Here is a 57,541-nt window from a genome sequence, read left to right on the forward strand (position 1 = left end):
TAATCGATACCGCCATTGGATCGAATTAGACGGACTTACAATTCTATTTATAAAAGAGCAACTTTTAAGGTAAGACCATTTGTCATTTGGGAAAGTCGGACAGGATTCTTTTTCCCTTCCTCTATAAAAAAATGGTGAGGTTTGTGGATTGGGCAGCTTGTAGAAAGCTAAAATGGCAGCTCACCTGATTATTTCTGACAGAAGTACTACATTTACTTCTTTCACAGCTTTCATTAAAACCAACCCTTAAGCTAGGAAGTAATTGTGCACTCGGTCATATCCACTTCAAGTGCAAACAGGAATTAAAGCAGGCTAACAAATATTGGGGAAAACGAGTGCAATCTGTTTTGATGTTTATCATGCTTCATGCTATTCAGTAGCAAAAACATTATGCATAATTAAATTCAAGTCCCACCAGTTTACATTCGTGTTAGACATAACCAACATCTGTTTGCATTACCTTGCCAAGATGAGCATTTTCACCAAGTGTGAATAAACCAAGCAGAGAAATACAAAGCCGTCTGTCAGTTTAAGTCATTACTACAGTAGAAAGACTGATATAATTACGCTTTTCCTTCTTTCTATAATTACGTATAATTTCGATTTGGTACCAAAGTACATCCGTATTTGTTTTTGCGAAACATCATCTTTCCTCAAGAGAGGAAGCCTTTCATCTCCTTTTAATGGTGTTAATTTCAGTAAGTTGGGTAAATGCCTTTAAGTCATGTCTCTCTACTCATTTGTGAGCCGTTGTGACCAAGGAACTGTTATCATTAGATGAAAGCCCGTGGTTAATTTTATTAATATTTCTTTTATGGGCATTCTGTTCCTCATGCTGGCAGGCCAGTATAGTTCAAAACGCCATGGTGATGATATAAAATTCCTTACAAATAAACAAATTAAATTTCCACACACCTCAAATGAGCAAGATTTTGAGTAGCACCATTGCAGAAAAATAAAATTTGCTTCAAGCTTTAATCATGCCACCAGATTAGTTACTTCTGGATGTATTTCTTAGTTTGTAATTAGAAAACGAAACAAGACACCAAAATGTCACTTTTTAAAAGCAGAATTTATTAGATATGGTACCTCTGACATTTCTAGAGATGTGACAATGTCATTGTGTAAGTCAGCTGAGTAACATATGTTTGGCCGTAATATATGTAGGCCTTTGGACTTAACACTGCATATAATGTTTGTATTTAAAAAGGCAGCATTAAACACAACAGCACACGACATTACAGAACTAATTCACTTTCTGTCCATATTTACAACAAATCCTCAAATACATTTACAGCACACATTCACACCAGAGACCAGCTTACTGTATATATATTTATAACATCCAAAAAAGAGACCCAGTGCTGCCATTGGAAATTAGTGGTTCATTTTTCAATGTCAGTCTTAAATCATAATGTTTTGCCTATTTCAATTTGCGCCATGCCTTTCTCCTATGTCGGTCACATAAAAATAACTCGCACTTAATTGCGTTATTTCATACCCTACGCATGGGTTGATTAAAGTGGCCAGTCACTATGGAAACTGGCATACAATGATTCACCAATACTTGGCTGTTTTACTTAACAACAGATTATTACTGGAGAAAAAGGTTATGTTTCTGGCTGGTAGTCTCTGGGTATGAGGACTAATAGAGATTAACAATAACAGGTGATGAATTTGTGCAGAATACAAGTTATGTTTTATAAAACAAATACACACTTTCTGTTTTATAATGCTTAATTTAAGTAATAAAACACAGCACACTATAAAGAAATACTGTAGACACTGTAATGCACAAATATTTAGTGTAATATGTAATCACAGTGCTCTGTGAGAAGCAACATTTTAAAAGGATAGTTCACCCAAAAATGTATTTTATTTTGATTTCATATGAACAAACATGAGGTTCAGTAATTTTGTGTGTACTGTTCCTTTAAGATTCTTTCAGCTACTTTATTAGACACCTCAAAGCTCTTTAACAATTTTTTTTTCTACAAACTGAAAATGTTCATAATGAATATTGGTCAATTTAATACATACATTAAGACTACAGAGTTAAGTACGATTAAGATCGGTTTTCCCTGACAGGAATATAATGTGTTCGGCACATGGACGTTTTGTACGTTTGCACAATTTTTTTTAGATATTCACAGAATGTTCATTCTTTTCTGCTGTCCCTCAACAGTCAGGTCCCCTTGATGCAGTACCTGACAGGACAGGAAGTAGCAGGAGTTGGGCTGAAAATCTGCATGTGATCAACCGCTGGATCTCCCAGGCCACGTGGGGTCCGCCTCAAAGCTCCCATGCATGTTGGCCGGACAGCGCAGGAGAAAGGTGCACATTCAAGATTAGGGCTTGGACGACAACAATCAGAGCTGCTGAGGGGTGGCCTGCTCCCTGTAGCCTGTAAGTACAATAACATCAGAGATCACAAGACTGCTGTTACTGTACCTATACACTACAATTCAAAGGTTTGGGGTCGGTATAAGAATTTTATAATGTTTTTAAAATGTCTTCTTATGGCCGTGACACACCAAGCCGGCGTAAAAGAACTAGCGACGACAAAAGCTGACTATGTTGTATGAAAATATTTGTGCATTGGAGTGCTCGGTCTGTCTCATCACTTTTGCTTTTATTCTCATGCACTGACTCGTTCGCTAAGCTGAACAGCTAAGCCTATTTTAATATATTTTAAAATGTAATTGATTATGAAAAAGCTGAATTTTTAGATGTCTTCAGTGTCACATGATCCTTCAGAAATCATTCTAATATGCTGATTTGGTGCTCAAGAAACATGTCTTATTAAAATATCTGGTCTTGTAACTAAAAGGTTGTAGGTTCTAATTTTTTCAAAGCCTGATCCATATAAAGTCAAATACAGTATATCCATAAAGCCATTTATTTTTACTCAGCCTCGTGTCACAACAAACATTATTTTTGTAGGCCACAAAACAAGTTATTTTGACTAATTTTCAATGACTAATAATAACTGAAATTTTGGTTTGTTCCTCATTTTGTTTTAGTGTGTGCTATTATGTTAGCATAATAATTTACCAGTGTTCGTATTGTTAACTACTAGTTCAAATGTGTTTATTGAAATAAAGCTGAAATAAAGTAAAAAATAATAATATTCAATGAAAACTTGAAGATAAAAACAAAGGCGGCAAAATTGTAAATGCCTTGGTGCTAAAATTATTCGAATTAAAACTGAAGAATTTTTTTAGTATATAAATAATACTAAAATAAGCCTGTTATCAACAATTCTTTTATTATATTGAATCCTTTTTGTGATGTCAAATGAGGTAGATATTTAAAAACTGTTTAATTTCTTACAGAAAGCCTACAGAAAGTTTGAAACCATCTTCAGCATACCTAAAAATAGCTCCTCGCCAACAATGCTCAATGCTACCACCTGATGCGAGTGGCACTTGACACATCCATTGGAGGCGTCTGGAGGGGTGACTCAGTTCAGTTTACTTACACATCTCCTCTAAAGTGCTTCACTGGTTCAGCTCGAGCAGCAGTCTTATATCTGCATTTACATATCACAGGTTTTTGGCTTTATCTTTAAGCGTTTATAGTGAGATTTAGAATGGGGATAGACTAATGACTCATGGCCTTCTTAAAGCATTGCATTATAACAGGTTTAAACGCAGATGACGCAATGCATTAAAGCTTTCAAGATCCAAGCTTCAAATAACAAGTCCATTTTTTTTTGCATGCAAGCCATTTAGTAATCTGTGCTGCAAATGTATTAGTCGAAGGGATAGTAGACACACAAATGAACAACTGTAATTATTTGTTAATTTTCATGGCATTCTTAACCTGTATGCCTTTCTTTCTTAAAGAATATCCTGGCTGCTTTTTTATTGTAATGAAAATAAATGAGGATTGGGGCTGTCAAGCTGACAAATGACCAAAAAGCACCATAAAAGTATCATGAATTTGGTCCTTTTTTCCTTCAGAGCTCTTCAATTATTCAGTCGATCCATTCCACAAAACTAGTCTGAATGATTCGTTCACAAAACAGACTGATCCGATTCTCACTGACTAAAATGATTCAGGAGGTTAACAGCCCACAAAGCTAGTGTATGGAAATATGGTATACTAGTCATATGGACTACTTTCATTAAATATTTTATTTTATTGTTATGGTGCTTTTGCATCCTTTTTAAAGCTTGACAGCACTATTTCTCATTCAATTTTATTATATTAGCCTCATTTCTCATTATATCCTTTCAACACAATATTGTTCAAAAATGTGTTTCATGAAAAAGAAAATCATGCAGCTTTGATTCTTGAGGTGAACTATTACTTTAAACTGTCTTTCAAGGCTGCTTAAAGATCTTGTCAAAGGGCTCAGCGTGCGACTGATGGAGTTATAGTGCTGCATCGTTGTAGCAGTCTCTGTATGAAGTCTCACGTCTGCAAAGCTTCTTTTCTAATGAGCGCTATGGTTCTACTGGCATTTAATGGACAAAAAGTGGATCAAACAGACTGAGAGGAGACTGGCAGATGGCAGGTAGTGGGAGGCACATTATCCAAGATGGATCAGAATAAACAGAATGGGAGAAGCCGAGCTTGCAGCATGTGTAGTGATAATGGGCTGAAATTAGTGACCAAACTGAGGACAGCAGACCTGTATCAAATATATTATTATGTTATGCTGTTTAGGATATTGCCACATTTATAATGGTTACATTAGTGTACTATTTCATAATGCTCACATACACACTGCAAAGTTTTGACATTCGCATGTAAATGCAAAAGTGAATCCTCTAAATCACCATTCTGTTAAAAAAATTGCAATAGTTGACAGTGATAACATTGTATATGTCTCTGAATATACAATATACAAAATAACATGTACTTTAAATGAGGTTCGCATACAATTTGATTTGCTTCAATCTATTTAAAAAATATCTAATTCATTAGAATGAATTTTTAAAATTGTTTTGAATGAATGATTCAATGACTCATAAAAACTTCTCTTGTTTCAGGATGAATCATTTTTTTTTTTTTTTTTTTTATTGAATCTCTTGAATGATTCAATGGCTTACTCATAAAAGGGACTTTATGTGGCGTTGCGCAGACCGGTCAACGAGATTTGCTGCTCGCAGTCAGGGGCGGAATTGAAAACAGGGCCGTCAAGTCAGACACTTTCTGCTTCCCGTAGCGATGCTCGCATGGTGTTTACGTACTTTATCACAGATGAAGTGGATTAGATGGAATATTTGTCAAATACATAGACATTTCAGATGTTTTCATGAGGCAACAGAAACACTTTTTATGTACTGCTTAATACAGCACCATCTGTATCAGAATAAATTTCATAAGCCTATATTTAAAACCAATAAAGTGGGTCTATATTTGAATCAGTGTTATTTTGATAGACATGACACAATATAACATTATGATTACATGAAAAGAGTTTTTTCTGTTATAAAAACATGAACTTGTGAGCATTAACGGAACTGAAGGTGTCAGAATAAACACGAAACACACGTCATTGGTGTCATCTGTGAATCCGACCAATCGTGGACAAGCTGTGTCGTCATCAGAACTTGTGCAGTCGCTCTGGAAAAGCTGCACTGGCCGAGTCAGCCATCTGTTCACGAATCGCTCTCGTATACTTTGATGGCATAGGTCACAGTGATGTGGCTTCGGCGCTGTCTCAAGGCGGACAAAATTTCAAGTCAGACGCCGATCGGTATGCGCAGCGCCGCATAAAGTCGAACACACCTAAAGACTTAACTTGTTTCATTACTAGATGAATCAGCGTTTTTGAACGAATATCTTGAGTGAATTATTCAATGACAAATAAGGTTATCTTAAGGTTACAAAGGAAGCAACAAAGAAACATTGCCTTTACAACAAAACACTTAATTTTTGCAGTGTAGGTGCAGTATGTATGTGGCCAATGCGAGCAGGTTATGTTTTATAATATTCAAGGTGTTATATCTGAGACAGGTCTGAGTATGAGTTGTGACAGGACAAAAGTCAAGTATTAGGTCCACCTACCTTCAGAGACTTTCAATCCAAAAGGTCGTGAAGTAGTTAAATAAATAAATAATAGATTAGATATTTGAAATAAATCCATAAAAAGATACATGCAGAACAAAAGCAAGTCAAAAGGGAACCCTGAATCACATTCAACAACTGCACAATAAAATCGAATTAAATATTCAATAAGAGTAAAATTGTTCCACAGGAAAAACATGTGACGTGAGATATTAAAGTTCTGCGAGTTGCATCGTCCGCCTACACAGAACAATTACTGCAGCGCTTTCAATCCACTCCTACCAACAGACCGCTCTAATAGTCATTGTTCAAAGAATTCTGGCACCTTCTACTGCCCTGGAAGGCGGAGATGGTATTACAGTATAAGGAGCGAGAAACGTGAGGTTGAACTTGAACATGAACGGAGTTGACTATGGCCCAATGCAGGGTGACTGCTGAAATCCTGTCATCTTTTCTAACACTTACTACACATGATAAAGGGATAGTTCACCCAAAAATGAAAAACCTGTATTACTTTCTTTCTTCTGCAGAACAGAAAAGAATATATTTCGAAGGATGTTTTAACTGTTTTGTCCATTTAATCAAAGTCCAAAACAACACTTTAATTGTATGGACAAAAAAGACAAAATATCTTTTTAAAATATCATCTTTTGTGTTCGACAGAAGAAATAAAGTCATACGGGTTTTGGCACGATATGAGGGTGAGTAAATGATGACAGAATCTTGATGACAGACACTTTAAGTGTATGTTCTAGTTTAGCTGGAAATCATTAAAAAAAGATCTGTGAGATCATGACCATCAACCTCTTAAAGTGAATAGTGTGATTTAAATTAATATATAATTTTATATAATAAAGTATATTTTTAAACTTTATTTATTCACTATTTAATGGAACACAAAAGTAGAATTATTTTAAGGATCCATTTTTTGGGATTTATTTACTTATTTATTAGTTTCTATTTTAACAACAACAGTGAGACATTTGCAATCAAAATCCAGCAAAGACCAAAAATAAATCAACCAAATAACCACCATAAAAGTATTAAAGTGGTCAATACTCTTGTGTTCCACAGGAAAAATCATTTTTGGCACAAAAGTAAAGTGAATAAATAATATCAAAATTTTAATTTTGGGACGATCTATTCTTTTAAAAACAACGGTTAGTTCACTCAAAAGTGAAAATTCTGTCATTAATTACTCACCATGTCGTTTTAAACCCGTAAGACTTTCGTTCATCTTCGGAACACAAATGAAGATCATTTTGATGAAATCTGAGATTTCTGTCCCTCCATTGACAGTCAACGCAACTACCAAAGTTTCAGTTGCGTAGCTGCCAATGGAGGGACAGACAGCTCTCAGATTTCATCAAAAAGATCTTCATTTGTGTTCCGAAGATGAACAAAAGTCTTACAGGTTTGGAATGACACGAAGGCGTGTAATTAATATTAATGACAGCATTTTTGGGTGAACTATCCCTTTAAAAAAATGAAGAATAAAATAAACCTGCTTTGGTATTACTGAAGCATACTCACTTGCGAGAATGACCATGTCCATTCCCCAAAATATGCTCATGATCCAGCCCACCATGACAATGGCAGTGACGATCTGAATGAAGGCAGCTGCGATGTTCAGCCAGAACACACAGCACATGTGCCTGTCGGGAAGGTCTGTCCTCGCTCCGCACAGAACTGTGAAGGCTGAGATGAATGTACCTGTCACAAAAACACAGTGAGATGCTGTCAACATGAGACGACATGACCCTCTTCTGTGGTTAAAATGGTTAACACAAGCAGTATGACCTCAGTCTTAATCTCAGCCTAAAACCGCACACTGTAATGATATCATTCATCAGGTTGTGAATTATAGGCATAATTATGGCATAAAATATTAACAACAGAGATTGAAGATAAATTAACATGGTGATTTTAAGAGCAGTCAGTGTCAGACATGCCTGTAGGTTTCATACATTGGTGGTCTGGGTTGAAATTAATGTCTGCTCTATATGCTTACAAGTTTATCGTTGAATAACAACTTACATTTTGGTCTGTATTATTATTCACACAATATAGCACACAAATCATATGGACTACTAATATGATTCTTTCTGGTTCTTTTTTATGTTTTAACTGTTGTTATATGAAAAAAAGATCTTTGTCAAGAATCTTTAAAAATCCTGGAACAACATGAAATTTTCATTTTTAACATAATTGGCATTCACAACCTTAGTTACTTCCATAATCTGAAGTATTTAAGATTGAATTGATTGAATGGTTAAAATTTGGCTTCACATAGCCGGATGGAGCCAGACAATAACAATGAAACATTCATTATAACTCCATGTAATAGGTAATAAACTGTATAACAAGTCCATTTTTCATGCTATAAATTCCTATTTGAAATGGATTGTAAATCTTCAAATGTTACTCTTCTGGTATAGGGTTTTTGTCCACTGATCTGCAAGACCAGTCTTAAGAGCAGTCTCCCTTGGGAACTTTCGGAAATTTGCATTAAAGGTGCATTACAGCTGGCGGTTGAAATTGGTACTGCAGTTCAAATTCAAAATATTCGAGAGAGTTGTTTCCCCCCTCCCCTCCTCCTCAGACTCGGACTCGACGCTCATGTGGGTTGCCACAACTTTCCAGATTGAGGACACGCAACTGGCACAAGCGCAATTGACAATGGAAGGCAACGAGCCTGTGTTTTAACATGCCGCTCTGGACATAGAGCTTTTTATATAGACGTCGAGGCTTTTTTCGTGTAGAATCTGTGATCTCTGACCCAGTTTGTTTGCTGGTTTCCATGGCTGCAATGCGCTATGTTTTCCGCCAACTGGCTACCCGGGGTGTCCAAATACTGCTATTGGGTAAATTGGCAGTGGGCGGGATCACACAGACCAAAAGTAGACATTCCGACACGGAACATACATTTCAAGAATAACTGGCTGTAGGATTGTTTTTTGGAGAAACAAGTATGTAAATGTAGCATGTTTCCTAAATATCTGCAAATATATGGTATTTTTACGCTTTTACATACAGCACCTTTAACCAGCATGGTAACTCACCAAGACATCTCTTGTCATATAGATTTCTTCAATCCAGGGCAATTAGGTTATTAGGAGCTTTCCATATTTGTAAGGCCGATAAGCATAATTTCCACAGATAGAGATTGAGTGAGAAGGCTGCACTGTGCTGCCATGCGCAGTTCAGCATCTCATTAGTATTATCACAATTATAGATTCTAATGGGGAGGACAGTGGCTGAACATTGGCATAGCTCATAAACTGATGAGTCTCCTGATTGTGAGAAATGTACTCTATTCACTCCGGTTACAGCCTGTCTTTTGGTCAACAGTATGGTCTGGCGCTATGAAATGTTTGGTTTTATAGAGAGGAACTGGGACAGAACCTCTTAAGTTTATCTTTTGGAAGGGGCTTTCCAAGTTGAGGATGAAAAAAAAAACGTTCACAATGTTCTTATTCCCACGGCAGTTGCACACACACACACACACACACACACACACACACACACACACACACACACACACACACACACACACACACACACACACACACACACACACACACACACACACACACACACACACACACACACACACACACACACACACACACACACACACACACTATACAAACAATACGTTTACTGTCCCATAAAGCAGATAGCTTACAACAGACACAAAAGAAACAAAAGAATGAATTTAGGAAATGGAAAATAACAATCTCTCTTTCAAGGAGGAGATATGCACCAACATTGTCATTCATCTATTTACATTCATCTATTTTATAAAACAGTAATATTGTATATTACAACAAAAAATCAAGTTTTCAATTTGATTATAGTTTAAAATGTATTTTTTTATTTCTTGTAGCTAAACCAAAGGACACCATGACTATTTATACCAAAAGTGCTTACATAGCAGAGACGTTTAAAACTGACCAAAAAAATAAAAAATGACAGTGGCACCCGAAAACCAGAAGGAGTCTGCAAACGCTACCCTAGCAACATTATCTCTCTCTCAGAAGAAAAGGAACTCAATGGGATAATTAACCTCCCACACTGGCAATGGGGCACATGTGAGGAAGGCTAGGAAAATTATAGTGATTGTGAGCCTAATGTGCGGGGATTAGGACCCCTACTGTATCTTATCTTCATGAATCCCTTCTTCATAGAGAAAACGAGTGTGAATGTGTGCATGTCTGAATTACATGTGTGGCATGCAAGCAGACATGTGCCTGTTTGACAGGCAGAAGCATTGTTGACAGCCTGATGCAAGATCACACGGATGATATGTAGTGCAAGTGTGTGTGTCTGATAATATGGTGGAGTCTTTCATTCACTTTAATTAGGAAAAAAATCATGGTTTTCACAAAAATATTAGGCAGCACAACTCTTTTCAACATTGATAATAATAATAATAAATGTTTCTTGAGAAGTAAATCAGCATATGAGAATGAAGGATCATGTGACACTGAAGACTGGAGTAATGATGCTGAAAATTCAGCTTTGCATCACAGAAATAATCACTTGTCTTCTCTCACCCATCGCTGACCCTAGAGTCTCTTCCGAGTGGAAGCTTGTGGATGCAGCATTCAATAAGGATTTTTCAGGAAGTCATTCAGAAGACTCCTCACTTGTTGACTAGCACACATTGCTTGAGTTTCTTCAAGTCACAGAGAGTGATTTGGACAGATAAACAGGAACGACCTTCAGTTTATCAAAAGACACATTTCAACACGATCTCCCCCTCTTTAAATGTAAACAGAGCATGGTTATGGAGGTTATGGAGGTAAACCTGCTATTCAAAATAGAGATCCATAGAGAAATTGATTTTTAGCAATAAGTAAAAAACATTTCATGAAAGACCTATGAGCACCAAGCATTGTAAACTATGGTATATGCTTCTTAGACAGGGTAATTTCAAATTAGATTTATTAAAAAAAAAATGTAATGTTTAACTGTAGAACAGCTGCTCAATCATGACATTACATCATATTGCCAACCTGGAAGGCACATTTTTTGGTGATTTAAATTTCTATTTGGTTTTACAATAGTAGTTTTAAAATAAGGTGTAACATTACTGTCACTTAGTTACTTTAAGACTAAATTGTGTCGAGTCAGTAAGATATTTTTTAAAAGAAATTAGTACTTTTATTCAGCAAGGACACATTGAATTGATTAAAAGTGACAGTAAAGACGTATTAAGTTACAAAAGGTTTATTTCAATTAAATGCTGTTCATTTGAACTTTCTATTTATTGAAGAATCTTAAAACAAAATTATTATGTTTTCCACAAAAAGTTTAAGCAGACTAGAGTAATGATGCTGAAAATTCAGCTTTGCCATCATAGGAATAAATTACATTTTAGAATATTTTTAATATAAAACATTTAATTTAAAATCTAATAAATGTAATTAATTAATATAATAAAAATAAATACACTGATTTAAATTTTTTCAAAATATTACTGTATTTTGATCAAATAAATACAGCCACTAGTGTATGATTCTATGTATATACTGTATGTATATATATATAATATATATATATATATATATAATTAAATAAAATATAAAATGTATATATTTATAATTTTTTTAGGGTATCCATGAGTCACGTCAATGTGAGTTTTGTAGGCTATAGTGGAGGCATAAGCTAATGTAATCATTTTTTCAGATGTATATAAATTAAACACATCATTCACTAGCCCTCAGTGTACACTGACCTTCTAAAATACATCATTGCACACTGTTTGGTCCACAGGTGGAAACTATCTTGATGTATAACAGAGGCATTTTGAATGCAAGGTGAAGGATAAGAAAACATGCACAGCGACCGTACCGGAAATTGAAAATTCCACAACAGCTCTGCGGCCTCTATTTATAACAGCTCAAGGATGAGAGCCAAGACAGCTTGCGAGGAGACACAAAAAAGTCAGTCTGACTGCCTGCAGTCATCACAGTTTTCAGTCATTCTGTGAGGTGCTGATTACTCATCATTTACTCTCTGTTCAATCCTTTCCAAAAAAAAAGAAAAAGAAAAAAAAAAGAGTCATTTAGGTTAACACTGTTTTTTTATGAGGCTCACAGCACCAATACTGCTCATAGAATTTTAAGGGACAATTTCACTTGGAATGACTGGGCCTTGAGAAGATCAGAAATGATTAACAAGTGTGCTTGAACATTTTGCTATATGAAAAAAACCCATAAGTAGTTTTCATAATCCCAAAAGTTAAACTTCGGGATGAACGTGCTTTATTGCCGAATATTACAATATGTTTTTCCAGTCCACAGAGTTTGGAGCTCTGTTTATTGGTAATATAGACTCATTCATTAATCACACTGCGAGTCTTATGGAATCTGAAGCAAGAGCATCAGTGTAATTTGTTATCGGGTGTCTCTGCTGATTGCCACAGTGCAGCTGTATTAAAAATGAGACCAGAGCAATAACAGTCTCTGGATGATGTCGTCCCATTCATCTCATTTTGTGAGTGAGGAGACCGTCTGTATAAAATTAGGAAGTTACAGTGCTCAGAGGGCCTCTATCTGCTGCCAAAAACGTTGCGCTGAAAGCCAATTTTTCTGCTCTCAAAGCAAACTATTGTCACAAAAACACCAAATGACTCCTAATTCCAGTAATCATGTATAGTAGTGTAACTGAACGGTGCAAGAAAACTATCAGCTCCAGTTTAATAAAAGAAATCTCATATTTTAGTCTGAAACCCTCTGTGGTTTCTTTCAATGCAGTTTTGCTAGACAGTGGTTTCCTGTTTGTTTTTCTTCCTTACTTTTGGGTTGGGTCTCAGCCTTATAAGTCACGTCCACCACCCACCTACTGTACTGTCCGTTCACTGACTCTCTGATGCATATTTTACACAAACCTGGGAAGCTTTTTTTTTTTTGTCTTGGCCTAATAAGAATGTTGACCAGACCTTTTGTTGGTTAGTCCAAGATCTGGGTTTAGACTAGATCAAATCTAACATTGTTAAAAAATGCACACTTCCCATAGAGCAATGTATGCAAACAGTGATATATTATATAAGTTTATCTGCATATGCTGAGATAACTAAACTAAACTAAGAGCCAGGCTGCTCAAATGTACACTATCGTTCGAAAGATTGGGGTTGGTGATTATCAATGTTGATAACATTATCAATGTTGAAAACAGAGCAAAACATTATTTTTTTTTTCAGGATTCTTTCTTTGTTTAAAGCATTTATTTATTTTGTTTGTAAAATTGTTAGTTTATTATTATTATTTTAAATCAGTAATGTAAGCATTGGTACAGCAATAAACTTTTTAGTTGTTGTTAAATGAAGCACTTGAGTAAATTATTTCCACAGATGTACATCCGTTAAAAAAATATACAGGTCAAAAGTACAATGCTAAGCTAGTGGATGTATTAAGTCTGGGTATATTTTCATAATTCCCACCTGCATACTGTTCTTAACGTACTTCTACAACAGTTGAGAAGAAAGTCCTTCATTGAATATCGTATAAGTCATTATGGACTCTTAAATTCGCATTGCAACTTGCAAAGCTCTGATTATGTTAAAATAATGAAACGAGTAACATAAAAACACCAAAATACAGCACCACTATATTGTTGACCTCTGCAGCCAGTCTATTTTTAGCCTGAATCCACAAGAGAGTTGATTTAAGGTCACACACAAGCGTCCTCTACCTGACAGTCACAGGGTCTTCAGCATGTCTATACTTCTGTTTGCTTTGAAAACGGTTGACAAGAAGCTTTTAACATTTTATTAAAGATCTAAAAGAAGTAATGTAATCTAAAACGATAACCAGGCTTAATTTTCTCCCCCGTTTAAGTGCACTTTGAATTCATTCCCCTTGGAATGAATTCATGTGCCGGCTTATCTACCGCTTTCAATCTTAGTGAAGACAAGCAGGGAAGCTTCTGCTGTCATGGAAACTAGAAGAGCAGGGCTAGAGCGATAAGTTCAATTCAAAGAGTGTTGGGATAGCATCGGCATGAGCAACACAAATCTCTCAAATTGCCCTGCTAAAAAAATTTGTTTAAACCAGCATTAGCTGGCCTGCACCTAAACCATCAGGCCGACCAGCTAAACCAGTATAAGACCAAGAAACAAGTTTAAGATTTATGCTGTTTTGTTTCCACTGTCTGCAAATTACTTCGGTCATTTTAAAATCTCTGGTCACTGTGATTTACTGTTTATTCCTATTTGGTTTAAAATATCTTGTGGAAATGCGAAAATTAAAGCAAAAAGCATTTCATTATAAAAAATTAATTATTCAGCACATTTATCTCAGTTTCAGCATTTTCATAAAACTGTGCTTCTTGCTATTGCATTGCTGAGCATTGAGCTAAATGCTCGAAATTACATTTTCCCACGTGAAATGACTTCCCATTTGGATTTAGATCAGTTTTCCACTTTTAGACCTTGAGAACTTTCTTCAGATGAAATTCCATCCATATCTGGTTACATCTAAAGCAAATATTGTTTGAAAAGGACACATTCTTGGTCTACACAAAGCCTGAATGCAAAACAAGATATTTGTTTTTCTAGCACCCTGAACAAATTATGCAAATGCAAGCCTAAAATTAAACAGCTGTCAAAATAATTTTGATGCCACCGTTTATCAGAATGGCTGACCACATAAGGAAAAAAAAAATATTGAAAGATGCCACTCAGGAGGTTTGAGTCCAGTATCACAATTTAATTTGATATCTGCAGTGTTGGGTATAGGAAAAACTCATTGGAACCAGGGTTGACAGGAAGTGGGATTTACTGAATTCGGAGAAAAAATGTTCATCCAGCCATCCATCCATCCAGGCCAGCATTCAAAGTTTGTCCTGACGGACTTTGCAGTTTTAGTTAAAGGTACACTACAGTTTGTAACTTTTATTTGTTAAAAATTAACTAAATTTAAATAATAAGTCAATACAACATCAATCCTTCTTCCAAAATGTGTTTTTGTCTTACCCTGATTCATATGGTAAGCCTATTATATGCGTTTATATTTTAGACCTGTCGGGATGGTTTTCGTGGGAAATTGCGTACGTGTCACTTGCTCGTGAGTCTCGTCATATCATAAGAGAAAAGTTGAACTTGCAATTTAAATTGCAATTCTGCATCCATTTTGCTTTTGCTACCTCAATTCAAATTCAGGAACTGAATTGAAAATTAAAAGGCATTTTCAATGCTCAAGTCAAAGTGTAGTCACAGCTTCTGAAGCACCTTATTTAACTCTTTCCGTGCCACTGAAGAGATTTTCCGTCATTTATGACACAACGCTTCCCCGCCATTGATGCGTTTTTTTGGCAATTCATGTTTTTACTGGGGTGCACTATTATGGATCTTCTGAAACAGTACAGCATCATGAGATCCAAAAACAATCACAGAAGATCTGTGAAAAAAACAAAAGGAGCGGATAGAAGTTGCTTATGTGCAAGTAAGCTAACGTGATCATTCAGCAGCATATCAAAACTGCCCAATGTTACAGAGAAAAATGTTGAACCCACAAAGAGGTATAGGACTGTGAGGCTTTGGGGGTGTGTCCATCTATGTTTGATCATCGTTCCGGATAAAGCTTTTTGTTTGAAATGTTTTTGTTGTTGTTGTTGTTTTTTAAATGAAACTTGCCCAGATTCAAGTGTTCATAAAAAAGAATGAATGAAGCTAGAATAAAATTAAAGTTTTGTGAGTGATCAAAAATCACTGGCTGGCAACCTTTTTTTTAGTAAACGCTGGCAGGGAAGGAGTTAAAAATTAGCTTACTGTACTATTAGTCAAACAACCATTTCCATTTCTTGCAACATCCCTGCATAAGCAAGCACCCAGGTACCCAGCTCTTTGTCATTTCATTTAAAAAAAAAATCTAATAAGAATCTCAATTGTTGCACATCCAAATTAGCATGATTTGATTAGATCTGGCACCCAACACATGCATTGCAAAGTATCTGCAATTAAAGGTGAGGAGAGCAGGTTGTCAAGCATGACTCACTAACTAGAGTGGTAATGGTCTCTGACAACCTAAGCGCAGACTGTGAGCTCAAGAGAGCCCCATTTGGCTCTTGGCATTTTCCCTTGTATCATCGTCATCCAAACATGGGCTCTCTTGTCATAATATTCTGCTCTAGTTTATGTATGAGCAACTGTGCGGCAAAAAAGGAGCCTGGCAAACCGTGCCCGCGTGCAGAGATGATATGAGACAGGCACATTACTGCCTGTACAATGCATCTTTGTTCTGTAAGTATACTGTATAGTTTATGCATTGATTCATGCTGCGGACCCGTGGACTGCGTCCTCCAAAAGCACTCCGTGTCCTCCAGACTCCAGAGGGACTGGCCGAAACTTGAGGAGGAAACGCTATGCTGAAGTGGACTGCAAGATTAGCTGACTTTAGGCATGGGCTCACTGGGGGTATCCTGATGGATGAAACCAATATTGACATAAACACCAGAGGGCCACAAGTGGCTGAGTGATGTGGGCACAGGGGTTGATTACTGTATGATCAATCTATCTGCAACTGTCAGAGATGGATTCCAAGCTCTGCAAATGTCCCAGATGCTAAGATGTCATAGAGGAACGGCATATTCCTGGTACCGTGGTATCAGTACACACAAAAAGGGAGTAAATATCATGGCTGTGGGGTTAAAGAGAGATATCTGATGTACTACATGATCCATAAAAGACGAGGGAGCCAAAACGTATCAGCTCACCTACCAAGACGAACGACAGACTTAGTAAATTTAGCAGACTTGGTAAAATTTCAGCACAATGCTTTTGTATTGAAAGACTTGGTAACACTTTTCAATAAAGTCTCATTTGTTAACATTGGTTAATGCATTAATTAAAGTCACCATGAAATCAAAAATGAACAATTCTTATTTATTTATTGAATATTGCAGTATTTATTATAAAGAGAAGCTGATCACTGCAGAGCAAGTGAGTAGACCTCAGTGTTGCCAGATTGGAAATGTCCAAGAATCGTACCAGAAGCTAAACAATTTTCTTATTTGGAAGAAAATCACCATACACGAGTCAAACGTACAGAATACAGTTATTTAGATTCTAGACCAACAACTTTTTGACATGACCTGCATTTTACTTTATTGCTAAACTATTGACTTCAGCTTCAGGAACGTTAAAGGCACAATATGTAAGATTTTTTCGCCACAAGAGGGCGCAGTTTCCAACAATAACAAAGGCGTAGGTTTATGACGCAGTGATGAGCTGAATGATGGGACTTGCTGTCAAGCTGATGGATCTAATAATGTTTATGGATGAGTGCAAACATTCATTTTTTTTAACATTACAGTGGTATGAAGCAGGTTGCGATTGCTAAAGAGACAGATATCACACGCAAGTCCCGCGGATATAAAGGAATAAGGACATTTAATTCTACCGAACTACCCACAAGTGCTGGATTACTCACACAGGTCAGTTTATTAGACGAATTAAACTTGTAAGGTAAAGCAGCGCTGTTTCACTTGGTCTAACGTTACACTATCACACTAAACTGCATTTAAATGTGTGTTGAAAGTTATAATGTTATACTACGTGTTAGTTCGTTTGCTATACGAAACTAGCAGTAAGCTAGATCAACATTAGAATAACATACTACTGACCATATTCTAACATTTCATCATGTTGAGCTAACGTTATATAACATTGATTTGTTTCATGTACATTTGCTCACCTGTCTAATAAAGCTGTAAAGTCGTGACTCGTGAAGCTCTGTCAAGTCTAAGTTAGTCGCGGACGTGGAGTTCTCGGCATCTCAAAAACGCCACGCTGATATTGATCCTCATTTTAGTTCTCCTTTGTCCCAAAGTCTGCTTGCCATGGTCTATGTTTGAAAGAAACAAGAACTGCATGCAGCTAAACGTTACGCACTACGCAGTTGTCCACGTCTGTCGCCATGGTTACGTCATGGGTATGGCAGTATGAACGGAAACCGAGGATAGCGCGGATATTGCGTCATTGACAGGCGACATTTTTTTCCGGGACGGCCACTTATTTAAAAGTGGAATTTCTCTGAAATAAAAAATCTTTGGAGACTTTTGGGATATTGTAAGTACACAACTGCAGGAAATATATCACACTGTGCAAGTGATTTTTGGATATTTTATTACAAAATTCTTACATATTGTACCTTTAACTTGTGCTTGTGAGAGAGAGTCATTCTCCACAATGATTGGCCAAGAAGACGTAACGTGAGATGACATGGAAGACATGCATAACACCACATTCACGTTCTCCTCAGCTCACAATCATGACGGTAGACATAGAATCCACAGCAAGATCAATGAGTATAGAAGCCCGATTACAACGACCATCATTTGAAGTGTCACAAAAGTCTGAAATTATCGTATATTATGAGATTTTTTCATTATTGATCGTACATCATACAGAGGTCAAAATTATCATACAAATACGATAATTATCGTACGTCTGGCAACACTGGTGGAGCTTGACGACTGGCTCATCCTCGCTATGTAATGGGTGGAGCTAGATGGTCCAACCACACCCCTAACTCCACCCATAACCCTATTGCTAAACATAGCTCCACCCACAGAGGTCTCGGACATCATACCCACGGACCATTGGCTGAACATCTGATGTATAAGGCACACAGAATGGAGAAAAAAAACACAAGAAGTTTCAAAGTCGTCATCTGATTGGTTAAATTCTATAGGATTTCCGGAAGACGTGTATGTTGCGTTCTGCAACTGTGTGTCTGGAAACAAAGCCATCATGACAACTTCTTTTCTCAGAATTGTGAGATATAAACTCGCAATTGCGAGTCATAAAGTCCAATTCAGAAAAAAAAAAAAAAAAAAGATTTTACTCGCAATTGCGAGTTTATATCGCACAATCCTGAGAAAAAAAGTAAGAATTGCGAAATGTAAACTCACAAGTATGAGAAAACAAGTGAGAATTGTGAGATAAAAGTCGCAAACACCTCCTTTATGTTTTATTCTGTGGCAGAAACAAGCTTCCAAATTTTGCTGCGAAATAACCAAGAGTATGATAATTTTTTTCCCCCAAGGTCAAGCTTCCCAGCCTTATTAGACACAAAGGAGATCAATATTCTTCTGCCATGTGTGCTTTTATGCTTTGTAAAGTATCCTAAAACAACTGATGCTTTTAATGTGTCTAATGCAGTGCTACTAGAATCCTTAAAGAGAAATAAGACAATCCAATTGCTCTTTGAAGACGGCATTACAGCACAATCTATGCAATTAAGAAAACGGGATGAGAGGAGATGGTCGCAAGAAGATCACACACATGACCAAATTCCAAATATTAACAATTACTTAGACCAAAAGAACACGACTGAGATTCAAGGTGGAAATGACAGTACCGAGATGGATGAATGGATCAGCAAGGAAGGAGAAAAGGTCAAGTTATCACTCAGAGTAATGGGGTGGATGCCATTATTTATGATCGTCCTGATTATGTGTTCTGGTACGCTTGCAGATTCACATCATGAATCTATTACCACAGAATCAAAATTGTACATGAGCTGAAATAAAAACAGCTCTCGTTGAATTTTGACCTAAATGTCAACAAGAAACTTGATCTGATCCATGTCCAGATACTCCAAGTGCACTTTGGTGCTTTAAAGCTCAATGAGAAATTAAGGTTGTCCATGATGATGATGAAAAAGAAAATATCATTAAATAATCTAGCTTAAAAACATGTTCCATGCTGTTAGAAATATAATCTTTTAACTCATATTGATTTTAAGCATTTTTTATTATTTTTATACCCTTTTCAAGATAAACTCAAACTCTAAAATGGCCATCAAGTAACAACATATTTCCATTACACTTTGACTACAGTGTATAAGCGTTAATCATTATTGTATCTTATTTAGCCCATTTTTGAATTGCAAACCTTAATATCATAGCATTGTCTTTGGGTTTTACCATTTGACAACTTGACCTAACCATTTCCTGTTTATGGTTTTCTTGTCACATGACAATAAAATGGCTTTCTGCATGTTACTTATACCACTTTTATACAAACAAAACTAATTCACTATTTATTGTCCTAAATAAATATAATAATACAGAAATAATAACACAAGGTGAGCCAACCTACTCAAGGGTTATCTTTTTGAGAATTTCAGCCTTTTGATGAGACTTTTCTTCATTGTACCACCCACTTCTGACTTCATGCCCCACAAAAACATAAAAATATCTTTTAATTTAGAAATTGAAAACGTGTTCATTGTAGGTGTATCCATTGTCTGTATGAAGTGCATTTTTAATGTTTTGTAGTAGTGTGAGAAGTAATAGATCAGTACAAAAAAAAAAAAAAGAATGTGCCATCGTTAACCCACCCATGTACAACAATATTGTAGCCTATACTTTCACCAAAACCATAATGAAAAAAAAAACCCATTATGGTTATTCATTCAGATGAATTAGAATTAGAAAGAAATACAATAAGCGTTGCTAAAAGTATTTAGACATTCCCATTGCAATTGTTTTGAAGTATGCAATATATACGTTATGTATATATATGGGTGTACAGGCTACTTATACAGTATATGTAAGATGAAAAGCTCATTTAAATTAGGCTACTTCAAGTGTACATTGAAAGAACTTGTTGATGGAATGCAGTTTATTTCGGGTGTAAATACAGAATACAAACGGTGTTATTTCTCGCAAGTGGTTGTGGTGAAATGAGCGAATTGTCCACTCGTACTCACCCAGTCCGGGCACAAATGTGTTGAGAAACAAGCAGATGACAGCTACTGGGAAAGGCATATATGGGATGGCAGCGCGTAAAGCTCCTTTCTTCTCCCTGACTTGAACAACAACTCCGCTGGTAGAAGAAGAAACTCCTTTTTCGTTCATTTCTGTGTCTTTCTGGGCCATTTCCCAATTTTTTAAATTAATTACAAACCTCGAAATCCTTGTTTTGGTGCGTGCTGGACACTAACAGGCGCAGCTCCAGCGCGAGCGTAAGCTTGATGTTGAAGTGAGTGCGCGCAGTGAACGGTAGGCGTCACACTTACTACTGTGTCAGTGAGCCATAGTAGATGAGAAGGTCGTTACACAATAGATTTAAAGTCACAGTGGTGACTTTAACGAAGCTAAACGAACGATTATTCATGGATTATCCCGATTGTTTGTAATATTGTGGATATCCCTAATTGTTTATGCTCAAAGTCTTCAAAGGTGGTAAAAGCTGTAGTTTTGCTGTCAGAATTTAAAAGCATTTTCACCCCAAAATTAAAATTCAGTCATCATTTATTAAACCTAGGCTATAACTTTTTTCTTGAACGCAAAAATATAAATTTTAGGGAATGTCTTTTCCACGAGCCTCAGCCCTGATGTCCTTCCAAACCTGTAAGACTTTCGTTCATCTTCGGAACACAAATGAAGATCTTTTTGATGATCTGAGAGCTTTCTTTCTCTCCAGCCTATGCTTCTACCACTTTGATGCTTCAAAAAGTTCATAAAGAGATCATAAAACTAATCCATATGAATCGAACGGTTTAGTTCAATATTTTCTGAATGTTTTAATGTTTTAAGAGATCACTGAGAACACAATGAGCTCAAAGAAGGCAAATAGACAATCTGAAATGTTATCTGTCGCTGGTGTTACTGTAAAAAAGAAAAAAGGATACATTATTAGATAATATATTTCAAAATATGAATTATTAAATTTTAGTGCATTTGATTTTATTTTCCTTTTCCGATTTGTTCAGCCTCTGGGAAAATGCACCTGTAGGCTATACACTGTATATATAAAAGGATACTGAAGGTGAGCTATGGCCTGACAGTGTTCGAAAATGCCGAAGTGTTGCAACTTGACTGAAAAGGCCATCCAAAGCCAGAGCCGTCACAATGAACCAAGCTGCAAATCAAAACCATCTGGGCCTGTTGTGTCAACAGCTGTGGGTCTGAAGCAGTGGCACACACACTTGCCATTTCCCAGCTTGCAGACTGGCAACAGTCTGCATAACATACATCACTTCAGTGCATTTTTCTTCTTGTGCCATTATTTGAACATGCACACACTTGATGTTTTAGGCTTGAAAAAAGGGAGAAAATTATCAAACAATATAATTGATATAATGAAGATATTTTGATTCATTTAAATATAATTTCATGCAGTATTCATATTACCTTTGGTACCATTTCAGAACAGCTCTCTCTCTCAGACATTGATGATTCCATGAAGAACCTTTAACATTCATTAATTCCATTCTACAAAAGGTGCTTTATAGTGGGAAAAAGGCTTCTTTAGTTTATTCAAATACAATAAGGGGGAAAAGGGGTGATTTTAGGAACTTACTGAAAGGTTGTTTCGCTCTTCTATGACATCACGGCAAGAATCCCAACCTTTGGAACCTTTAATTCTAACTAAGACTATATTACATCATCATATTCTCTAGATTTCATCTCCAAGTAACAACCAGGAATTAGGGTTGTGATGCATTTGTCCTTATTTTTTCCCCTGAAGGAAGCTATTTAAAATATGCTGTTAAGACTCTTTTATTTGCAGTATAATTTTTTCAGGGTGGTCATGACAACCCAACCGCTGAAGCATAAAGAGGTCTGAGGGTTGTTAGGTGTATGAGCTAATGTATAGTCTGCACTGTGGATATGTGTTCCTGCTTCATTTCTTGCCCCTGGGATAAAGTAAAAAACAGCAAAATGACAACAGCCAGTCGATTTCAGTCCAGGCTGTTTTAACATTTTAAGTACACTTGCACTTTTTGTGTAATGATATCGTGTCAGTCTTTGGAGGCTAAAGCAATTCCACTAGTGAAATTTAGATCCATTTTTAAGCTTAAACAGGAACTGTCGTTGGACATTTCGCTATAAATATTCATAAGGGTGACCCCCTCCCTCCTCCCCCATCCCAAAGTCAGTCATTTTACTGTCAGGTCACCTAGCAACAGGGTATTCTAGGCGAATGGGGTTAATATAAAATCTTTCTTTTATGACGTCAGCTGTAAAAGTGTAACATGAAATGGTAAAAAGTCATTCATGTTTGTTGAAGTGCATTTTGTATTCCATGTGGTTTTAGAAACCAGGACACCAAAGAAATATCAAATGTAATAATGGGACATGTTATCTTCCATCTGGAGGGACAGGAGTGGCTGTGGGCTAAATATTAATGATTACTTCATATCTAATTTTTAATATTTCTCTGGCCCTTCTGGGAAAAGGGAAGGGGGAAATGGAGATGCATGTACAAAATATATTGGAGCTATAGCTTTTGTCCACCAAGGGACAAACTGTTCATGTATTTAGAATATGATAGTCTGTCATTTTGTAAAAATGTCTGTTTCATAATTCCCTTCATGCTTGTTTTTCAATTTTTCCCCTGAATTATGAGATATCCTGGATGAAGAATAAGATGGACAATTAATCCAGGAATTTATTTAGTGTCATTTTTTTGCATTTTGGCTGTCAAGTCTGAATACAACACATTTCAAATCCATTTGTCTGCAGTAGAAAAAAGACACAGGCTTGTGACCACCTGTCTGGTCTCATGTCTTATCTGCTACATCAAAGCGGCTCGATCAGTACGGTCTTCTGCTCGACTCAGCTCTTGGCTGCTGATTGTTTTGGAATGAAATATTCAATTTGCAGCTCTGTGACAGACAAATAAAAAAAGCACAAGTCTCCTTTCAGTTGCTCTGTAAGAAAAAAATATTGAAGCTTAGGCCAAAATTGCATTAACCAACTGCTAAAGCAACCTCAACATATAATATAATATAATATAATATAATATAATAATATAATATAATATAATATAATATAATATAATATAATTAGTGCTATCAAAATTAGCGCGTAAACAGTTTAGTTTCAGTTTAAGGCATTAAAAATGTTTTTATGCAATTAACGCAGCATCTGTTTTTTTTTCTGTCATCCTTTGGCTATAGTTACATTATGTGATCACACTCTTATTAATTGCAAATGCTTTTAAACCATTCAAGCTCAACAAGACAAAACAGAACCGGTCAGAATCGAGTTCTCTTTCACGCTTGAACAAACAATTACACAATTGCCAAAATGCCCGTTTTGGAGAGTATTCTCATAAGAGCAGTCTTAAATGAGTTAAACAAAGTCTTAAATTAGCGTAAAGAGTTGTGAGAAAATGAGATGCGTGTGAGTGTGACAGCGTGTCAGATCTGCATCATGTGCGGCAGAGGCAGATCTTAAAGTGACAGCAGCCTAATAAACCAGTTGCTGTGATGTTTTTCATTAACGTTAATCAAAGAACAAAGGTAACAGAGAAAATGGTAGCTTTAATACGGAATATTCTATATTTCATTTATAATTTATGCAGTTAAGACTGTAACGTGTTTGTTAAATTTATTCAATTTCTGTATATTTCCTGAAAGATGGGCACAAGTAAATATGACATATACATTTTTTATTATAAACCTTTTTTAAAGCCTAATAAATGTTGAAATTATATAGCTTTCAATTATACTGAATGTCTGTCATTAATTACAAAAAAAAATCTATTTCATAGAGACATTAGTAGCAGTAATTGTATCAGTGATGGCCTTCATTCATAAAAAAAATGCCATTACAACAAATATTTAAAATATACTGTTTTTAAGTTGTTTCTACATGAATTTGGATAGTAACTGTGAAATTATTACAATATAAAAATATTTAAAACCCTGATGCTTTTAATTGCGACTAAATACAGAAAAAAAAAGGATTTTGGTTGTTGTTTTTTTAGCGATTGACAGCACTAAATATAATATTGTCATGATTCTGCCATCATGTCGTTGATTTCTCTGGTCTTGTGGCAGAATCATGACAGACCCATGTTTTGTGTTCAAGCACATGGTCTGTTGTTTGGGCCATGTGCTTGTGTTGTCTCGTTCCTTAACCCCGCCCCCTTGTTATCCTCGTCTTGTCATTATTGTCTAGTCAGTTTCACCTGTCCTCGTCATTAGTGTTCCCTATTTAATCCCTGTGTATTTGCTGTCCTGTGCTGGTGCATTGTTTGATGTTGAGACATACTTTGTGTGTGTGTTCAAACCGTGAGTTACTTTGTTGGAAGTCTTGTTAACAGAAGTGTTTGTTCCTGTCTTGGTTGTTTGTTTATTGTCAGAGTCTTATGCCGCGTTCCAGGCAACCTGTAACTAGTGATGGCCAAATGAAGCGTTTCGAAGCATTATTGCTTTCCGATACAATTGTGTCAAAAATGGTTCATTACTCGAAGCTTCATTCAGATAGAAATTGCAGCACCATCTCCTGGTGAAGTAAATGTAATGCAACAAAGCTGACAACCATAAAATGCCAGTAGGCTTATGTTAACGCCCCGTTTATTACGTGTTTACCGAGGCGATCAAAGCTGAAACAGTGTTAGTGCTGTGAAACTCATTTATGTAGGTGAAGTTTACAGACACTGATGAATTTCATGTGTTCACCTTGATAATAAAACATTAAGCATGATGTGTGTGTGTGTGTGTAATTATTTCTTTGCCACTCTCCTCAACAATAAACTCAATCCACTCTCCTCAACAATAACACCAATCCAAACACCGACTACTACAAAAAAAACCTTTTCTAATTTTGAATTGACAGGTTTTCACAAGAGAAAGGTGTTTTTTGTTTCCAGATGGTGCAGTTACAGCATCTAACAGCAGGGGCAAACAGGACCATGCTAACCAACGCATTCTCATCCCAAGGCGTCATATACTGACGCTTTTGCCAAAGCGTCTACATCCGACGCATATGGCACCCTTTAGCGTCAATATAACACGCTTCGGTTATGGGTAGGTTCAGAGCCATAGAGAGAAATAGTTGCGACACGCTTTGATGTCGCCGCGACGTCTGTCACGTGGTTCATGAAAGCCCCATTAGTTCCAAAACATACGCGGGCTGTCATGTTCTTCTATGGACAGACAGCAGCGATTGGATTATTAAACGGTAAATATAAAATAAAGCACACACCCAAGTACTTTTTAAGCTGTTATTGCATTTTGTTAATGTCAGTTTTGCATTTGGAGAGGCAGGGTGACAACTTAGATAAGTTTTAGGCTATTTTTTTGGAGGGAAAAGCTTAGTGTTCATGTTCGCATGGGTAGTAGTACGTTAGCACTGGCTTTAGCGGCTCTAACTTAACTTTTCCATGTCATTCATCTGATGATGGACGTCTCATGATATTTATTTTAGCACAACTGGGCTGTATTAGGCTTGATTCCCGTGATCTTGCTTATAAATTCCGATTCAGCCATTAGCCTACCTTCGTGATCACGCAAAGAGGTCTGCAGTGAAGTCCATTCAGAATTCCAACCAACACAAAATATAAATAATTACGCTGTGCATGTACAAATGATTGATTTAGGAGGGAAATAGACTGCTCCCATAACGTAGAAAGCAACGATATACAGCAATGTTCGGTAAATATTCAACCGAAAAATATTCTTCATAAAATTAAACCGGAGAGATAGTTAAAGGAACACTCCGACTTTTTGGGACTTTAGCCTATTCACCTTATCCCCCAGAGTTAGATAAGTCCATACATACCTTTTTCATCTCTGTGCGTGCTATAAGTCTGTTTGACGCACCCACCGCTAGCCTAGCTTAGCACAAAGACTGGATGTAAATGGTTGCAGCTAGCATACTAATCCAAATAAGTGACAAAATAATGCAAACATTTTCCTATTTACATGTTGTGATTTGTATAGTCACAGAGTGTACAAAAAACAAAGTCACATGAGACACAGACATATTTTAACCGTATAAATACTGGGAACTATATTCTCTGAAGGCGAAGCACTGCTACTTGGGCGGAGTGATAACCGCAGCACCTGAGACGAGCCGTGGTGAGGAGCAGAGAGCGCGTCTCAGGTGCTGCGGTTATCTTTCCGCCCAAGTAGCAGTGCTTCGCCTTCAGAGAATATAGTTCCCAGTATTTATACGGTTAAAATATGTCTGTGTCTCATGTGACTTTGTTTTTTGTACACTCTGTGACTATACAAATCACAACATGTAAATAGGAAAATGTTTGCGTTATTTTGTCACTTATTTGGATTAGTATGCTAGCTGCAACCATTTACATCCAGTCTTTGTGCTAAGCTAGGCTAGCGGTGGGTGCGTCAAACAGACTTATAGCACGCACGGAGATGAAAAAGGTATGTATGGACTTATCTAACTCTGGGGGATAAGGTGAATAGGCTAAAGTCCCAAAAAGTCGGAGTGTTCCTTTAATGAGTGAATTAACTATGTTCCTAAATACATATAAGCACATGCATAACCCTCCCTAACCCATTTAAATAAATGAATTGTGTGTGTGTGTGTATATAATATTATATATAGGTTATATATATATATATATATACATATAAAATATTATTAAAAATATTATATATTATATACATCAGGTTACCAGTTAGCTAACGTTAGTGAAGTGTTGGTCACGTAAGCTATCGCTGCAATTAACCTATTATCTTCCAATAAACATTTACTAAAACTGGCTACATTAAATATAACTACATACTAGATTCACGAGAGGTCGGCTAATGTGTGTAAAAGTAAAAAAATACAGTAATTTCATTAATTTACCAGCGAACGTACTTCTGAAGCACTGAAAATGAATGGGGTTCAATGGAGAAACTATCAGTGTTTGGAACTATTGGCTGCTCCACGACACGCGTTACTTCCGCATTCCAAAGTTCCTATGGCGGTCTATGGGAGTGTCGCAACTCTTTCTCTCTATGGCTCTGGGTAGGTTTAGGTCTGGGGTAGTGTTAGGGTTAGACCACTAGGAGGCGCCATATATCTGCGTCTCATATTGACGCTAAAGGGTGCCATGTGTGCTAACCCACCGAACCCTTGTATGAAATATGGAGTTCAAGCTGGCTTGACGAAAACCAAAAAAGAAAAAAAGGAGCAGAAATCAAATATAACAAAGAAAAATCACGGAAGAAATTAAGAAACAAACTAAGAGTGATATGAGAGAACAAGCTCATTAAGAGAAAACAAAGGCAAAGAACACCAAATATGATGTTTAATTGTTCAAATTAAATGAACAATTATTCTAGTCCATGTGGCTATAGAGAGTGAAGAATACAATCTGATTGAATAGAAGTCAAGTAGGAGAATAAGAGAAAAAAAAATCTAACTATTTCTTGAGCGTGTCTGAAGAAAAGATGAAATAAAAGGGGTGGGTTAACATGTCAGACACCCACAGTTTCACACAGTAGTAACAATCAACCTCACAAATGTTGCTGAAAGCCTCAGTGTGCTCCTGAATTAGCTATCATTAGTGAATCAAAAGAGCCGTTTAGTGGAGTATATTTGCTTTGTTTGATGCACAGTGCTGGATATAGTTTGTAGCTTTTATTAAATGATACAAATACATAGAATATGTCACATTGAGATGGCCTGCAAAGGCTGAAAATCTGTTCTCAAAAAAAAGAAAAAAAAAAGAAGCAGAAATGCAGAATATATATGCAAGACAAATCGTGGAAGGAATTAGAACAGTTTCTTCTTTTCAGTGACGTTATTATAAACTAACCAACATGTGAATTAGACATGGACTTTGACATGTTGTCCTCTTCATTTGTGTATTATACATATATTTATTTATTTTAACAACATGTTCTTCCCTATACTCATCCTGTTTGTATTTTTAAAAAAACTAGTGGCATTGTATATGGTGTATTTTAAATTATGCTGCACTGTACATTGTGTATACAAAACAAATACTTCATAAGTAATCATATATGGCCTATAAACTTAAATGTAACATAGTAGTCTATGATTTAAAGGTGCAGTAAGCGATTTCTGAGAAACACTGTTGAAAGTGGATCAGACCGAGCACCACAACACACTTGTAGCCAATCAGCAGTAGGGGGCGTGTCCACTGATGATTGGGGAGGACAGAGAGTGAGCAAGAGAGAGATTTGAAGAAAGACTGTAGAAAAAGAGATGGCTGAGAGACATTGCAAAAGAGAAAAGGTCAGAGGAATATCACTGGGAAAAAAGAATGGTTATGATCAGGCAAGAGCTTTATAGGATCCACGTTAAAGGAGAACTCCGGCGCAAAATGAACCTTTGGTCTAATTACACATTGTTACCTAGTCAACCGTTATCTGAGATTTGTTTTCATGATTATCGAATGTAAATAGTTTTATCTCTAAAAACAGTTTAGCCTATAAAGCTAGTATAACGCTAGTATATTGGGCATAGATCAATGACAAATAAAAATCGCTTGTTAATACCACTAACAAGGCTCAAAATAGCCCCACACTAGCACGGTAGCATAATGAGGGTCCCTACCTTCAAACCGAAGCATTGAGAACTTTGTCAGTGTCCAGACAGTTTAATAAGAAGATATTTTATACATACAGTCAACTTCGCGTATACAGACAGAAGCCATCTTTGAAAAAGAGTCTCTACCAGTCAATCTAAGAACGCCGATCCAAGTGCGCTTTTTCAAAGATGGCTTCTGCCTGTATACGCGAAGTTGACTGTATGTAAAAAATATCTTCTTATTAAACTGTCTGGACACTGACAAAGTTCTCAATGCTTCGGTTTGAAGGTGAAAACAAATCTCAGATAACGGTTGACTGTAACAATGTGTAATTAGACCAAAGGTTCATTTTGCGCCGGAGTTCTCCTTTAATATTAGAAAAGCTTTCCAGCGCTCGATAGACCTAAGCGGGAAGGCCTGAAAACGGTTGCTGAGGTTGTGTAGTTTCTGCTCCATAAGTTATGTTTCACAGAATCAAGATATGCAGTTGTCATAGCTATTGTAACAGGACAGGTTTGAGTGTCATTGTTTGTCTTGGGCTGTTGTGCTGCTGGTGACAACCCATTCTTTCTTGCATATATTCTTGTGTAGTGTGTTTATTTTTTGTTCTTCTTTGTCATTCATTCGTAATCTTCGATTTATTTTTTATGAAGCATTATTTTGCTTCGTTTTAACTATCAAGAGACATCCAGTCTTGCATTGTGTGTTCAACAGAGCAATGAAGGGAAGGGTGTGTTTGTTTGGTTTGATATCAAATATCAACAGTGTTTCTCAGAAATCTCTTACTGCAGCTTTTCAATCCTTATTTGCAATACTTCAGTGTCCTACTAGAGGGTGCATGCTTCAGTTTCAGAAATTCCCTACAGTCCAAGCAAATTACGATACTTTTGGTAACATTAGGTAATGTCATAAAGCATTCAGGTGCCATGCAAAAACTATATCATTATATATTTACATAATATAATTTATTATATATTTATTCATGGAACTTTTACCTGCTGAAACAGCTTAAAGTACTTGGTCTTTTATGTCTCATTATACTGTAGATACTGTATGAAGTTCACTAGTTATTCTCCTGGCTGCATGCAGAAGTAAGCAGACCTAAGGAACAAAGAAAAGAAAGCCCATTGATAGTATATAATAAAGATATGGATGTATTTTTGTATTCAATATGGAAGCCCTTGTTCTCTAAGTATTCACATCTTTCTTTATACTTTTCAAATGTCACAAATGTCAAAGCTGTTATTACTCTTTGAGGTGGACTACAGCGGATTCATCTGCTCTCTGGAGTCTTGTTCTTCCTCTTGTGCCAATTGACTCTGATGCCATTCTTTAGGAAGGAAAGAGAGATGTCATTTTAAACAAAATCACTAGGCTTTGGATAATTTTTAAGTGCCCAGCCAACATTTTAACCTAAAAGGATTTTGGCTTGAATATGCTGTCAATATGGCATGAGCCTATTTACTGAATCGATTGAAAACATTCACAAGGTACTAATTAGTTTGTAAGAGACATGAACATGGAATTTGGTTCATTTATTGAGGGTTTTACTTACTCCGTATATGGATTTGCATGTGTTGTGTCAAAATCTAACCCATCATTTGACTCTATAAGGTGGATTAGAGTTGTTTCCTCTGGTCGCTGGAGTGGTGCAGTTTCTGACGTCCTGATTGAATCTGTTTTCCTTTCAAAATAGAAAAGAGGTGTAATTTCACAATGCCTGCTAGACTTTGGGTAATTTCAAAGGCCTTCTTATTTGCAACTAACAATGTTTTATATGATCAAAAATTCAGCTCAGTCACAATTATTAATTTTTTTATGAAAAAAATTAAAAGCATTTTATAACAAGCAATTTACTTTGCTACTCTGTCCACTTTAGAACTGGCGACTGCCGTCTCAGGTCTGGCCCATATTTCAATTGGGCGAACAATCATTTTCAGTTTCTGAACCCATCTCTCTGTCGGGTCAGCACAGATCTCCCTTTGATCTTTTGTGATGAAACTGCATTTTTAAAGAGAAGATTGTTCACAATTTCACATAAATGATTCACAATTGCGATTCATTTTAAAGTTACTTACATGATACCCCTCCTGTGACACTCAGGATGTGTGAAATGATAACTCACAACCTGCTTTACTGGGATTCTTACATTGGAAAAAGAAAAGCAGCACTTATCGGGAAATCCGAAGACTGCAGAAATTATATAAATGAAAAATACAATGTAATTAACATTGTGTTCAAAATGTTCAATATAAAACATGAATGATATACATTTAATGATCAAGAAAATGTCTCATAAATATATATAACATTGTTAGCAGTTGATTATCTAGACATTCCCAAAGAAAAATAAAGAAATAAAGAAAAAGATGCATATTCACTGTGAGCCAGTGGGCAGAAAGTGAAGAGCACAAGACAGATGAAGTTACAGCGTGGCCTCATGTTCAGGTCTTTGGTCAGTCGATGGTCAGATTTTGATGTGCAGCTGCTATGTCGTCTTGTGTATGATCACCTCACTATACAAACATGTTGTGTCTAAAATAAGTGACACGCACAGAGGAAAACCACGATGTGGTCTGCAGAGGACTTCCTGTTGTAGCTCTTCCTAATGCTGTGAATGTCTTTAAATTTATGAACACTTACACATACTGTGTGCATTTTCAGGTGAAATGCATGGTGGAAATTGAATCTGTGGCTCAATGCAGGGAATGTTGAGCTCTATTGATCAAAAAGCGGTTGAAGTGTTTAGTAGCCCAGCTCCTCTGCACTTAAACACAATCTTTTATCACACTATTATAATTTCCCACTCCTTTGTAAGTTTATCCTTATTTAAGTTTAAAAGAATTGGGTTAAATGAGAGCTAGATGCCATATTTTGTTAGAGTAGGTTTATATTTAGAGTAGAGTAAACTAAAAAATACTATCAAACAGGGGAACTTTGTACAATTGACTACTTGATCGCCAAATTCCAAATCACAAAAAAGTTTTTTTTTTAAATGCCAAAAAAAGAAGAATTTTTTTCCTTATTGTCTTTTTCAAGAAACATTTTCACTACACTCCTCACAATCCAAACAACTAGAATGTGCCAACGAAGACCCATAAAGCATTAAAAGCCCATATTGTCATTTAATAGCAAAATAACATATACAAGTTAACATTTGCTCTGATAAATATAATGGATCAAATTCAAGGAAAAGATATTCTCATCAGGTTAAACATTTGCTCTGGTGAATTATTATTAGGGCCCAAGCCTTGAAAAGGCGAAGGCCCTATTGTTTTCCTTAGGATTATTATTATTAGGGCCCAAGCCCAAAGGGCGAAGGCCCTATTGTTTTCCTTAGGATTATTAGGGCCCAAGCCCAAAGGGCGAAGGCCCTATTGTTTTCCTTAGGATTATTATTATTATTATTATTATTTTATCGACTATTCGGGCACTTTTGGGGCTCTTAACGTGCACGAAAACTCTTGAAACTTTGCACACTGGTCAGAACCCGCGGCCATCAGGGCCGGGCTGAAGCTGGTACCCGGGCGTGGCAGGGGGGCTCGACAGCGCCCCCTGGAACGGGGTCCGAAAACTTGGTCCATAAATCAAACACGCTTCCATGTAATAATATGAAACTCGGTACACATATAGATCTCATCGGTTCATATATCCTTTGTACTTTTACTTTTTACCCCAGCCCAACAGGAAGTCGGCTATTATGGTTTGTTTGGAAGCGTATGCCCCTGGAATTCGATATACTCCTCCTAGAGAATTCAACCAATCGTAAGGAAACTCGGTCAGCATGATGTCAAGACATTGAGGATGAAAAATTGCCAGGGGATTTTTGATATCTCGAACGGTTTGGCCGTGGCGAGGAAACGAATTTATGGCGAATAATGGAAACAGGAAGTGTGTTATAACTTCTGCATACATTAACTGATCTTGATGAAACTTCAACAGTGTGTTCGCTGTAAGAGGCCGATCACATGGATGTGACTATTGTGAGTCAAAGTTATAGCGCCACCAACTGGCAGCAGGAAGTGTGTCACTTTCTAAATGCTTTTGACAAAAGTGGGGGGGTTAGTTTTATCTACAGTAACAAAACTCGATATGTATATTGTACTCTTCGAGCCGGACAACTTTCTAATTTACCGTAATTAGCTACGACCAACAGGAAGTCAGATATTTTGGTTTGAATGTGGATTTCAGATTCTGAGTTTTTAGCTACTCCTCCTAAGTAGTTTATTTTATTCATGCCAAACTTTTTCAACATGATGAAAATACATTGAAGATGCTAAATTGTGAACAGATATTGAATATCTCAAACGGTTTTGCTATGGTTGAGGGATTCAAGTAATGTCAAAAAAAGAATCAGGGCATGTCTCATATCTTTCTAAAATGTAATTATACACCATTTATTTTTATATAAAATTATACAAATATTAGAACTAAACCCATTTTATTCCTTTTTTTCAATTTAAGAATTATTTTTAAGTTTAAAAACAGCCAGAATGGTTGTTTAGTCAAAAATAATAATAATCCAAATCATATATAGTGCTATACTGCCCTCTTGTGTTCAAAATCAGGTAGGCCTATTGAATTTATATATATTTATATATTAGGGATGTTACTATGGGAATATTTTCCCACCGGTTAATCAACGTGTGATTGTGCAAACCAATTGTGTAAACCTCCCGCTGGGGGGTTTAAAAACACTAACTTGAAAGCGAAAGTATAATATGGACGTCCGCACGGACATTGAAATGGTGGCGCTCGAATGAATTCCTATGGAAGTAGAAATTAACTAAACGTTCGCTCTGTTCTGCTCGCTCGTCGCCATGGACGCGCACCGTTATGAATGCCAGTGCAGCCGCATACTTTTTAGTGTCACTAAAATTAGTGCAATTTCGGGGGCCGATTGCTTGAATTGTGAGTTCAATAGTCTATTATTTTTCATGGAAAACACAACAATAAAAGAGTACAATGACAGATTCGCTTAAATAGGCGTTTTTACATAAAATAGCCTATTCCGTCATCATCTTTTCAGTCAGCTCTTCACTCTCGTGATTAATGAAATTTGACTCCTGTTGCTGATATTTGCTGCAACTTTCGTTCAGCTCACAATTTAGTAAGCAAACACGTTTCAAATGTGTTTTTATTTTATTTTAGTGTATGTGTGTGTATATGTATGTATATATATAAATATAGCTTATGTTTCAAATATGAGTTAATTAACAATCGTTGGAAAGAATGATACTTTTAAACATAACACTAAACCGTCATTAGGTGTCGCCAGGCGACCGTCTTAATGAGCGAGTCATTGATTCATTCGTTTGAACGACTGAGTCATTCATGAATGAGATAGATGTTTATGGATTGATTGGTCATTGAATCTTTGAGTCAACCGATTCGTTCAAAATGCTGAATCATTCAGTAATGAGAACGCGTTGCTGTGAGATGCGCAATGGTTCTGCTGTGATCTTTGTTTAACTATTTTCGCTGCTGAAACAGAAAAAAAGTCAATATTGCATCTAAAATGTAAGTGATTTGACTTGTGTGTGTGTGTGATTGTGTGTGTGATTGTGTCTGTTACAGTGATAAGAGTTTAACCCTTGTTAAACTTTAGGCCTTGTCTTTTTGGATATATATCTTTTTATATTAAAAAATAGTCATACAACCCATATATTTTAAATGTATTGTTTGCTTTAAATTACATTAAGATTGTATGTTTGGTAATCGAACCTGAATGAATTATAAATGAATGTGCTACATTTCAGATCATATATTTGTTTTCCTTAAAATTTGAACTAACACTAACTTTATTCTCATCTGAATGATAGATTATTTATTTCTGTATAAAATAAAAACACCTTTGATTTTTCTTTTTTAATCAATGTAGAATGTGTAACTGAAAAAATAAACAGATTAGGGCTCTGTTTGATGACAAGAAATGAAAACCAATGCGATATGATGAATGTCCAAAAGATGGCTCCCACAGACTGTTTTTAAATAGGATTGTTTGATATTTTTTGCTTTTAAACTGTGTGTGTGTGTGTGTGTGTGTGTAAGAGATTTTGGTTGGGTGACAGTTGTAGTTTACAGTTTGACAAGAGTTTATAGTTTGACAAAAGCACAATGTTGTGTTTTATTGCGAGTGTACACAAATATAAGTAAACACTTTGCAGTTTGAATAATGTCCTGTATGAACAAAAGGACGGAGTATGTCTTTATGTCTACAATGTTCAATTACGCCACACACACACACACACACACACACACACACAAACACTATTTTTCTAATCATATCAGGCAAGTAATATTCTGTCTTGTCTCTTAAAAAAACAATATATATATATTTATGTATATATATATATATATATATATATATATATATGTGTGTGTGTGTGTGTGTGTGTATATATATATATAAATATAGCTGCGAGCAGCGATGAAAGGGCCAAAGCCGGCGGCACCGCCACCCCGGTTATAGCGCCACCAACTGGAGCAGGAAGTCTGTCACTTTCAAAAAGCTTTGAAATCACCTGATTGCTTCAAACTTCACTACTATGATGTAAACACACGGCAGATGTAGACCTGGATGTAGACCTGACCTTTCAGAAGGTTGCTCTCGCATACTTTGTGGTTGACATGTGCCCTCAATGCACACTTTTGCAGAGCCCACACTGATACAAGCTCTACAGCACACTTCTTTTCGACAGTCAAAGCAGGGTTACGTTTTTGCACGTCGTGCACAATAACCCTAAAGGCACCAGGGTGGCGGTGCCACCGGCTTTATATATATATATATATATATATATATATAAATATAGCTGCGAGCAGCGATGAAGGGCCAAAGCCGGTGGTACCGCCACCCCGGTGCCTTTAGGTAACTAAAGGCACCGGGGGTTGCGGTGCCACCGGCTTGGGCCCGTAATCGCTGCTCGCAGCTATATTTTTTTTTTTTTTTTTCTTTTATTTTTCTTACGACTATTCGGGCACTTTTGGGGCTCTTAACGTGCACGAAAACTCTTGAAACTTTGCACACGGGTCAGAACCCGCGGCCATCAGGGCCGGGCTGAAGATGGTACCCGGGCGTGGCAGGGGGGCTCGACAGCGCCCCCTGGAACGGGGTCCGAAAACTTGGTCCATAAATCAAACACGCTTGCATGTAAGAATATGAAACTCGGTACACATATAGATCTCATCGGTTCATATATACTTCATGCTCTTACTTTTTACCCCAGCCCAACAGGAAGTCGGCTATTTAGGGTTGTTTGTAAAACGCATGCAATGGAATTTAAAGTACTTCTCCTAGAGAATTCAAAGAAATGCTACGAAACTCGGTCAGCATGAAGTCAAGACATTGAGGATGAAAAATTGCCAGCGGATTTTTGATATCTCGAACGGTTTGGCCGTGGCGAGGAAATGAAATTATGGCGAGAAACGTGAAACAGGAAGTGTGTTATAACTTCAGCATACATTAACTGATCTTAATGAAACTTCAGCAGTGTGTTCGCTGTAAGAGGACGATCACATGGATGTGACTATTGTGAGTCAAAGTTATAGCGCCACCAACTGGCAGCAGGAAGTGTGTCACTTTCAAAATGCTGTGAAATCACCCTCTTATTTGAACCCAATTTGCTTCAAACTTCATCTGTATAATGTAAACATACGGCAGATGTAGACCTGTGAATGGATTCTTGATATCTTTGATACTGTTGCCGTGGCAACGCATCATACTTTAAAATTCTTTTAGGATGCTTTTGAGACTCTTAGCATGCTTGAAATTGCATGAAACTCGACAGACATGTCACATTTATTAGCCAGTAGACATGTGCAAAGTTTCAGGAACGGACGTGGTGCAGGGACTCAGTAGCGCCACCTTTTGACAAAAGTGAGATGGTTAGTTTCATAGTTTTACCTGCAATCTTATAACTCGGTAGGCATATTGTTCAGATCAAGCCGGACAACTTTCTAATTTACAGATTTTGGTTCCGAACAACAGGAAGTCAGATATTTTGGTTTGAATGTGGATGCTTTGGAGTAATCTCTGTCCCTCTCTCCCTCTCTCTGCATACCTCTGTGTCTGTGGGGGAGGGGGATGTGTCTGTTTGAGTGACAATGCTTTTAATTATTGTTGATACAGGTTTCAGGGGCTTTTGGGCCCCTTAACATCCTCTAAAACTCTTGAAACTTTGCACACGGGTCAGAACCCGCGGCCATCAGGGCCGGACTGAAGCTGGTACCCGGGCGTGGCAGGGCGGACCGACAGCGCCCCCTGGACTGGGATTCGAACACTTGTCCATAAATCAAAGACACTTGCATGTAATAATATGAAACTCTGTACACTTATAGATCTCATTGGGATGAACAACTTTCGTGCTCTAAGTTTTACGACATCCCAACAGGAAGCCGGCTATCATGGTTTGTTTGGAAACGCATACCCCTGAAATTCTTTTTAATTCTCCTTGGGAATTGATCGGATTTCAAGCAAACTCGGTCAGCATGAAGTCAAGACATTGATGATGCTAAATTCCGGAGGGATTTTTGATATCTCGAACGGTTTGGCCGTGGCGAGGAAATTAATTTTATGACTAAAAAAGGACACATAAAATGTGTTATAACTTAGCTCGTTTTACCTACAGTTACAAAACTTGCCACGCATATTGTTCTCATCAAGCCGATCAATTTTCTAATTTAAAGTCATTAGCTCTGAGCAACAGAAAGTCAGATATTGTAGTTTGAATGGATTTATTGTCCCCCTGCCATTCTCTGTGTGTTTGTGTGTGTGTGTGTCTGTGTGGGGAGGGGAGGGGAGTGGAGGGGAGGGGAGTGGAGGGAGGGTTGGTGTCTGTGTTTATGTGTGTGTGTGTGTGTGTGGCTGGCTGTATGATTTTTCCTGCATTAAAGGATAAAGAAATCTCTAAGTCCTTGTCTTTTTGCATAACAATTTTGTATTTCTTTTTAAATTACAAAATATGCATATAACCCCCATCTTTTAAATGTAAGATTTAAAAGATTAAAGATTTAAATTTAAAGATTTAAATTAAAAAAAAAAAATTAAATTTAAAGATTTAAATGTAATTGTCATTTAAGTTCAGTAATTTCACTCAAATGACAATTAATAGGTAATCTTCATTGCCATTTAAGTGAAATTACTGAACTTAAATATACAAGCTTGATAAAAATGATAATTCTAGAAGAAAATTTCAAATGGCTTTTGCATCTGAACTCTTCATATATTTAAATGTTATTTTTAATGTGATTACCAAAACATTATTTGATCATCCTTCAAAGATGACACCCATTTATAGACCTGAAAGTTTCAAGATGTAGGAAAACTCACACTTATTTAAAAAATATTTTTTCTTTTAACAAATAGGAAATTTCTCTGGCATTTCTTACTTTTTGAAAACGTACCGAACCGTGACTTTAAAACCGAGGTACGTACCGAACCGTGATTTTTGTGTACCGTTACACCCCTACAGGTAAAATAAATGTTTTCTTACAATATTAATGGGAATTTTTCAATTTAAGAATAATGTACAAGTTTAAAAACAGCCAGAATGTGCTATTCAGTTAAAAAATAAATACATCAAGTAATACAAAGGGCTATACTGCCCTCTTGTGTCCAAAATGATATCAACTTAGTACATAAAACTTTTTTATCAGGTATGGCTATTGTAATTAAATATAAATATATTAGGTATGTGGCTGTGAGGATCTTTTCCCACCGGTTAATCGACGTTAGACACCAGCGAGGCCTTTTAAATCGCTAATATAAAAGTGAAAGTAAAGTATAAGGACGTCCGCACGGACATTTATAGTGGTGGCGCTCGCAGTGCGCTCGAATGAATTTCTATGGAAGTAGAAATGAAAAAACGTTCGCTCTGTTCTGCTTGCTCGTCGCCATGGACGCGCACCGTTATGAATGCCAGTGCAGCCGCATACTTTTTAGTGTCACTTTAACCCTCTGATTATCTTCATTTAGGGTCTACACTTGTTATCTTTGGGGTCTCCAGGGACCCCAGACAATAACATTGCATTTTGTAACAGTATAATAAAAATTTTTTTACAAATGTAATTTTACTCTGTTTATTAATGTTTTTACTCAACATTTGTGCAGTTTTTGGAGGATTTTTGATATTTTTTAAATTTCTAAAAATAAATAAATAAATAAATATTTAAATAAATAGTTTTTTTTACAAAAAACAGCATTTTATGTAAAATTCACTTTATAAAGGACCCATATTTCTAACTTTCATTTATGGGGATAACATGGATAATTGTACATGATTTAATGTAAGATTTTTGCCCTTTTTTTGGAAAATGAAGTTTTAAAATAAAAAAATTCACTTTAACCACTATATTGCTATAGAGCTCCATTATATGCTATTTGCTGTTTGATTAACCAAAATACATCTTTTCACAAGTTGGATTCAGTTGGATTGAGTTGGATTCATATATAAATATTTTAAAATCAAAATTATAAAAAAGAATTATATACTTTTGGTCAAAGTTTAGCATATTTTGTATTAAGTTTAGCATATTTTGTATTGAAAAAAGTTCTTCAATAATGTTACTTTATGATTAGAATCAAACCTGAACAAGATGTTACAAAAAATCTTGGAGTCTTTAGATTTTATCATTTATTTCAATTATCTGTTTTTAATATAATTCTATCATTTTTAATCAACGTTTCAGTTACAAACTGTAACAGAACAAAAAATAACAGAAATGAACAGTTATATTACATATTGAGAAAACAAAACAAAAGTGCAATGAACTGAACAGCAATAACAAATGATCAAATAAAGCAGTAAAAAAATAAAATGGTTGTAATATAAAAATTATTTTGTTAAAAAAACTGATTGGGAAATTTTTGTTTTTTGAACAAATAAGAACAACAATTGGTGGTGCACTGGAGGTGTTCACGAGTCAGTGCACTGCAGGCAGTATGCGTAGTACGTTGCATGACTTCTGCAGACACACATTGTGTGTGTGTGTGTGTGTGTGTATTTTCGTTGTGTCAGTGTCACCAATTTATATTTGTGGTGGTTCTGCATTTTATTTGACAAATTATAAGACTTTTTTTATAGCCTTACAAATGTATTTCTGTGTGTATGTGTATGTGTGGTTGTGTGTGTGTGTGTGTGTGTGTGTGTGGCGAGCATGATAATTTTGCATTGTGGATGTTTTTTACATTGTTGGAAGTGTGCCATTTCATTTCTGTCCATGTGATCTGCGTTGTTTCTGATTTTGATGATGAATATTATATATTTACTATGCGGGGTCTCCAGGGACCCCGAAGACAACAAGTGTGACTATTTTTTTCACGGCAACATAATAACAGATATCATTCCAATTTTTTTTTTCTTTTGTAGATCTATGAAGTGTTAAGAGCTGTAGAAAGTTTCATACCATTTGGACAAAGAGAACATTTTTTTTAATTTGACCAAAAGTCATTTGCGGGTTAAAAAGACCCCAAAGATAACCAGAGGGTTAAAATTAGCACCATATCGGGGGCCGATTGTTTCCGGTTTTCAGGTAAAACACAACAACAAATGAGTAAATGACAGATTCGCTTAAATAGGCGCTTTTACACAAAATATTCCGTCATCATTTTTTTCAGTCAGCTCTTCACTCTCGTGATTAATGAATTTTGACTCCTGTTGCTGATCTTTGCTGCAACTTTCGTTCAGCTCACAATTTAGTAAGCAAACACGCTTCAAATGTGTTTTTATTTTATTTTTGTGTATACATGTGTGTGTATATATATATATATATATATATATATAGCTTATGTTTCAAATATGAGTTAATTAACAATCGTTGGAAAGAATGATACTTTTAAACATAACACTAAACCGTCATTAGGTGTCGCCAGGCGACCGTCTTAATGAGCGAGTCATTGATTCATTCGTTCAAACGATTCGTTCGAACGGCTGAGTCATTCATGAATGAGACAGATTATGGATTGGTCGTTGAATCTTTGAGTCAACCAATTCGTTCAAAATGCTGAATCATTCAGTAATGAGAACGCGTTGCTGTGAGATCCTCGATGGTTCTGCTGTGATCTTTGTTTAACTATTTTCGCTGCTGAAACAGAAAAAAAGTCAATATTGCATCTAAAATGTAAGTGATTTGACGTGTGTGTGTGTGTGTGTGTGTGTGTGTGTGTGTGATTGTGTCTGTTACAGTGATTGTTTAACCCTTGTTAAAGTTTAGGCCTTGTCTTTTTGGATATATATCTTTTTATATTAAAAAAATAGCATACAACCCATATATTTTAAATGTATTGTTTGCTTTAAATTACATTGAGATTTGTATGTTTGGTAATTGAACCTGAATGAATTTTAAATGAATGTGCTATATTTCAGATCATATATTTGTTTTCCTTAAAATTTGAACTAACACTAACTTTATTCTCATCTGAATGATAGATTATTTATTTATGTATAAAATAAAAACACATTTGATTTTTCTTTTTTAATCAATGTAGAATGTGTAACTGAAAAAATAAACAGATTAGGGCTCTGAGGACAAGAAATGAAAACCAATGCAATATGATGAATGTCCAAAAGATTTTTTTGCTTTTAAACTATGTGTGTGTGTGTGTGTGTGTGTGTGTGTGTGTGTGTGTGTGTGTGTGTGTGTGTGTGTGTGTGTAAGAGATTTTGGTTGGGTGACAGTTGTAGTTTAGCAGTACAGTTTGACAAAAGCACAATGTTGTGTTTTATTGCGATTGTACACAAATATAAGTAAACACTTTGCAGTTTGAATAATGTCCTGTATGAACAAAAGGACGGAGTATGTTTTTATGTCTACATTGTTCAATCACGCCTCACACACACACACACACACACCAACTATTTTTCTAATCAGATCAGGCAAATATTCTGTCTTGGCACACTTCATATAACTTTCAAACTTGTGTACTTATTTCATGTGTCTATTAAGTCCATGAGACCGTAGGGTGTCTCATTTTTCATTTTAGGTTTCAGAAGGTTGCTCACGCATACTTTGTGGTTGATATGTGCCCTCAATGCACACTTATGCAGAGCCCACACCAATGCAAGCTCTACAGCACACATCTTCTCAAAGGTCAAAGCGGGGTTACGTAATTGCCCGTCATGCACAGTAACCCCAAAGGCACCGGGGTGGCGGTGCCACCGGCTTGTTTATATATATATATATATATATATATATATATAAATATAGCTGCGAGCAGCGATGAAGGGCCAAAGCCGGCGGCACCGCCACTCCGGTGCCTTTAGGTAACTAAAGGCACCGGGGTTGCGGTGCCACCGGCTTGGGCCCGTAATCGCTGCTCGCAGCTATATTTATTATTATTATTAGGGCCCAAGCCTTGAAAAGGCGAAGGCCCTATTGTTTTCCTTAGGATTATTTTTTTTTTTTTTCTCCTCTTTTATTTTTCTTACGACTATTCGGGCACTTTTGGGGCTCTTAACGTGCACGAAAACTCTTGAAACTTTGCACGCGGGTCAGAACCCGCGGCCATCAGGGTCGAGGTGAAGATGGTACCCGGGCGTGGCAGGGGGGCTCGACAGCGCCCCCTGGAACGGGGTCCGAAAACTTGGTCCATAAATCAAACACGCTTGTATGTAAGAATATGAAACTCGGTACACATATAGATCTCATCGGTTCATATATACTTCATGCTCTTACTTTTTACCCCAGCCCAACAGGAAGTCGGCTATTTAGGGTTGTTTGTAAAACGCATGCAATGGAATTTAAAGTACTTCTCCTAGAGAATTCAAAGAAATGCCACGAAACTCGGTCAGCATGAAGTCAAGACATTGAGGATGAAAAATTGCGAGGGGATTTTTGATATCTCGAACGGTTTGGCCGTGGCGAGGAAACGAAATTATGGCGAGAAACGTGAAACAGGAAGTGTGTTATAACTTCTGCATACATTAACTGATCTTGATGAAACTTCAGCAGTGTGTTCGCTGTAAGAGGCCGATCACATGGATGTGACTATTGTGAGTCAAAGTTATAGCGCCACCAACTGGCAGCAGGAAGTGTGTCACTTTCAAAATGCTTCGAAATCACCCTCTTATTTTAACCCAATTTGCTTCAAACTTCATCTGTATAATGTAAACATACGCCAGATGTAGACCTGTGAATGGATTCTTGATATCTTTGATACTGTTGCCGTGGCAACACATCAAACTTTAAAATTCTTTTTTGATGCTTTTGAGACTCTTAGCATGCTTGAAATGGCATGAAACTCGACAGAAATGTCACATATATTAGCCAGTAGACATGTGCAAAGTTTCAGGAACGGGCGTGGTGCAGGGACTCAGTAGCGCCACCTTTTGACAAAAGTGAGAGGGTTAGTTTCATAGTTTTACCTGCAATCTTAAAACTCGGTAGGCATTTTGTTCAGATCAAGCCGGACAACTTTCTAATTTACAGATTTTGGTTCCGAACAACAGGAAGTCAGATATTTTGGTTTGAATGGGATGTTTTGGAGTAATCTCTGTCCCTCTCTCCCTCTCTCTGCATACCTCTGTGTCTGTGGGGGGAGGGGGATGTGTCTGTTTGAGTGACAAAGCTTTTAATTATTGTTGATCAAGGTTTCGGGGGCTTTTGGGGCCCTTAACATCCTCTAAAACTCTTGAAACTTTGCACACGGGTCAGAACCCGTGGCCATCAGGGCCGGACTGAAGCTGGTACCCGGGCGTGGCAGGGCGGACCGACAGCGCCCCCTGGACTGGGATTCGAACACTTGTCCATAAATCAAAGACACTTGCATGTAATAATATGAAACTCGGTACACTTATAGATCTCATTGGGTTGAACAACTTTCGTGCTCTAAGTTTTACGACATCCCAACAGGAAGCCGGCTATCATGGTTTGTTTGGAAACGCATACCCCTGAAATTCTATTTAATTCTCCTTGGGAATTGATCGGATTTCAAGCAAACTCGGTCAGCATGACGTCAAGACATTGATGATGCTAAATTCCGGAGGGATTTTTGATATCTCGAACGGTTTGGCCGTGGCGAGGAAATTAATTTTATGACTAAAAAAGGACACATAAAGTGTGTTATAACTTTGCTCGTTTTACCTACAGTTACAAAACTTGCCACGCATATTTTTCTCATCAAGCCAATCGACTTTCTAATTTAAAGTCATTAGCTCAGAGCAACAGAAAGTCAGATATTGTAGTTTGAATGGATTTCTTGTCCCCCTGCCATTCTGTTTGTGTGTGTGTGTGTGTGTGTCTGTGTGGGGAGGGGGGGGGGGGGGGGGGGGGGGGCTCTTTGAGTGATAGTTTAGTTTAAACACCAACTCATACATAGGGTCATACTGCCCTCTTGTGTTCAAAATTATATACATATTTGGTATGTGACTGAGGATCGAGAGCTTTTAAATACGGACGTCCACATTGATAATGGTGGCGCTTGCAGAGCGCTCGAATGAATAAATTAACTAAACGTTCGCTCAGCTCTGCTCGCTCGTCGCCATGGACACGCACCGTTATGAATGCCCAGTGTTTCCCCTAGGATTTTTTTTCAGGGGGGGGGTGGGGGATTGGGGGAACTGCTAGTGTTGCGGAGCGGGCGTATTACGAATACGTGGTGTAAATTTTTTAGCAATCAAAAAGCATGTCTAATTAATTGAAATAGTGTATTATGAATCATTAAACGTATACAACATTTTTTTAAAAATATGAAAAAAATGTCACACTAATTCTGTGTTGTGTTTTTTCTGGTAATAAAATGAAGACATAAAACACAAATTGTATCATTTATCATCAATTTTAATCATATGAAATTAAATAAACTTTTTGTCAAATAACGTGCTGCACAATGAGCTTTACTGTTAAAATTAAAACATGGATTATTCCTTAAATTCAGTTTTGATGATAATTTATTTGGATTAGTGTTAGTATTATTACATTGGGACATATCTAAATTCTACTGTACAACGGTAATATATTTCTGTTATTAAGTTAAACCGAACTTTTATTTTGACGGGTTGCCGTGAAGACCTTTTGAGTTTGTTTGTTTATGTCATAATGATAGTTTTTCTCAAATGAAGCGGTTAAATGATCACGAAGTGACTTTTGGAGTGGATCTAGAGCCTAAATACTAGTATCTATTAATAGGTACTAGTATCTAAAAGGTAATTCTCTCTCTCTCTCTCTCTCTCTCTGAGCCAATATGGCAAGCCGTTTTAACATTTAATCATTTTAACCTACTAGTCTCTATTTTCATGCTACTAGTACTTATTTTTTAGATACTAGTATCTATTCCATTAAGTACTAGTACTTATTCATTAGCGACTAGTGCTTATTCTGTTTAGAATATTCAAAGTGCTTATTCAATTTTTATGCTTATTTATATTTTCAGAGCAGAAAATCCGATTTTTCTGCTTATTCAATATTGCATCTAAAATGTAAGTGACTTGACGTGTGTGTGTGTGTGTGTGAGAGAGAGAGAGATTGTGTCTGTTACAGTGACAAGAGTTTAACCCTTTAAGGCCTTGTCTTTTTGGATATATATCTTTTTTTTTTATAAAAAAAAAGTGCATACAAGCCATATATTTTAAATGTATTGTTTGCTTTAAATTAAATTAAGATTGTATGTTTGGTAATTGAACCTAAATAAATTTAAAACTAATGTGCTATATTTCAGATAAATATATTTGTTTTCCTTCATTTTAATCAACACTAACTTTATTCTCATCTGAATGATAAATAACTTATTTCTGTATAAAATACAAAATCCCGAATAATCCAGACCAACCAGAGCGCACTATTTCTACAACATCATCAGTGTTGAAGCAGAACAGGGGGGCTCGACAGCGCCCCCTGGAACGGGGTCCGAAAACTTGGTCCATAAATCAAACACGCTTGTATGTAAGAATATGAAACTCGGTACACATATAGATCTCATCGGTTCATATATACTTCATGCTCTTACTTTTTACCCCAGCCCAACAGGAAGTCGGCTATTTAGGGTTGTTTGTAAAACGCATGCAATGGAATTTAAAGTACTTCTCCTAGAGAATTCAAAGAAATGCCACGAAACTCGGTCAGCATGAAGTCAAGACATTGAGGATGAAAAATTGCGAGGGGATTTTTGATATCTCGAACGGTTTGGCCGTGGCGAGGAAACGAAATTATGGCGAGAAACGTGAAACAGGAAGTGTGTTATAACTTCTGCATACATTAACTGATCTTGATGAAACTTCAGCAGTGTGTTCGCTGTAAGAGGCCGATCACATGGATGTGACTATTGTGAGTCAAAGTTATAGCGCCACCAACTGGCAGCAGGAAGTGTGTCACTTTCAAAATGCTTCGAAATCACCCTCTTATTTTAACCCAATTTGCTTCAAACTTCATCTGTATAATGTAAACATACGCCAGATGTAGACCTGTGAATGGATTCTTGATATCTTTGATACTGTTGCCGTGGCAACACATCAAACTTTAAAATTCTTTTTTGATGCTTTTGAGACTCTTAGCATGCTTGAAATGGCATGAAACTCGACAGAAATGTCACATATATTAGCCAGTAGACATGTGCAAAGTTTCAGGAACGGGCGTGGTGCAGGGACTCAGTAGCGCCACCTTTTGACAAAAGTGAGAGGGTTAGTTTCATAGTTTTACCTGCAATCTTAAAACTCGGTAGGCATTTTGTTCAGATCAAGCCGGACAACTTTCTAATTTACAGATTTTGGTTCCGAACAACAGGAAGTCAGATATTTTGGTTTGAATGGGATGTTTTGGAGTAATCTCTGTCCCTCTCTCCCTCTCTCTGCATACCTCTGTGTCTGTGGGGGGAGGGGGATGTGTCTGTTTGAGTGACAAAGCTTTTAATTATTGTTGATCAAGGTTTCGGGGGCTTTTGGGGCCCTTAACATCCTCTAAAACTCTTGAAACTTTGCACACGGGTCAGAACCCGTGGCCATCAGGGCCGGACTGAAGCTGGTACCCGGGCGTGGCAGGGCGGACCGACAGCGCCCCCTGGACTGGGATTCGAACACTTGTCCATAAATCAAAGACACTTGCATGTAATAATATGAAACTCGGTACACTTATAGATCTCATTGGGTTGAACAACTTTCGTGCTCTAAGTTTTACGACATCCCAACAGGAAGCCGGCTATCATGGTTTGTTTGGAAACGCATACCCCTGAAATTCTATTTAATTCTCCTTGGGAATTGATCGGATTTCAAGCAAACTCGGTCAGCATGACGTCAAGACATTGATGATGCTAAATTCCGGAGGGATTTTTGATATCTCGAACGGTTTGGCCGTGGCGAGGAAATTAATTTTATGACTAAAAAAGGACACATAAAGTGTGTTATAACTTTGCTCGTTTTACCTACAGTTACAAAACTTGCCACGCATATTTTTCTCATCAAGCCAATCGACTTTCTAATTTAAAGTCATTAGCTCAGAGCAACAGAAAGTCAGATATTGTAGTTTGAATGGATTTCTTGTCCCCCTGCCATTCTGTTTGTGTGTGTGTGTGTGTGTGTCTGTGTGGGGAGGGGGGGGGGGGGGGGGGGGGGGCTCTTTGAGTGATAGTTTAGTTTAAACACCAACTCATACATAGGGTCATACTGCCCTCTTGTGTTCAAAATTATATACATATTTGGTATGTGACTGAGGATCGAGAGCTTTTAAATACGGACGTCCACATTGATAATGGTGGCGCTTGCAGAGCGCTCGAATGAATAAATTAACTAAACGTTCGCTCAGCTCTGCTCGCTCGTCGCCATGGACACGCACCGTTATGAATGCCCAGTGTTTCCCCTAGGATTTTTTTTCAGGGGGGGGGTGGGGGATTGGGGGAACTGCTAGTGTTGCGGAGCGGGCGTATTACGAATACGTGGTGTAAATTTTTTAGCAATCAAAAAGCATGTCTAATTAATTGAAATAGTGTATTATGAATCATTAAACGTATACAACATTTTTTTAAAAATATGAAAAAAATGTCACACTAATTCTGTGTTGTGTTTTTTCTGGTAATAAAATGAAGACATAAAACACAAATTGTATCATTTATCATCAATTTTAATCATATGAAATTAAATAAACTTTTTGTCAAATAACGTGCTGCACAATGAGCTTTACTGTTAAAATTAAAACATGGATTATTCCTTAAATTCAGTTTTGATGATAATTTATTTGGATTAGTGTTAGTATTATTACATTGGGACATATCTAAATTCTACTGTACAACGGTAATATATTTCTGTTATTAAGTTAAACCGAACTTTTATTTTGACGGGTTGCCGTGAAGACCTTTTGAGTTTGTTTGTTTATGTCATAATGATAGTTTTTCTCAAATGAAGCGGTTAAATGATCACGAAGTGACTTTTGGAGTGGATCTAGAGCCTAAATACTAGTATCTATTAATAGGTACTAGTATCTAAAAGGTAATTCTCTCTCTCTCTCTCTCTCTCTCTGAGCCAATATGGCAAGCCGTTTTAACATTTAATCATTTTAACCTACTAGTCTCTATTTTCATGCTACTAGTACTTATTTTTTAGATACTAGTATCTATTCCATTAAGTACTAGTACTTATTCATTAGCGACTAGTGCTTATTCTGTTTAGAATATTCAAAGTGCTTATTCAATTTTTATGCTTATTTATATTTTCAGAGCAGAAAATCCGATTTTTCTGCTTATTCAATATTGCATCTAAAATGTAAGTGACTTGACGTGTGTGTGTGTGTGTGTGAGAGAGAGAGAGATTGTGTCTGTTACAGTGACAAGAGTTTAACCCTTTAAGGCCTTGTCTTTTTGGATATATATCTTTTTTTTTTATAAAAAAAAAGTGCATACAAGCCATATATTTTAAATGTATTGTTTGCTTTAAATTAAATTAAGATTGTATGTTTGGTAATTGAACCTAAATAAATTTAAAACTAATGTGCTATATTTCAGATAAATATATTTGTTTTCCTTCATTTTAATCAACACTAACTTTATTCTCATCTGAATGATAAATAACTTATTTCTGTATAAAATACAAAATCCCGAATAATCCAGACCAACCAGAGCGCACTATTTCTACAACATCATCAGTGTTGAAGCAGAACAGGGGGGCTCGACAGCGCCCCCTGGAACGGGGTCCGAAAACTTGGTCCATAAATCAAACACGCTTGTATGTAAGAATATGAAACTCGGTACACATATAGATCTCATCGGTTCATATATACTTCATGCTCTTACTTTTTACCCCAGCCCAACAGGAAGTCGGCTATTTAGGGTTGTTTGTAAAACGCATGCAATGGAATTTAAAGTACTTCTCCTAGAGAATTCAAAGAAATGCCACGAAACTCGGTCAGCATGAAGTCAAGACATTGAGGATGAAAAATTGCGAGGGGATTTTTGATATCTCGAACGGTTTGGCCGTGGCGAGGAAACGAAATTATGGCGAGAAACGTGAAACAGGAAGTGTGTTATAACTTCTGCATACATTAACTGATCTTGATGAAACTTCAGCAGTGTGTTCGCTGTAAGAGGCCGATCACATGGATGTGACTATTGTGAGTCAAAGTTATAGCGCCACCAACTGGCAGCAGGAAGTGTGTCACTTTCAAAATGCTTCGAAATCACCCTCTTATTTTAACCCAATTTGCTTCAAACTTCATCTGTATAATGTAAACATACGCCAGATGTAGACCTGTGAATGGATTCTTGATATCTTTGATACTGTTGCCGTGGCAACACATCAAACTTTAAAATTCTTTTTTGATGCTTTTGAGACTCTTAGCATGCTTGAAATGGCATGAAACTCGACAGAAATGTCACATATATTAGCCAGTAGACATGTGCAAAGTTTCAGGAACGGGCGTGGTGCAGGGACTCAGTAGCGCCACCTTTTGACAAAAGTGAGAGGGTTAGTTTCATAGTTTTACCTGCAATCTTAAAACTCGGTAGGCATTTTGTTCAGATCAAGCCGGACAACTTTCTAATTTACAGATTTTGGTTCCGAACAACAGGAAGTCAGATATTTTGGTTTGAATGGGATGTTTTGGAGTAATCTCTGTCCCTCTCTCCCTCTCTCTGCATACCTCTGTGTCTGTGGGGGGAGGGGGATGTGTCTGTTTGAGTGACAAAGCTTTTAATTATTGTTGATCAAGGTTTCGGGGGCTTTTGGGGCCCTTAACATCCTCTAAAACTCTTGAAACTTTGCACACGGGTCAGAACCCGTGGCCATCAGGGCCGGACTGAAGCTGGTACCCGGGCGTGGCAGGGCGGACCGACAGCGCCCCCTGGACTGGGATTCGAACACTTGTCCATAAATCAAAGACACTTGCATGTAATAATATGAAACTCGGTACACTTATAGATCTCATTGGGTTGAACAACTTTCGTGCTCTAAGTTTTACGACATCCCAACAGGAAGCCGGCTATCATGGTTTGTTTGGAAACGCATACCCCTGAAATTCTATTTAATTCTCCTTGGGAATTGATCGGATTTCAAGCAAACTCGGTCAGCATGACGTCAAGACATTGATGATGCTAAATTCCGGAGGGATTTTTGATATCTCGAACGGTTTGGCCGTGGCGAGGAAATTAATTTTATGACTAAAAAAGGACACATAAAGTGTGTTATAACTTTGCTCGTTTTACCTACAGTTACAAAACTTGCCACGCATATTTTTCTCATCAAGCCAATCGACTTTCTAATTTAAAGTCATTAGCTCAGAGCAACAGAAAGTCAGATATTGTAGTTTGAATGGATTTCTTGTCCCCCTGCCATTCTGTTTGTGTGTGTGTGTGTGTGTGTCTGTGTGGGGAGGGGGGGGGGGGGGGGGGCTCTTTGAGTGATAGTTTAGTTTAAACACCAACTCATACATAGGGTCATACTGCCCTCTTGTGTTCAAAATTATATACATATTTGGTATGTGACTGAGGATCGAGAGCTTTTAAATACGGACGTCCACATTGATAATGGTGGCGCTTGCAGAGCGCTCGAATGAATAAATTAACTAAACGTTCGCTCAGCTCTGCTCGCTCGTCGCCATGGACACGCACCGTTATGAATGCCCAGTGTTTCCCCTAGGATTTTTTTTCAGGGGGGGGGTGGGGGATTGGGGGAACTGCTAGTGTTGCGGAGCGGGCGTATTACGAATACGTGGTGTAAATTTTTTAGCAATCAAAAAGCATGTCTAATTAATTGAAATAGTGTATTATGAATCATTAAACGTATACAACATTTTTTTAAAAATATGAAAAAAATGTCACACTAATTCTGTGTTGTGTTTTTTCTGGTAATAAAATGAAGACATAAAACACAAATTGTATCATTTATCATCAATTTTAATCATATGAAATTAAATAAACTTTTTGTCAAATAACGTGCTGCACAATGAGCTTTACTGTTAAAATTAAAACATGGATTATTCCTTAAATTCAGTTTTGATGATAATTTATTTGGATTAGTGTTAGTATTATTACATTGGGACATATCTAAATTCTACTGTACAACGGTAATATATTTCTGTTAATAAGTTAAACCGAACTTTTATTTTGACGGGTTGCCGTGAAGACCTTTTGAGTTTGTTTGTTTATGTCATAATGATAGTTTTTCTCAAATGAAGCGGTTAAATGATCACGAAGTGACTTTTGGAGTGGATCTAGAGCCTAAATACTAGTATCTATTAATAGGTACTAGTATCTAAAAGGTAATTCTCTCTCTCTCTCTCTCTCTCTCTGAGCCAATATGGCAAGCCGTTTTAACATTTAATCATTTTAACCTACTAGTCTCTATTTTCATGCTACTAGTACTTATTTTTTAGATACTAGTATCTATTCCATTAAGTACTAGTACTTATTCATTAGCGACTAGTGCTTATTCTGTTTAGAATATTCAAAGTGCTTATTCAATTTTTATGCTTATTTATATTTTCAGAGCAGAAAATCCGATTTTTCTGCTTATTCAATATTGCATCTAAAATGTAAGTGACTTGACGTGTGTGTGTGTGTGTGTGAGAGAGAGAGAGATTGTGTCTGTTACAGTGACAAGAGTTTAACCCTTTAAGGCCTTGTCTTTTTGGATATATATCTTTTTTTTTTTATAAAAAAAAAGTGCATACAAGCCATATATTTTAAATGTATTGTTTGCTTTAAATTAAATTAAGATTGTATGTTTGGTAATTGAACCTAAATAAATTTAAAACTAATGTGCTATATTTCAGATAAATATATTTGTTTTCCTTCATTTTAATCAACACTAACTTTATTCTCATCTGAATTATAAATAACTTATTTCTGTATAAAATACAAAATCCCGAATAATCCAGACCAACCAGAGCGCACTATTTCTACAACATCATCAGTGTTGAAGCAGAACTACCAGAGCCGTTCGGCAGATAGCGAGCAGATATTTTGTGTCACGTCGTGCACAATAACCCTAAAGGCACCAGGGTGGCGGTGCCACCGGCTTTATATATATATATATATATATATAAATATAGCTGCGAGCAGCGATGAAGGGCCAAAGCCGGCGGCACCGCCACCCCGGTGCCTTTAGGTAACTAAAGGCACCGGGGTTGCGGTGCCACCGGCTTGGGCCCGTAATCGCTGCTCGCAGCTATATTTATATATATATATATATATATTTTCTCTTTTATTTTTCTTACGACTATTCGGGCACTTTTGGGGCTCTTAACGTGCACGAAAACTCTTGAAACTTTGCACACGGGTCAGAACCCGCGGCCATCAGGGCCGGGCTGAAGATGGTACCCGGGCGTGGCAGGGGGGCTCAACAGCGCCCCCTGGAACGGGGTCCGAAAACTTGGTCCATAAATCAAACACACTTGCATGTAAGAATATGAAACTCGGTACACATATAGATCTCATCGGTTCATATATACTTCATGCTCTTACTTTTTACCCCAGCCCAACAGGAAGTCGGCTATTTAGGGTTGTTTGTAAAACGCATGCAATGGAATTTAAAGTACTTCTCCTAGAGAATTCAAAGAAATGCTACGAAACTCGGTCAGCATGAAGTCAAGACATTGAGGATGAAAAATTGCCAGCGGATTTTTGATATCTCGAACGGTTTGGCCGTGGCGAGGAAATGAAATTATGGCGAGAAACGTGAAACAGGAAGTGTGTTATAACTTCAGCATACATTAACTGATCTTAATGAAACTTCAGCAGTGTGTTCGTTGTAAGAGGACGATCACATGGATGTGACTATTGTGAGTCAAAGTTATAGCGCCACCAACTGGCAGCAGGAAGTGTGTCACTTTCAAAATGCTGTGAAATCACCCTCTTATTTGAACCCAATTTGCTTCAAACTTCATCTGTATAATGTAAACATACGGCAGATGTAGACCTGTGAATGGATTCTTGATATCTTTGATACTGTTGCCGTGGCAACGCATCATACTTTAAAATTCTTTTAGGATGCTTTTGAGACTCTTAGCATGCTTGAAATTGCATGAAACTCGACAGACATGTCACATTTATTAGCCAGTAGACATGTGCAAAGTTTCAGGAACGGACGTGGTGCAGGGGCTCAGTAGCGCCACCTTTTGACAAAAGTGAGAGGGTTAGTTTCATAGTTTTACCTGCAATCAAAAAAACCCGGTAGGAATATTGTTCAGATCAAGCCGGACAACTTTCTAATTTACAGATTTTGGCTCCGAACAAAAGAAAGTCAGATATTTTGGTTTGAATGTGGATGTTTCGGAGTAATCTCTGTCACTCTCTCCCTCTCTCTGCGTACCTCTGTGTCTGTGGGGGAGGGGGATGTGTCTGTTTGAGTGAGAATGCTTTTAATTATTGTTGTTCAAGGTTTCGGGGGCTTTTGGGGCCCTTAACATCCTCTAAAACTCTTGAAACTTTGCACACGGGTCAGAACCCGCGGCCATCAGGGCCGGGTTGAAGCTGGTACCCGGGCGTGGCAGGGCGGCTCGACAGCGCCCCCTGGACTGGGATTCGAAGACTTTTCCATAAGTCAAACACACTTGTATGTAATAATATGAAACTCGGTACACTTATAGATCTCATTGGGTTGAACAACTTTCGTGCTCTAAGTTTTACGACAGTCCAACAGGAAGCCGGCTATTATGGTTTGTTTGGAAACGCATACCCCTGAAATTCGATTTAATTCTCCTTGGGAATTGATCGGATTCCAACCAAACTCAGTCAGCATGAAGTCAAGACATTGAGGATGCTAAATTCCAGACGGATTTTTGATATCTCGAACGGTTTGGCCGTGGCGAGGAAATTAATTTTATGACTAAAAAAGGACACATAAAGTGTGTTATAACTTTGCTCGTTTTACCTACAGTTACAAAACTTGCCACGGATATTGCTCTCATAAAGCCGATCAATTTTCTAATTTAACCCTCTGGGGACCAGAAACGCGCCCGCGCGTTTTGCCGTTTTTTTTTCACATAGCAGAAAAATAGACTTAAAATACTCTGTTGATTTTGATCGTACATATAAGTGTTATACATCAATCGATCCTGTTAATTGTCTATTATTTTTCTGTATACTCACAATAAAAACAAAGTTTTGTGCTTTTTGTCAAATAAAGAAAAATAAACATGATGCGAGTTTTGCCTTCTCTCTGTCAGTGCAGTCCATTCTGAAACACGTCCGAAAAATTAACTCTAACTCTGCAAATACTTGTCATACAGGCACGAGAGGTTTTTCTTTATGAAGCTTGAATTCTCTTCTTTTTAATGATGTAATTTATATAAAAAACAAATATTCTCAGTTTATGTAATCTGTATGAAAAGAGAGTGCTGTCAGATTTTTTTTCCCCAGCTCATTACACTTCATTACGCGTTAATCTGACACGCCCACGGAGGACGCGCGCTATTCAAACGCAAATGTCGAGGCAAGCCATGACAATGCCCACATCAGCCGTTCCACCGCGGCGGTAAAATGTGGGGTGTATTTGCTGCCTTTTACCGCCAAGAGGCGCTACAATCATAGACTCTGAAAAGTGTTTGTTTATTCTCTCTAATGCGTAATCTGCTGCCGCACCGCACTGATTCAGAGCGTTTGAAAGCTGGTAGCAGATGAATTCAACAAGTGAAACGTAGTTAAAATAATTCATAATCACAATACTGAAATTAGGCTACTGAAATGAAATTGAATAAATAATGAAAAAGTAAAACATTGCAATAAAAACAGTCACAGACGTATAGACGATAGCTCAGTGGTTAACGCAACAACACGAGCTTCGAGGAGCTTCAATCGACTCGGATCGAATCTCAATGTAGCATACATGTTGTTAACCGATGTTGCCCTACAGCGTTTATGTTTAACCTTCTTGATGCTTAAATAGCTAACTGTTTATAACTGTTTACTTATTTAAAGTCAAGAGTTTTGTTTAATTATTATTACAACATAAATTTGCTACATTCCTGGAACCGCAGCCGCTGCACAAAGGACAAAAACTGATGAAGGAAGATTGTCAGCCGATTGCATCAGAAAATGAAAATGAAGAAGCTCGTCTTTAGTCTGCTAAATTATTGTGTAATGTAAAAGAACACTAAAATTACTTAAGTTTGAAACCAAGTTCGAACATTTCAAGGTTTAAATAAAGTGTCGGGACAGTTTTTTTTATTTAAAACAGGGTTGCATCGGGTTTAGAGTTTATTTCTTTTGCGATGCAAAATAAGAAACACTAGGCTAATCTTATTCTTGCGACATTTTAAATTTGTATTGCCAAAGAAATGACAGCTATATTAAACAATTAAAACAGTAGGCCTACAAAACGAAAATTGTCCAAAGCAACATAATTAAATTAAAACATGCGTTTTTCTTTGCCTCTCTCGCGCTGAATCTCTTTTTAACAAGTTTATTTAGTCTCCCTCGCTCTCCATATGAAAGAGGAACATTAACACCTATGCCTATTGTCCTGCGCGCTCGATACAGCACTGAACTGTCCCTCCAACCCCCCACCGGCTATTGGAGTCTGAGGCTGATTTAACACAAAGAGAAGTCACAATTCACACTTAAATCGCTATTCTAGACAGTGTTGATAATGAAGGAATTAAATGATTTAAGTTACATGTAGCCTAGTGATATTTCTGTCATAAAAGCTTATTACTAAATATTTAATTATTTCAGTAATTGATGAAATAAAACTGGTTTGGGCCAGCTTTTTCCAAGCAAAACTAAATATAATCTGAAAAAACGCATGTTAATTTGTTTTCATGAACAAAATGTTCAACTCAATATTAAAGTCTACAGGGATCTTTGGATCCTTTCAACCAGGCATGCAATTTGTGAATTAAGTTTTTTTATTTTTATTTTTTATTCAAATAAATATCGAACCACGGTGCTTCGTGGTAATGCTGCTAAATTAAATAACATGTATTGAATAATTATGAACTTAAATGAAACAATATCGCAACATTTCGACAAATGCATTATTTGATCTGTTTTTACATTTTAATTCAGGGCGATTTAGCCTGCTACATTTAATTAGAGCGAGATTTTCACCCTTGTCTTGTCATTTTCTCATTGGGAAGCGCTTACAGGCTACATGTTTGAGTACATCCTCTGTACCTCTCGTTTTCATATGGATTACATAATCAGATAACATTTATTAGCCAGAATATTTAGACATTTAAAGGCTTTAGACAGAGCCGATTTCTTATAGTGACTGAGCTGAAGTGGCTTTCGGTTCATTTTTGTGACGCGCAGTTCCCGGAGACAGAGACGACAGATAAACTGTTTTTGTCGTTAGCAAAAGTTCGAATAAAACCCGACTTTAGAAAAATGCATAGGGCCACTCGGCGTGGTCTGCCAAAACACTTAATTATAAACTTCAATATTTCATTCAAAATAATCTCAAAACGCTTTGTGAAATTTTGAAAAGCCGTGCATGCATTAAGGCCACTTGAACTAATGAACAACTGAAACGCTGGTTTTGATTTTATTGTTTGTCGTTGTTTAAACGTGCTTGTTGCATATCTCTATTTTATATTTGATATGGTCTATTGGTGAAGTAGCCTATAGCATTGATTAGCTGTGGAGGGAGGGGTGTGGGGATTCAAATAATTCAGCAGAAGCAGGGATGTTTAGACCAGAAGGAAATCCCCGTCCCTCCTGGCAAATCACACTTTACTTAAAACCATGTTTTTAAAAACTCTAGGTTGTAGGGAATCAAAATAATAATAATAATAGGCCTAATAAAAAAAATAAAAAAAAATATATATAGGCTATATATGTAAAATTACTTTTTTTACAGAACTGCTTTTGAAATTATGATTGGTAGCCTCGTACGATTGGTACAG

General features: G+C 36.9%; 2 protein-coding genes across 2 annotated transcripts; both read right to left on the minus strand.

Moving 5' to 3' along the window:
- Positions 1 to 1,367: 1,367 nt before the first annotated feature.
- Positions 1,368 to 21,052, minus strand: stum (stum, mechanosensory transduction mediator homolog). The gene is made up of 3 exons (XM_056269425.1): positions 20,748 to 21,052; positions 7,555 to 7,734; positions 1,368 to 2,404 (listed from the first exon to the last, which is right to left on the minus strand). The coding sequence occupies exons 1-3, from the start codon at positions 20,914 to 20,916 to the stop codon at positions 2,370 to 2,372; spliced, it is 384 nt and encodes a 127-aa protein (XP_056125400.1). The 5' UTR covers positions 20,917 to 21,052; the 3' UTR covers positions 1,368 to 2,369.
- Positions 21,053 to 31,140: 10,088 nt separating this feature from the next.
- LOC130103049 (C-C motif chemokine 18-like) lies at positions 31,141 to 31,769 on the minus strand. Its single transcript, XM_056269234.1, is given in 4 exon segments — positions 31,141 to 31,288; positions 31,366 to 31,468; positions 31,471 to 31,521; positions 31,669 to 31,769. Coding segments are annotated over 4 exon segments (363 nt in total). The 5' UTR covers positions 31,730 to 31,769.
- Positions 31,770 to 57,541: the final 25,772 nt, after the last annotated feature.

Source organism: Rhinichthys klamathensis, unplaced genomic scaffold, assembly GCF_029890125.1.
Source record: "Rhinichthys klamathensis goyatoka isolate OS25496 unplaced genomic scaffold, OSU_Roscu_1.1 h1tg000281l_1, whole genome shotgun sequence".
NCBI lineage: Eukaryota > Metazoa > Chordata > Actinopteri > Cypriniformes > Leuciscidae > Rhinichthys > Rhinichthys klamathensis.

Excerpts from the sequence above, each read along its gene's own strand:
- stum (XM_056269425.1), bottom strand. The coding sequence starts at position 20,916 with ATGGCCCAGAAAGACACAGAAATGAACGAAAAAGGAGTTTCTTCTTCT. Across the intron at positions 7,735-20,747 it reads CACATTTGTGCCCGGACTGG|GTACATTCATCTCAGCCTTC; the intron begins GTGAGTACGAGT and ends TTTTTGTGACAG. Across the intron at positions 2,405-7,554 it reads GGACATGGTCATTCTCGCAA|GCTACAGGGAGCAGGCCACC; the intron begins GTGAGTATGCTT and ends TTGTACTTACAG.